This window comes from Panicum virgatum, chromosome 4N (genome assembly GCF_016808335.1).
Source record: "Panicum virgatum strain AP13 chromosome 4N, P.virgatum_v5, whole genome shotgun sequence".
NCBI classification, from domain to species: Eukaryota; Viridiplantae; Streptophyta; class Magnoliopsida; order Poales; family Poaceae; genus Panicum; species Panicum virgatum.
In genome coordinates, this window is record NC_053148.1 from 6,875,918 (window position 1) to 6,946,335 (window position 70,418).

General features: G+C 48.3%; 4 protein-coding genes across 5 annotated transcripts; 1 reads left to right on the forward strand and 3 right to left on the reverse strand.

Moving 5' to 3' along the window:
- Positions 1-10,601: 10,601 nt before the first annotated feature.
- LOC120669847 (serine carboxypeptidase II-2) lies at positions 10,602-26,201 on the reverse strand. 2 transcript variants are annotated; one of them, XM_039949709.1, is made up of 10 exons: positions 25,745-26,201; positions 25,147-25,254; positions 24,138-24,233; positions 23,942-24,034; positions 23,756-23,841; positions 19,771-20,037; positions 12,705-12,838; positions 12,243-12,338; positions 11,762-11,870; positions 10,602-11,139 (listed from the first exon to the last, which is right to left on the reverse strand). In XM_039949709.1, exons 1-10 carry the CDS (start codon positions 26,019-26,021, stop codon positions 10,975-10,977), a joined length of 1,431 nt encoding a protein of 476 aa, XP_039805643.1. In that variant the 5' UTR covers positions 26,022-26,201; the 3' UTR covers positions 10,602-10,974. The 2 variants fall into 2 exon arrangements, with proteins under 2 accessions (XP_039805643.1, XP_039805644.1); XM_039949710.1 differs by lacking the exon at positions 19,771-20,037 and having other exon boundaries at positions 25,745-26,127.
- A 4,970-nt stretch (positions 26,202-31,171) lies between these two features.
- Positions 31,172-44,511, forward strand: LOC120671119 (AUGMIN subunit 3-like). The gene is made up of 19 exons (XM_039951362.1): positions 31,172-31,474; positions 32,280-32,316; positions 32,663-32,766; positions 33,326-33,521; positions 33,861-33,927; positions 34,067-34,170; positions 34,393-34,477; positions 34,601-34,661; positions 35,267-35,398; positions 35,549-35,618; positions 35,944-36,001; positions 36,089-36,144; positions 42,087-42,239; positions 42,380-42,491; positions 42,571-42,712; positions 43,210-43,285; positions 43,378-43,473; positions 43,719-43,866; positions 43,979-44,511. The coding sequence occupies exons 1-18, from the start codon at positions 31,299-31,301 to the stop codon at positions 43,845-43,847; spliced, it is 1,854 nt and encodes a 617-aa protein (XP_039807296.1). The 5' UTR covers positions 31,172-31,298; the 3' UTR covers positions 43,848-43,866; positions 43,979-44,511.
- Positions 44,512-44,694: 183 nt separating this feature from the next.
- Positions 44,695-49,648, reverse strand: LOC120671120. Its single transcript, XM_039951363.1, has 6 exons — positions 49,304-49,648; positions 47,972-48,217; positions 47,423-47,596; positions 47,080-47,186; positions 45,857-46,179; positions 44,695-45,594 (listed from the first exon to the last, which is right to left on the reverse strand). Exons 1-6 carry the CDS (start codon positions 49,481-49,483, stop codon positions 45,023-45,025), a joined length of 1,602 nt encoding a protein of 533 aa, XP_039807297.1. The 5' UTR covers positions 49,484-49,648; the 3' UTR covers positions 44,695-45,022.
- Positions 49,649-50,374: 726 nt separating this feature from the next.
- On the reverse strand, positions 50,375-53,946 carry LOC120670017 (probable folate-biopterin transporter 2). Its single transcript, XM_039949972.1, has 5 exons — positions 53,001-53,946; positions 52,132-52,391; positions 51,759-51,854; positions 51,495-51,665; positions 50,375-51,316 (listed from the first exon to the last, which is right to left on the reverse strand). Exons 1-5 carry the CDS (start codon positions 53,401-53,403, stop codon positions 50,627-50,629), a joined length of 1,620 nt encoding a protein of 539 aa, XP_039805906.1. The 5' UTR covers positions 53,404-53,946; the 3' UTR covers positions 50,375-50,626.
- Positions 53,947-70,418: the final 16,472 nt, after the last annotated feature.

Here is a 70,418-nt window from a genome sequence, read left to right on the forward strand (position 1 = left end):
ACGAACCTGTTGGTCCGGTCTGGATAAAAGATTGATCTGCAATCGAACCGCCCAAAAACCATTCGAACCAGGTTGAACCAGGCGGTTTTTAGAATAAACCAGCTGAGAAAACCACCAACATCCGCCGATCTGCGCACCTGTACAGGTTTGGTAGACAAATAGAGCAAAAATGGGCACCTGCATCATCTTTACCCTTTCATTCTCTTCTCACTGAATCTTTCTCTAGAACATCTTTATATCTCTGTTAATTCTACATGAGGTTCTAATCAATTTCCTGCCTAGGCTCCTGCATATTCTTCACCCTTTGGGTGATACTTCGCTACAAAGTTTACAAACTAAACAGCTGCTACATGTTTATCCAACTGTGGCAGGTATCAGTTTGCCAGAACTCAATTTAGTTTGACATCATGGTAACCAACCTAATAGCTCTATGTTGCAAATATTTTCATGCCAGAGCTTTGGCATGTGCCTAACCTTTTACTGTCGCAAATTAAACCGAACATGCCATTGTTTGTATGATTTAAAGATGCGTGCATTTTACATTCTCTCTCTATCTGCCTCTCCTGGTGGTGGTTCAGGACAGATTAGTGTGTATGGTTTAGGGCCCTTGTTTGCTATGTGTGCGTTTGGTTTGTTTATATTTGAATAATGTTTGGACATGATGCCTTTTTTAGGTGGATGTAATGAGATGGTGAGAGACATTAAGGAACCGCTAAGGAAGGACATGGATTACGACCGCCGTCACGCTTGCAGCAAGCGCATTAAACACCCAAGAGATCATGCATTCATCGCTTGGCACAACAGTACGAGGATGCCGTATGCTGGCATCTTTCCGTTGGATTGAACGTTTATCTTATCTAGACTAGAAATATATATTCTTAAATTGGATGTTTGGGTTGTGTTTTGAATTTGTAAACTGGATATCTGGGATGCAATGTTTTACGTAAGGACTTGTGAGATTTGATCTGGGGATACAATGTTTATATCAGTGTTTTTATGTCTATATAAATATTAGCTATGGGCCTATGGCGACTGTCTTTTACCATGCTTAAAGGCATGTTTGGTTGATGGCCACTAGTCATAACTCTTTGTCAAATATTTAGTTCATGTTATGGGCTACTAGGGTTAGTTCAGGTCATGGGCTACCAGGTTGCCGGCCCGGGCCTGGTAATGTCTGGTACTTCAGAAAATTATACCAGTTTTTATCAGAGTCAAGCACTTGGTGCAGTGGTATGATATTTACTACTTGAGCTTGATGTATGCTGTTTTATCCCTCAACACCAATTTTCTTTTAATTTTAAACCTGTTAATCTAATTCCTCACTAGGTTGACTTTTATGACAAATTAAATTCAAATCACGATATGGTCTTCATCTCGTTTGCGTGAGGAACTACCCAAATTATCCCGACTAAACTGGGTCATAATCCATTGATCAACTTAGCTTAAGTGAAATAATCCCGGTAGTCTCCGGTATGCGCCTTGAGCAATGCCCAGGATCAACTCGCATATTGTTTGTTCACGTCATAGCAACCATCACAAGGATACATATGAGAGCAAAATTTTAAACTTTTAGTTATAAGTCTTAATTATCTTACAAAAACTCATGAAGTTAACTATAAAACAAGCAACTAAACATGAGAAATTTCAGCATTTAAAGGTTCTTTACAAACTAAAGTGTATCCACAGCGGTAAAATTAGAGAGTATTAAGTAGCAATAAATGGTGTCCTTGCCCAAGACACCACTTGCATAAGCTTTGGGTGACTTCCACCGTACATCCACATTGCCGGGTCCGGCGGGATGAACGTGGCCATCACTCCTAGAAGTAAACCTGCAAAACAACTTAACGACAACACCGTAAGTACATTTCATACTTGCAGAACTTATCCATAATACTATACATTTGGTGGATGCAGGAGGCTAGTCAAGTTTTAATATTGATATCTAAAAATGCGAGCATAGTTGTCAAGTGAATAAGCAAAAGACATGGCATCTAATATTTCTAAATCAAGCACCAATACAATTGCATAAGTAAAGTGATCATATAATCATGAGCTCAATCTTCCAAAAGCTCTTCACGAAACTCTACATTAAAGTCAAAGTACAAGAGCGTGCTCAATGACCAAGAGCACGGCTATTGCAATAGATTATATACTCTGCAGGGGTGTACAACTTTTCCCACACACGACATGAGACCATAGGACATATGACCCGTTGATCCGTAAGCAACGATTCACATGTCAACCATTCGCATACCCATCCCCAACGCTGAGACGAACGGCCAGGATGGACAGGTTGAAAGCATCTAGGCCCCTATTTCGAGTTTTGGTAATTAATGACAACGGTTTGTGGATTAACAATTTCATTTGAGATAATGAGCATAAGTTGATCCACAGTTGAAAAGGATTTGATTGTGATCGTATGCAGGGGCGAAGGCAGCAGTGGGTCTAGGGGGGCTCCAGCCCCCCTAGACCCAAAAACACCATGGAGCCCCCCTTCATTTTGGAGAAGAAAAGATGAGGAAGAAGGAGAGGAAGAAGAGAGGAAAGAAGAAATCAGCCCCCCTTTAAGAATTTCTGGATTCGCCACTGATCATATGGAGTTTTGGAGATGATGTGCAAAGCTTGGGCTCAAGGCAAAGGTATCAAATAGGGCTTTTGCATTTTACCGGTCACAAGGCGATTAGTGGATGAAAAGTGATTGGGTTTGTTGGATAGATAGTCGTACTATCAAGAGGGGTCGTGTACTCGTGCTTGACGGGTCTTTAGTGCCATTTTACTCAAAATGTCTAGATGCATGCATGAGGGCTAAGGACATTTCAAAAAGATTTGAAAATGGGTTCAAAACTTGTGCTGACTAACTAAGGGCGCACAGTCCGCCCCTGGGGCGCGGACGGTCCACCGTACATTTTGATTTTGTACCAGAGATGTTGTTTGCCTCTGGTGGAGCTGAAAAATGAAGGGTGGACGGTCCGCCCCTGGGGCGCGGACCGTCCGCCCCTCTAACTCAAAATTGTACCAGAGACGATGCATCTCTGGTTGGGCTGAAGGTCTGAATGGCGGACGGTCCGCCCCTGGGGTGCGGACAGTCCGCCGGCCATTTAACATTTGTACCAGAGGCATTTTGGTCTCTGGTGGATTCCAAGGTTGAACGGCGGACGGTCCGCCCCTGGGGCGCGGACGGTCCGCCGGTCATTTTCAAAATGTACCAGAGACGTTTTTCGTCTCTGGTGGTGAAGAACTTATAACCACGAACGGTCCGCCCCTGGGGCGCGGACGGTCCGCCAGGGCTGTAATGGCTAGTTCTGACACACAATCATTGCACTCTGACTCACTAGTTTATAACGGCAGACAGTCCGGTTTTTGAACCGCGGACGGTCCGCGATTTCGCAGAAAAGAGTGTAACAGCTAGTTTTTTAGGGGATGTCTATATATATACCCAATGCCCGGCCATTGGGAGGCTCTCTTGGCCATTTGGACTACATTCTTGACACATTAGAGCTGAGCCATCCCTCTCACACACACTTGCTTAGAAATTGCATTCTTGAGAGTGTGAGAGCATCCTAGTGCATTGCATCAAGAGTTTGAGCTTTGTGGCACTAGGAAAACTTCAAGCAAGCGTCATCGACTTGTTACTCTTGGGAGTTGCCACTCCCTAGACGGCTTGGAGAAGTGGATTTCGTGGAGCACCTCCAAGAAGATTGTTGAGGAGCCCCGATGTGAGAGGTCTTGTGCTCACCTCACCAGAGTGGTGAAGAGCAACTCTAGTGGAATCGAGGTGTGGAGCGGTTACTTGATTCAAGCCGGCTCAAGATCAAGAGGTTCTTGATAGAGGAGCGGTTGACTCTTGGAATCCACCTCAACATGGATTAGGGGTGACCGGCAAGTCATCGACACCACGGGATAAATTCTTGTGTCAAACTCGGTTATCTCTCTTGCTTATCTTGTTTAGTTCATTTACTTTGGGCTATTTACCTTACTAGAGATTGTAATTTATCTTGTCATTCTAGGTTGCAAACCCAAACTAGAGGTAGTAGTAGTAAGACATAGGGCTCTCTTGTTTTACTAATTAAATTTCTCTAGTGTTTGTGGTTTTAGTTTTTTAAACCGAGTATTCATCCCCCCCCTCTAGTCGGTGTTCTTGATCCTACACAGGTGCAACGGAACCCAAACTAGAGGTAGTAGTAGTAAGACATAGGGCTCTCTTGTTTTACTAATTAAATTTCTCTAGTGTTTGTGGTTTTAGTTTTTTAAACCACCTATTCACCCCCCTCTAGTCAGTGTTCTTGATCCTACACAGGTGCAACGGAACTGCCGACTACACCCCCATCACAAACCGCGCCGAATTCGCTCAGTGAAGGGTGCGCGTATGTTAGTGAGCTTACGCTCCCATTGTAAAAGATGTGGTTTGTACGGAAATATGCTCAAATATCAAAGCGATGACGCATCAGTCCTTAACCAACTCAAGCAAGTCTAAACCATTTGGATTCCACTTCCAACATGGCCCTACTACACTTGCTCAAGTCTTGATCCATTATTCATATCTTGCTCATGTTTTAATCTTTCTCATCTACTCTAGTATATTTAAGCAAACACCATATAGCTCGCGAGTGAAGGTGACATTGCCATCTCTCGACTTCTATCGTAAGCTAAGCATGGCTAAGCAAATTAATTCGAGAAGTATAGTGTAATTTATTCTAGAGCTATAAGGGAAAACATGCCAAATGGATTCTACATATATCCTATGAATTAGGTAGGGTTAAGCCCATGCACAAACAATAATTTATAATAACAAATTAAAAATTCAAAGTAAGGTTTGAGATACATAGGTACCTGCCTGGGCACTCCACAACCGCGACACTCTAGAACGGCATTCTCTAAGAAAGTAGACAAATGTATGAATTAGAGAAGATGCTACGAATGCATATGCTTATGAGATGCAATGACTTATGAGGTAAAGACTAACATGATTCAAGGTCATAAAGCAAGCAATTAAAAGAGGAAAATTAGGATACACAGACATTACATAGGGTGGAGATGCAAAACAATTATTCATACAAGCACACACTCTACAAGACAAATTGTAACATGAGGATGCCATAAAACTAGTTGCGCTATTACTAGTCATCACATAAATTAAAAACAAGTAACTGGTCACAACATGAAGCATCAATCCTGTAAGTTAGTTTATTATTGCTATCAACATAGAGTGCGAGAGTCTAGAGTATGCTCATACAAGTTGATAACATTAGTGTAGTCAACTTTAGACAGTTCAAGTTAATGGGCAACTGCTAGCAACATCACATTTTAGTTAAGGCAAGATCATCATTATACAAAAGAGAAGATAGCAAATCATGTTCTACTTAATTAAGATAAACATCATTAATATAAGTTATTTCATGGAGGTTACTAACCATTAATGCATATCATATTTATTTTTAATTATCAGAGAAAGGTTGATAGCTCACATGAGCACAAGTGATTCACTAGGCATTTTGCAAGTAAATTAATCCTAGAACAAATATATTCAAATTTGTATCCTTCTAAAAACATCGAATGAAAGCTAATATTTACAACAACATATCATGGCCATAAGTAATTAACAAGAGGGTTTCATGATTTTAGAAGAGCATCATAAACTAATTAACCATGCATTCAACTAGGGAACAAGCTCGTAAATAATAAATTAGAAACTACATGAACATACAACTATTGCATAGGTGTTATTAATTTTAAATAGTAGATAGAGGTTGAACTAAGTAAACAAGTTGGACTCACAATTTTAGAGGCACATGTATATCTATTATGCAATTTACTAGTTAACTAGATCTAAACAAATATAGATTAAATTGTACCAATCTATAAATGATTCTCACAAAACAACATGTCTAACGGTTAGTACACATCATAAAGAAGCTAGCAAAATTGGTTTCATAATTTTTGGACTAATAGAGAATTAATAAGATAAACACATGTTTGATAATGGAAAATTATTATAATTATTTTGAGAGCAAACATATTTTTAATAGGTGGAGAACATCAAGACAAAACCAGCAAATTTTGTTTCGCATCAATCAGAGCTATATTCAATTTTATATGAATTATGCAAGATGGTGCATGTATATGTACTTAAACAAACAAGGTTGCTACTGCGCTGCTATAGTACTGCACGGACCGTCTGCCGTACGAGTTCGGGATGAGTTCCAGAAACAACACGGTTCTGTGTGGACTTCGGAAGTGAACGGCGGACCATCCGGAGGTGAATGGCGGACTGTCCGTTGTAGAAAATTCTGAGGTCGTGTTTTTGTGCAAAGGCTCGGTGTTGGAGGCCACGACACGCGGACTGTCTGACCGTAGGTCGCGGACTGTCTGACCGTAGGTCGTGGACTGTCTGCTCGTCGGCCGAGGCTCACCGGCGAGGTCGCCGGCTGCACCTCCTGTATCGGTTTTGAGTGCGGTTTGTTCCTATAGATTCCTAAGGACATGAGAAACTTGTTTTGGCTAGAAGATTTGACATGCATGGAGTTTCTAAAGCTCTAGGTCATCAATGGTGAAAGACCATGAATGGGCCAGAGAGCTTGATTGAGGGTAAAGGAAGGAAGGTGATTGGTAAGGGGAGCTCACCGGCAACGAGTAGAGCATGAGCAAGGGGCCACTTGTTGGAGTAGAGTGGCGTTGGTGTAGATCGGGTTGAGTTCATCCTTGAGGGCTTGGGGAAGATGAAGGAGAAGCTTTGGGATGGTCTTCCCCTAGGACTTCGATGAGGAAAAGATGGTCGAGGTGATGGAGGAGCTCGTCGGCATCCGTTGATCTTCCAGCGAACTCCGGTAGGGATGTGGTGGGTTTGTTGAGGAAAAGTTTCTTCTCCCTACATAGCTTGGTTGGGGAAGAGCAAGGGAGAGGATAGGAGTGTTCTGTGGGGAAGAGAGGCAATAGGGAGGGGAGGGGGCACTGGTGGTGGTGGGCATCAGTGGGACCGATGAGGATATGTGGCACAGCTTCTCTGCAGAGGCGACACGCACAAAGTGCTTCTCGCGGACAGTCGTCGAGGAAGAAAGACAGTATGGAGAAGAAAGTCATGTAACATATTGGTTCTCTACATAAACTTCTTCCTTTGCTCCTCCAAAACTGATCTTCCAAGCCTTCAAAAATCACCAATTTTTTTTGTTGAGACTAGAGATCAAGAGCAACTCATTTTGCTTGGAATTGGTAGAAAAGATACTATAGATTTGAAATGAAAATTCTTCCCGGAATTCTAGTTTTAGGTTTTCGTCAGAGATGTTCGGCTTCAAGATGTTTCCTAAAATCTGGGAAAAATCACCTAAATTCAAGTTTTTCAACGTAGTATTTTATCAAAATAACTCCCAACATAAGTCATATAATAAAAATACAAGTCGCTTCACAAAGCATGTAATTCAAAACTAAATTCAGATGCATTCAAATTAAGTACAATTTTTTTATAAATGCTAACAAGAATGCTCATGATGCAATGCTTAACATGATACTTATACTTGGGTCGTTACAGTTTATGATGATTTCTACTTGATTTTAGCGATGAACACTATATTTTCGTCACTAAATCATACTGCCCCCCAACAAAATGTCATGAAGCGAAATGGTCTAATGACGTTTTGATCAACTGTCGTGAGATATTCGTCACGGAAGATAATATGTGTTGTAGTGGTACACGTCATTCTCTTAGACTGCTAGATGTGCCCACAGTGCCGCGTTTCATGTTAAGTTTGTCAGCGGGAGTTGTGTTGATTGTTGAGTTGACAAGCTGAACGATATTTACAGATGCCAGAAAACGACCGAGGAAAAGTTACTTGAGTGGAAGGTGAAAAATGGTCTTGGAGATGTGGATATCAGACTCGGAAGGATGATAGCAACAAGCATAGGGAAATATCTTGGCTAGTAATAATAGTAGCGAAATACAGCTAGAAAATAGACAGCCAACATCCAAGAGCAGAAATTCCAGCTGCCCTGTTAGCTGTCACGGTGGTGAATTCACTATTTCTCAATGTGCATTTCCTAAAGAATCCTTGCTAAAAATAATGTGCAATTCTTACTTCTCCCTGTTTGAATTGCCAATGCTCTTGCTGCTATTTTCCAGGAAAAATGACAGCCAAGGTAGCAAGTATCAGTTGTCATGAAAGCTATCATACTGTATGGAACATGGCCCCATTAGATCATATTTGTAATTTTGGTGATGGAGTGACAACATAATCAATGGGACTAACCAGTTTATGAGATCCCATTTGTGAGATCCCATTTGTAGATTTCTAGGTTCCATGGATATATATAGTCCAACTCGTAGTCAAAGTGTCCAAAACTCTGTCAAGATATCCAAATCACAGTGAAACTATATATTTGAGGTGTTCAAATGATAATTACGATGAATTGGACAAGTGGAAGTGGAATGCATACACCGGTTAAACCGACACTATGTGTTTATAACACGTCGGTTCATTGGAAGATGCAGTGCGGAAGCCAAGTGAAGAAGAACCACCACGACCGGTTAAACCGACACTGGGAATCAGAGGCATTGATGCAACGATCAGTAGACCAAGCACAAAAACCTACAGTACTGGTTAAACCGACACTTGTGGCGGTGCATTGGCATGGTGTTGCCATCGTCCATAGAGCATGTTGAGCAACGAGGAGAAAAGTCTTCAGTACTGGTTGAACCAACGGTGTGTCGGTCATAGCGTCGGTGCAATGATATCAGCAGTATAACGGATACTTCTGGCATGTCAGTGCAGATCCAACAGCTATATTCATTTGAGTAGGGTGACCGGTTGAACTGACACCCCTCCAAACAGAGCATCGGTTCAACCGACAACTCTGTGTTTCTACTAGCCATTGGAGCAACAATTCTATTGAGTTGGTGGCCTATATATACGCCTAACTCTGGATCATTTGGGTTTGCTGGAGTTCGTGCGAAGCTACCCACATACCAGAGAAGTTCTCCAAGCCATCCAAGAGCCAATTGATCAAATCTATAGGTTTAGTACAAGCTTTTGTGAGTGTTAGTGTTAGGATTAGCTCTTGAGAGAGTGTGATAGCAAGGTGTTGTGCCTTGTGTGCTGGTCTAGGAGTGAACCACAACTTGTACTCGGTGTACCGGCTCCTTTGGAGTTTTGGTGGCTCGCCGGCAAGTCATCGATCCTCTGGCTTGGTGTGGAGCAGCGACGACAGCTTTGTGCGGGGGGCGTGGAGATCCCCATCCTTCGTGGAAAAGCTCCTTAGTGGAAAGCAGGATTAAGATGACAGGATACTTGCCGTGAGCCTTGGTGGCCTAACCTTAGTGGCAAGTCAAGGGTCCCCGGAAAAGATTGGGTAGCCAAGAAGCGATACTTTTAATTGAGTGCTTCAAGAACGTGGACTAGAGGTGGCTTAGTGCCTACCGGTACCACGGAATGCATCATTGTGTCGAGAGTTCGCTTTCTCTCATCCCCTTCTTTATGTTTCCGCATTTCATACTTACAACTTGAATGCCTTTACATTCTTAGCGTAGTATCTTGCTAGAATTGGCTATAGATTGCAAAACTCTTTTACGACGAGGGTTTCACACTAGATGAACCGTAATTACACATCTAGATAGCACGTTCTAGTTTATATTTTGTGCAATTTAGTTGAAGCCATAGTTTAAGACTTTTAGTTTGTCTAATTCACCCCTCGCCCTCTTATACCACGAGCACCAATTCCTTACTCAAACAAAACGTTTTAGTTAAAAAAAAACAGTTGTGCGTTTTAATGTTTTATTGTGGCCACTTCCTAAATGGAATTCAACCTATTTCTAATGAAGTTATCAAATTATTATTAGACGGAAAGCAATTAAAATGTACCATACAGGTAATGAATTAAAAATTAAGTCCACAACATCAGTGCTTACTGTCCCCTCTGCACAATGATTTTCCATACGTCTTAGTGCTGATCTTGGTCGGAGAGAAATTGACAATCAAAACACACATCATTTCAAAATGCACGGCTAATAGGAAAAGAAAAAAAGGAACAAGCACGGCTAATAGAAAAAGGAAAGGGAACAAAAAGGAGAGTGGCTAAACATAAAAGGGTAAGAATGCGCCTCGCCTTTCTCTTTGGTGGAGGGTGATGTTTCAAACTTTCAATAAGTGGTAACGGTAAAACATGAAAACTGATATTATCATTTGATGAACATCAAAAGCCTGAATACTATGACTCTTATATGCAGATCAGTGCTTAGAAGTTAGAACATATATGTACAGACAATCTTCTTTTTCTTACCTTTGTTTAAATGAAAAAATATTTTATTTGATTTTTCATTGTTAGCTGGTCATCTATTTACATCGAAAAATTACTAAATACCACTAGAACTACTATACTTCAAAAGGAGTTGCTTTTATCAAAGGAACTGCAGTTTCATCACTGGAGATCTCATCTGGAAAGGTGAGTTTCCGTTGCCTTTCCCTGAAATTTACAGTATATGATTTAAAGATCAGCTATATTCAAATTGCAAGTAGGATAATCATTTACCACAGTTCATCAGACAGGCATGTGTCTCTAAACCATGAAGACCTCTAAAGTGGAAATAATACATCTCACAAAGGTGCAGCACAACAGTATTACAGCTATCCAAGTCTAGATCATTATTGCAAACATCAGAAATCACACCTTGTGCATAAATAAATACACACTGATGCAAATTTGTTCTTATGCTCACAGTAACATCAACAGTTCAACACGGTGTGTTAGTTCCGTGGAAAAAATAGTATTCTACAGTTTTTTACCCCGGTTTTCATACGGGATAATTGGTACAAGCACCAGCAGAGCCAGTAAATAAAAGGCTACGGTAGCTGGCACAGTGGTACCAGTAGCTCTGAAGCTCTGATACATAAACTATAGCAAGTTGCAGAATAAGTGGGGTTCGAACAAGTGACTGGGTTGAGATGGAACTTTGATGATGGCCATCTCTTGAATCAGTTGTAGCAGTACAGATTACATGTCACTGTGTGCACTGGATTGCACGGGCATTGGACTCCCAGCCAAGAAAGATTTGATGAGTGTGAGAGCCTGTTTGGGTCGATGAAGAGGAACTTCATGGCCTGCACCCCTCACAGTCACAAAGGTGAGTCCCTTGTACCCTTGAGTCCAGCCGCCAACCTGTTCAAAAATACAATAAATCAGAAATTAGGAACGGATGGTGGATACTCCAAAGAAGACCATATTTTGGATCAACGAACTAAGAAATGACAATAAGGAATTTTACATTGCAAAGGCCCATAAAATGCAGAGTCCCAATTGAAAAGGACAGCATAATAAGTATCATGTGAACAAGATTTGGGAATTTCCTTTCTGACTTAGGTGGTCAAATAGGGCATATGTACAAAGTACAAACTAGGTTCAAGACCATGTGCTTACACTTGACGGGCTCAATGATAGGTTAGAATGCCCTGTGTTATAACTTATGTCTCAAACAAAGAAAATGGGCATCCTGTGAATTAAACACCCCCCAAATGTAGATTAAGAGACTTCTCCAAGGAGAATAGTCCAATGATTCGCTTCCCTATCATTAATTTCCACAAAATCTCAAAATTTGAGTAGCATGTAACAGACAAAATCTAGAACTGTCTATGATGGATTGTGCACAATTATACATTTCTATTGGTATATTTCTGTGTGTAAATATGCCCAAACAAACCACAAATTCGAATGTGTGTAAATGCAGGCCGGTACTACTAATATACTATTGAAGAACCATGGGTTGAGGTGAGGAAGGCCCTACCTCGCCACCATCGTCATACCAAGCATGCCATGGAGTTACTGTTGGAAGCTTGAGAGCATCAATGCTGTACCTAGTTGATGTCACTGGAATCACTGCATCTGTATCTCCACTGGACAAAGTTTGAAATAAAATAATTAAAACAAGAAAAAACAGGACCATCTTTAATCTGTGTAATACTTTCTTTTGAAATTTTCATATGAATAAATAAACTAGTTCATTGAAATAAGTGTTACATCGTGGTTACAGCATGCAACCAAATTAATTGGACCAAAAGTACTAAAGATAGAACTAAATTATACATATGTATTACACAACAAATTTTTACCCATTTTTCTAGATGATCAAAGAAACCAAACCCGTTCTTGGTCTTTTTAAGGAAAATCAAATCAATTATAAAACCTTGCTAAAGAACATATAAGAGCGTTGAATGGATAGCAAGTTAGCAATCCATCTTTTAAAAGTTCACAGAGTTAGGAATCACCTGAACACCCATATACGAAGGCCATACTGTATAAGTTCATGGTAGATATGCAGCACAGATCTTTCGCAGCCCCCCCAATGAGTATTAACAACTTCACTGTACAGAATATGTTCCAAAATATAAAGTAGTCCAATCCAAGTAATGCATATTCATCTTGAAAAGAATAAACATGTAACAGTAGAATTGCTAGTGCAATAACCCAGGACAAAAAAAAAGATTTTGTGGCAGTAATAATATCAATAACCAATTAACTGTACATCATGCAGTGAAAAATAAATCGATAATATTTTATTCTTGAAACATAAATGGTATAACTAAAAATAAAAAACAATAACCATGCCAGCAAGGATGAAAATTTAGATTATAAGCTGAATCCCTTGTTAATTCATCATCAAGAGTTCACGATCCAACATGTCAGGGTAATGACAGCATCAGATGTCTAAATTGTGATCATAGAGTTACCTGCATGTCTCCCATTTTGACTTTCCAATCATTGGATTAACATGAAGTGCCTTTTGGACCTCAGCTAGATTGAAGTAAATAGTTGAATGTTTTTCAGTGCATGGATCATACTGCTCTCCCATTTTCCCAACAGACTATTAAAACAAATCATGTTTATGAATCAGATATACAGAAGATATATGGAACTGTGAGTTCATGAACGACAAAAATTTAAATATCATATGCCCCCATTTGAACTATCGCACACATAATCAACTACATAGATCAGGGCTCATAAATTGAAACTAAAACTGTGGGTTGAGGTCCGAACTAGGTGCCAGACTGAAACCAATAGCTCCCACCACATTGCAATGGACTTCTTTTTTCCTTTTAAATATTCTATCTTGCTTTAAAAGCATCCTGCCTCATCTAACATTAATAGTGTTCCATTCAATCCATTTAAACAATATACATGTACGCTGAGAAAAAGACTAAGTGACGTTGAGTCTAAAACTGCACTATATTTTTCATTTTGTGGACAAATGTGAACGGTGCCTAGCTGGATTGGTTAGGCCTCAGTAGCACTCCTTAGGTCCTGGGTTCAACTCCTGGTGGGAGCGAATTTTAGGCTCCTGTCGCCTACCTATACGCTAAAGCACATGGAAATAGGTCCCCAGTGGCGGATGCAGAATCGAGCTCCGGGGGGGGGGGTGCCCATGGGTTACGGCACCCCTGTGTAAGGGTGGGCAGGGGTTCGGAGGTTTTCTCGGCCTGCGTGAGAGGTCTTCTTCTTACATTAATGCTCGGGGGCGGCTTGCCCCTTGCCGGTCGAGTTTTTCATTTTGTGGACAAAACAACAGTCATGCAACTTACACATAAACATGCAGATGAGTCAAAACGCAGTGATATATATTTGCTATTATAATAAGAAATATTGATGGTGACCATGGTAGTAGGTTTTACACTTTTATTACCACCTTAGAATGCATTGATTCATGTATACATATTGATATGGCATTAGGATCCTCAATAGAGAATTAGCATAAGCTATGATATTAATAATTGCTGCTTATGATATAAATTTCTAAAATCAAATATGTCTACCTATGTATGATGAATATGTCAACACGAGCACTTAGGACTCAGTAACTTCATTTGAGATTCATTGCGGCGTACATGCTCCTTGTAGTATAAGGTATAATCTGTGTTAGAAGCTCAATTCTAACTCTCATTGAGCTGAGAGGATGACAATGAACTTGGGGCAATTTTCTGGGTTTTCTTCATTCACAAACTCAAAGCCATGCCTTCCAACGGGAGGGGTGGCCACACATATATACAGCCAGCCAAGGAGCTACTAACTGCCTAGTCTAAGATGCTCCTGCTGTCCTAGAAAAGTAGATGCTAACTGCTGCAACTGCTGCTGTCCTAGCAAACTAAAAAGCAGTCCAAGATGCTGTCCTCTAGGGGCAGCACAAACCCATTGCATGCTGCAGCAAAAAGGAGATGCTGCAGCCCCCACAAAGACCAAGAGTACAAGACTTATTCCCTTCATTCTCCCCCTAAGCCTTGTGCGTCGTCTTGTGGGAAAGTTGGACCATCCCGGTCCTGGAGCAAAGCTCAAGGAACTTGATCCTCCCAAGGGGCTTGGTGAGCAGATCCGCAAGCTGATCCTTGGTGTTGATGTAGCTCGCATTGATGCTTCCTTCCTCCAAACAGCCTCGGATGAAGTGATACCTCACCCGGATGTGCTTGCTCCGTTCGTGGAAAACGGGGTTCTTCGCCAAGGCCAGAGCGGACTTGCTGTCCACCCTGAGCTCCACTGCTCCAGTGTCTCTGCCGAGTAGATCACCAAGCAGTCGAGCGAGCCAGAGCGCCTGAGTCGACGCGGTGGAGGCCGCTATGTACTCGGCCTCGCAGCTGGACAAGGCCACCACCTGTTGCTTGACCGACTGCCAGCTAACGAGGCACTCGCCGAGGAAGAAGAGGATCCCGCTCGTACTCTTGCTGGTGTCGATGTCGCCGGCGTGGTCGCTGTCGCTGTACCCGACGAAGTGTGCCGCCCCAGGGCACCTCGGGTAGTGGAGACCGTGGTCGAGAGTCCCCGCAACATAGCGGATGATCCTCTTCACGGCCTGCTGGTGCTCCGTCGTCAGTCGCTGCATGAACCGACTGACGTAGCCAACGGAGAACGCCAAGTCCGGCCGTGTGTGGGCGAGGTAGCGGAGGCTCCCCACAAGACGCCGGTATTGAGTAGCGTCCACCTCCTCCGCCGTGCTGTCACGGCTCAGCTTCAGCCTCTCCTCCATCGGAGTGAGGGCTGGGTTGCAGTCGGTGAGCCTAGCGAGCTCGACGACGCGCTTGGCGTAGGCGGTCTGTCGAAGTGTGATCCCGGAGTCGTCCTGGTGCACCTCGATCCCCAGGTAGAAGGAGAGAGGCCCCAAGTCGCTCATCTAGAAGGTGGCCTTCATCTCCTCCTTGAACACCGCCACCTCCGCATCCTTGGTGCCGGTGATCACCAAGTCGTCGACGTAGACACAAACCAGCAGGGCATTGCCTCCTTTGCCCCGCCGGTAGATGGCCGCCTCGTGCGGGCTTTGCTCGAAGCCCATCCCCTTGAGCGTGGAGTCCAGCTTGGCGTTCCACGCCCTCGGGGCCTGCCGCAAGCCATAGAGGGCCTTGCGCAGACGTAGCACCTTACCCTCCTTGCCGGGGATCGCAAACCCCGGCGGCTGGTGCACGTAGACCTCCTCCTTCAAGTCGCCGTTGAGAAACGCCGACTTGACGTCCATGTGATGGACACGCCAGCCCTCCTGGGCAGCTAGCGCAAGGAGGAGTCGCACGGACTCCATCCGTGCCACGGGAGCGAAGGCATCGTCGAAGTCGACTCCCTCCTGCTGCACGAAACCTCGTGCCACCAGGCGAGCCTTGTGCTTGACGACGGTGCCGGCCTCATCCCTCTTCAGCTTGAACACCCACTTAAGGGTGATCGCGCGGTGACCGCGAGGGAGATCAGCAAGCTCCCAAGTGCGGTTCTTCTCAACCGCGTCCATCTCCGACTGCATCGCGGCACGCCATGCCGCGTATCCCTCGGCCTCTGCGAAAGACCGAGGCTCGCCGTCGTCGCACGCGAGGTGCAACTGTGCCTCCAGGTCGTGAGGCACCAGTCCCGGCACCGGCTGATCACCGAGAAGGTCCTCCATCGTACGGTACCGCAACGGCTCGCCATCATGGTATGCGTCGACGCGCTCCTCGTCGTGAGAGAGTGGAGTAGCGAACTCCACCGGACTGTGCTCAGCACGAGCAGGTGTTGAAGTAGACGGGCCCGGAGGAGTGGCTATCGGTACTGGAGTGCGCGGCGTCACCGGCTGTGGTGGTGCAGCTGAGGAACTCGGCGCAGCCGGAGTCGTAGCTGAAGGGCGTGGTGCCACCGGTGTGGCGGGCGCCGGAGTCGGTGGACGCTCGGGGACCGGGGTAGGCACGCTCGGCGAAGAAGAGCTGCCTACTCCCCCAGCTCCCTCGAAGTGGACGTACTCGACGGTGAAGTCGTCGTACGTCGGAGCCGAGCCGTCGTCCACCGCCTTGTCCCACGCCCATCCTCGCCCTTCGTCGAACACAACGTCGCGCGCCGTGCGCACACGCTGTGTCTCCGGGTCGAGAATGCGGTAGGCCTTCGAACCCGCCGCGTAGCCGATGAACACTTCCGGAGTGCTCCTGTCGTCGAGCTTGCCGATGTGGCCAAGCTCCTTGGCGAACGCGAGGCAGCCGAAGACCCGCAGGTGGGAGACCGCCGGCTTGCGCCCATGCCAAGCCTCATACGGCGTCATGCCGTCGAGTGCCTTGGTGGGCGAGCGGTTGAGGATGTAGACGGCCGTCACCACCGCCTCTCCCCAGAAGACAGCCGGCATCCCCCTCTGCTTGAGGAGGGCCCGGGCCATCCCCACAACCGTCTGATTGCGCCGCTCGACGACGCCGTTCTGCTGCGGGCTGTACGGCGCGGAGTAGTGGCGCTGGATGCCCTCATCCGCGCAGTACGCCGCGAACTCGGCCGCCGTGAACTCGCCGCCGTTGTCGGTGCGCAGCACGCGCAACTTGCGGCCGCTATCCGCCTCCGCAGCAGCCTGAGCACGCCTGATGGCGTCCGCAGCCTCTCCCTTGCTGCCGAGGATCATCACCCACATGAAGCGGGAGAGGTCGTCGACGAGCAGCAGGAAGTAGCGCCGTCCTCCTGGTGTGACCGGTGTCACCGGGCCACACAAGTCCCCGTGTACGAGCTCGAGCCGCTCCTTGGCTCGGAAGCTCGCCTGCTGGGGGAAGGAGTGCCGCCTCTGCTTCGTCAGCACGCAGACGTCGCAGAGCTGCTCCACGTGGTCGAGGCACGGGAGGCCTCGCACCATCTCCTTGGCGCCGAGCCGCTTCAGGGCCTCAAAGTGGAGGTGCCCAAAGCGCTCGTGCCACTGCCATGCCTCGTCGTCCCTGCGAGCTGCAAGACAAAGAGGCTGGGCCACCCCGACATGGAGGATGTAGAGGCGGTTCTTCCCTCGAACCACCCTGGCGAGAAGCTGGCGACGATGGTCCCAGATGCGGAGGACCCCGCTGTCGATCACCACGCGGGAGCCGCTCTCATCGAGCTGCACAAGGCTGATGATGGAGTTCCGCAGCGCCGGGATGTAGTAGACTCCGGTGAGCATCCGGTGCTCTCCGGACTTGGCGGTGAAGATCACGGAGCCCACGCCCTTGATCTCCACGGCGGAGGAGTCCCCGAACCTGACGGAGCCACCTACGTCGACATCCAGGTCGGAGAAGAACTCCCGCCGCCCGGTCATGTGGTGCGTGGCGCCGGAGTCGAGGTACCAGCCATCGACCCTGTCGTCGTCGGAGCCGTTGCCGAGGAGAACTCGGGCACGCGGCTCGTCGAGGTGGAGTAGAGCAGTGACAGGCGGTGCCGCCGGCTGCGGCTCCATGTCCCCGTGGAGTAGGAACAGAGCCGGCTCGTCATCCGGCTGGGCCTCCGCGATGTGGGCTTGGCCCCCCACGCCTCCGCTGCGGGCAGTCCCTGGCCCAGTGGCCGGGCCTGCCACAATTGTGGCAGGCGTCGTCTCGTGCCGCCTTGGGCCTGTCAGCGGCGCTGCCCTGAGCATCTCCGCGGGCGCCACCCTCGCCGCGCCCTCGTGCCCCGGCTTGGGCACCTCCGCGCCCCTTTCGCGGCTTGCCGCGCTTGCGGCCACCAGTCGAGGAAGAGGGCTCCCCCCTCCTCCTGTCACCGCGCCGAGCCTCCCACTGCTCCTGAGTGAGGTGGAGCTTCCCACCGATGGAGATGCCTCCCGAGGGAGGCTGTGGCTCGTCGCTGTCGACGACCTTGAGGCGACCTATCGCCTCCTCGATCGTCATGGTGGAGAGGTCCAGCAGAGACTTGATCGAGCGAGCGGTCTGCCTGTACCTCTCGGGGACGCAGCGGAAGAGCTTCTCGACGGCTCTCTCCTCGTCGTAAGTGTCGTCGCCGAACTGCACCACCTTCTGCAGTAGAGTGTTGAGACGGAGGGCGAAGTCATCAACATCCTCACCTGGCCTGAAGGCCAGGTTCTCCCACTCCTTGCGAAGTGCCTGGAGAGTGGTCTTGCGGGCGCGGTCGCTGCCGATACGTGCCGCAGCGATGGAGTCCCAGGCCTCCTTGGCAGTTCGCTTCTTGGAAAGCGTGAACTGCATCTCGGGCGGGGCTGCTGCGATGAGAGCATCCAGCGCCCGTCGATCCTCATCGTAGTCGACGTCGCCGTACCGGACTGCCTCCCACATATGCCGCACCTGGAGCTTCACCTCCATGACTGCGGCCCACTTGACGTAGTTGGTCTTGGTGAGGGTGGGCCACCCACCACCGGGACCGACGTCCCTGACCACCGCCTGGAGGCCGTGGTAGCCGGGGGCGCCGCCGCGCGCACCCCAGCCAGGAGCGCCGCCACCGCCCTGCGCGCCGCCGCCAGGGGCGCGGCCGCCGCCAGGGGCGCCGCCTCCGCCGCCGGGCGCGCCGCCGCCGGGCGCGCGGGCCCCTGGACCGTCGCCGGGCGCGCCGCCATCTAGGCCGCCGCCGGGCGCGCGGGCCCCTGGACCGCCGCCGGGCGCGCCTCCGTCCAGGCCGCCGCCGCCGGGGTGGACTGCTGCCCACCGCGCGGTCCGCTCCCGCGCTCTCTCCCTCTCCAACTCCTCAAGGTCCTCGTCGGCGGTGGCGTCGCCGGCGATGGAGCCGCTGAGGCTGCCGCGCAAGGTCTCAACCTCGACCTCCGCCGCACGCGCTGCATCCTCCGCCGCCTCTGCTTCCACCTCCGCCCTAGCCGCCGCCAGCTCCGCTGCAGCCAGCCTGGCCGCCCTCGCCGCTGCTGCAGCGGCTTGTGCCGTCGCTCGCCTGCGCTCCTCTGCCGCGGCGAGCTCGGCATCTCGCTGACGCCGTGCGCTCGAGGCGACCGAGCGCTGAGACGGTGCGTCGGACATGGCGCGCCTCCAGGGGGCTGCTGCGTGGAGAAGACGCAGCCTCAGACGAGCTGCTGCTCGTCTGCTCGGGTGAGGAAGGTGGAGTAGAGGGTGCAGCAGGTGCTGCTGCGCTAGCCGCTGCTGCTGCGCTAGCTGCTGCTGTGCTAGCTGCTGCTTGAGAGGGAGAAGTGCAGGAGATGTCTAATCTACAGGAAAGTACGGCTCTGATACCAGATGTTAGAAGCTCAATTCTAACTCTCATTGAGCTGAGAGGATGACAATGAACTTGGGGCAATTTTCTGGGTTTTCTTCGTTCACAAACTCAAAGTCATGCCTTCCAACGGGAGGGGTGGCCACACATATATACAGCCAGCCAAGGAGCTGCTAACTGCCTAGTCTAAGATGCTCCTGCTGTCCTAGAAAAGTAGATGCTAACTGCTGCAACTGCAGCTGTCCTAGCAAACTAAAAAGCAGTCCAAGATGCTGTCCTCTAGGGGCAGCACAAACCCACTGCATGCTGCAGCAAAAAGGAGATGCTGCAGCCCCCACAAAGACCAAGAGTACAAGACTTATTCCCTTCAATCTGAAATTATGTAATATTGCTTGAGTTTCGATGTTGAAAACTTACATGTAGCCTTTTCATCACTTTGTTCTTTGAGGAGGCAAAAGATGCATGGCATGTAGGAGTGAAGATGCTATATGAATCAATATTTCCAGCTTCAGTGCTAGCAATATCAAGAATCTTATCGCATTGTGGAGATGTATGCACAAAGGACTCGTAGTCACAGAAAATGTTCAGCAGCTTGTATGTTTGATCGGAGATCAAGCCAGTAGTCCACATGAATTGAAATATTCCATAGTGGTCATGGAAATCATCAGTGAGAGCATTTCCTACCTGCACGAAATGCCTTAGATAATGAAACAAGACTAAAATTCTGGCCCCTAGCTTAAAGCATCATGGTGTAGTTCAAAATACATCTCTACACAGATAATATACTTGTGGCATGGCCACATGATTATTTACACTTGCATACTTCATTGCCCCACTGATGAAACTATACAGTCATAAATGGTGAAAAGAAATTGAAAGAAAGCTATCAGATTATCTCCTTCGACATGCCAAGAAAGCAAAGCCAAATAGGAAACATAGTAATTAGCATAAGTGCATAACATCATCTAAATGGGTAACAGCTAAAGGTCAGTCCACCATGCATAAGGCCAGCATACAATTTTACTTGACCAAAGCAGATATGTACTGATTTGCAAATCAAAATTTCAAGATTGTTTAGGAAAAAAAGACGCAGAACGTAAGGGACAACAAAAACTGCAGAGGAAAATTACAAATATGACTAGAAACATCTAATTTGGACAATGAAAAGGGGTATTGTTGGTGTTCGGCACCCTTTTTCTTCTTCTTCTTCGCATGCTGCGCATGCATTTGATCTTATTCACTGTGACCTGTGGACCTCTCCTGTATTTGGCCTTTCTGGTTATAAGTACTATCTTGTGGTGGTCGATGACTTCTCGCACTACTCTTGGACGTTTCCTTTGCGCGCCAAGACTGAGACCTTCCCCACCCTCCTCCACTTCTTTGCCTGGGTGTCCACTCAGTTCGGCCTCACTATTAAGGCCGTCCAGTGTGACAACGGGCGGGAGTTCGACAACTCCACCTCCCGTTCTTTCTTCCTCTCTCGGGGTGTTCAGTTGCGTATGTCTTGTCCGTATACCTCTCCTCAGAACGGCAAGACTGAGCGGATGATTCGCACAACGAACGACGTCGTGCGCACCCTTCTGATCCAGGCCTCTCTGCCCCCGCGCTTCTGGGCTGAAAGCCTCCACACCGCCACCTACTTGCTCAACCGTCTTCCGTCCACTGCTTCTCCTGCTCCCACTCCACACCACGCTCTTTTCGGTACCCCTCCTCGCTACGACCACCTTCGGGTCTTCGGGTGTGCGTGTTACCCTAACACCACCGCCACTGCTCCTCACAAGCTGGCGCCCCGCTCGACTCGTTGTGTGTTCCTTGGTTACTCCCCTGACCACAAGGGGTACCGATGCTTTGACCTCACCTCTCGCCGCGTCCTGATCTCCCGACACGTCGTTTTTGACGAGTCGGATTTCCCCTACTCCACCTCCTCCACACCTTCTCCTGACCCCGAGCTGGAGTCCCTATTTCCGACTGACCCGGTGGTTCAGCCACCTTTACCTGTCTTTCCTTTCCCTGCAGGTTTTCCCGGCACACCGGTACCGCTACCGGTGATCCCTGCTGCGCCACGGGCGGCCCCGGTGCCCGCGGTCGCGCCACACGCGGCCCCCGGAACCTGGGGTCGTGCCGCGCGCGGACCTGGTATCTCCTGCTGCGTTACGCGCGGCCCCGGTGCCTCCCGCTGCACCTGCGCAGTACGCTCAGCCGGTGCAGGTGTACCAGCGTCGTCCGGCGCCGACTCTGGCGCCGCCGCGGTACACTCAGCCAGTGCAGGTGTACCGGCGTCGTTCGGCGCCGGCTCAGGCTCCGGAGGCTCCTTCGACGCCTACACCGGAGTCGTCGTCGCCGCCATCTACACCGGAGCTGCCGCCGCCTCCGCCGACTCGCTCTCGAGTCGAGCCGGAGGTGTACCACCCGCCCGTCGTCCATCGGGATCCTCGGCATATCCATCCCATGATGACTCGGCGGATGGCGTCTCAGGCCGCGACTCTCTCCGCCATCGAGGGCGAGCCGCAGGTCTCTCCGGTACCCTCCTCTCTCCGTGACGCCCTGGCGGATCCTCACTGGCGTCGCGCAATGGAAGAGGAGTACGCGGCTCTCCTTGCCAACCAGATGTGGGACCTCGTGCCGCGTCCGTCTGGTTGCAATGTGGTCACCGGCAAGTGGATCTGGACGCATAAGCGTCGGGCTGATGGCACACTGGAGCGCTATAAGGCTCGCTGAGTTCTCCGGGGTTTCACTCAGTGGTTTGGTGTGGACTATGATGAGACCTTCAGCCCAGTGGTCAAGCCTGCTACTGTGTGCACGGTCCTCTCGCTTGCGCTCTCGCGCTCCTGGTCTGTGCACCAGCTGGACGTGAAGAATGTCTTTCTTCACGGCACTCTGTCAGAGACAGTGTACTACTCTCAGCCGGCGGGATTTGTGGACTCGAGTCGTCCGGATATGGTCTGCCGGCTCAACAAGTCCCTCTATGGTCTGAAGCAGGCTCCTCGGACTTGGTACTCTCGGTTCGTCACGTTCTTGTTGACTTTAGGGTTCACCAAGGCCAAGTCTGACACGTCTCTCTTCATCTACCGCCGTGGGGATAAGACTGCATATCTGCTGCTCTATGTCGATGACATTATACTCACAGCCTCCAGTCAGCAGTTGCTTCAGAGTGTCATCTCCTCTCTGCAGCAGGAGTTCGCTATGAAGGATCTGGGTCAGCTCCACCACTTCTTGGGCATCACTGTTGAGCCTCGCTCGTCTCGTCTGGTCTTCTCCATCACCAGCGGCAGTACGCACTCGATATTCTGGAGCTGGCTGGGATGACTGATTGCAAGCCCTGCTCCACTCCTGTCGACACTCAGGCGAAGCTGTCTGCTGATCTGGGTGATCTGGGGGCTGATCCTACTGCCTACCGGAGTCTGGCTGGCGCTTTGCAGTACCTCACCTTCACCAGGCCGGACCTCACCTACGTTGTTCAGCAGGTCTGTCTCCATATGCATGATCCCCGGGAGTCACACCTCGCTGCGCTGAAGCGTCTCCTTCGCTACGTCCGTGGCACTGTGGACCTCGGCCTGGTGCTTCACCGCTCGTCTTCTGCTGAGCTGGTGGTCTACACCGACGCTGACTGGGTTGGCTGCCCGGATACTCGTCGCTCCACTTCCGGCTACGCCGTCTTCCTGGGCGGCAACCTGGTCTCCTGGTCGTCCAAGCGGCAGCCGGTTGTCTCCCGCTCCAGTGCTGAGGCGGAGTACCGGGCTGTCGCTAACGGCGTGGCGAAGGCGTCTTGGCTACGACAGCTCTTGGCGGAGCTCCACAGCCCGCTCGCCAAGAGCACGCTCGTCTACTGCGACAACGTCAGCGCCGTGTATCTCTCCACCAACCTGTCCAGTATCAGCGGACGAAGCATGTGGAGATCGACCTACACTTCGTGCGCGACAGAGTCGCCATCGGCGATGTTCGGGTACTCCATGTCCCGACTACCTCCCAGTTTGCTGACATCTTCACCAAGGGACTGTCCTCCTCGACCTTCTCGGAGTTTCGCTCCAGCCTCAACGTAGCCGGTGGCTAGTTGTGGCTGCGGGGGGTATTTGCCCTTTGTACTCTATTTGTACTCTTTTCTTGTCCATTCTTGAACACCGCTGCGCCGGTAATTCAGACTGCGGGGGGGGTGTTGCTTTTTTGTTGTCCAGTTTTGAACACCGCTGCGCCGGTAGTTCAGACTACGGGGGGTGTTGGTGTATATATGAGCCCATGTATAGAGGCACATTTAGAGGCCCATGTATATGATCTATATATCCCACCCTTCTAGGGTTTGGAGGAATACATCTCATTATTCTCTCCTACATGTATTTCTGAATTATCAAAATACATGATGGCACTGGAGAAGTAAAGACTGAATTACCAAACCATAAAAACATACCATGTATCCCTTTAGATTAATCGATTTGTCACCAGTGGCCTCATGGTACCTTTTTATGGCTTGAGCCAGTTGAGGAACGTAGTGACCTAACCGAATTGGAGTTCCATCAAAGTTTTGTGATATTTTTTTCATAATGTAGTTGCTAATACAAATGAAACAGAAGTTCATAGTAGAAAAGCTACTGACCAGCATAACTCTCTCCTGTTAAATAAAATTCACGTCCCTTGTACTGAGGAAAGCGTTCAAGCCACTTCAGTAAGAACGCCAATGAATCCTTGGCTGTAAAACATTGAGAGAACTAGTAAGCAAACCTAATGAAATTACATTCAGGACCAGGAATCTCATGCAAACTAAATAATATATACTGCCGGGATTACAGTACCAGTCCTTGCATCCCCATTTCTTAAAATATCATCAGAGGTGTTTGAATATGAGTAACCAACACCAACAGGTGAATCAACAAACAATAAATTTGCAACTGCAAAATAAAAGAGATTATTAACAAATCTGTCATTGAGGGGTAAAGCTCCAGAGTGTATAAGAACTGATAAGCTGATGTTTTCTTCTACTGATAAAATGACACATAGCTATCCTGCTGTTCAAGGGGAAAAAATTGAAGGACTGATAAATTCAGCTGTAGAAAAATAGCAACTTGCAGTTTTGCTAACACAAGTTTATAAGAACGAAACTAAAGTTTTATTCGATCTGATTATGAGCAATTGGAAAAGGTTTGTGAATTCAATGGCAAAGTTGCACTTTGCATCTGACGGAACTGGATCAATTCCTCAACTAAAGGAAATGATTATCAATTTACAGAATGTTGCCTTACCGTTTAAGGATGAACAAATTATCAATTTACAAGTGAAACATGGACGAGTTCAGCACTGGATTTTCCATTCTTTTACTTATTCTTTTAAAAGAAACATGAGCTCAGCATTTAAAAATGCAAATCTCACCAAAGTTACTGAGCCAAATTCAAATTGCAGAAAAAAATTAATTGGCATGCATACATGAAATCCTCTTCTTCTTTAATGCAAGGGGAAAGAAAAAAGGATTTTCAAATATACCCATTCACAGTTGTGAACCTTCCCATAGTGTACATACCAGCCCACCAGTTTGCCTATCACAAATGTTTTGCCTACCGCAAAAACAAAGAATGATATGCTATTATTGAAGTTGAATTCTGCAAAATATAGTGAATTGCTGCCTCAAGTGAATTTTATTTTTTATTAGACAAAAATTGCCACTTTCTGATAGTATCTGCAATCAAACGATCCGTGGAGACTAGAAAACAAAAGGCTCAAGAGAAGATACATGAAAGCAAATCTAGAAACTGAAAACAGAAAATAGTGATACTGTTTGTGAACAAAGTTTGTTTAATCGACTGGTACCTTTGTTCCAAGAATAAGGGTTCATATGTACCCCTTTTCCATCTGCATTAACATGGAAAGGTCCCACTTCTTCTCCAAGTCCATAGGCAATGGACGAGCATCCAGGCCCTGGAAGATTACACACAGTAATTTAACTGAATTCGTGACAATAGATACACTTGAGTAAAGAGGAACATAGTTTGGATGAGTTTATCAACAGCGCATTGGCAACATTTTTTACAGACTCACTGCCAGCCATCTGTATCAAGACAGAGACAGAACTATCATAAATACTGCTACTTATAGCTAAAAGGGTGGGTGGAGAAAGGTACACGGGTGCTATTTATAGTTAAAAGAGCTCTTGATCGGTAAGTTCACAAGATTATCTTCTAGATTACACCCTTTCAGGAACCAGGATGTTCTAGCTCCCAAGCCAACATTTCCCAGATGCGGCATCATGGTTGGAACGATGCACCATAAAAATATCTGTCCTCGTGCAGTTGCCATGGCGCAAGCAAGGCATCACTCTCAAGTCACCGTTCCCAGTTTCCCACATCAGCTGAGGACGCCAGATCGCCCGCAGCGCGCGGTCCGCGGGCGGGTAGGTTAGGTGCCGTACCTCCGTTGAGCCAGAGCACGAGGGGCTTGGACCCCGGGTCCTTCTCGGCCTCGAAGAACCAGTAGAAGAGCGCGGCCCCGCGCGGCTCGCTGACGGCGACGTACCCCGCGTAGTGCGCGAAGCTGGTGTTGAAGCCCTGCCCCGGCACCCGCGGCACCCGGTCCCGCTCCTGCTCCTCCCGCCACTTCCCCTCCCCTGCCCCGGCGGCGGCAGAGCCCGCGATCGCGACGGCGGCCAGGAGGAGGAGCCCGACGGTCCCGGCGGATCGGGAGGCCATCGCGGCGGGGCCTAGCGGGGCGGCGGCGGCGGGCGGCACGAGAGACGGAGAGGGGAATATATGGCGGAGCAAGTGGACTGACTGGCGCGACGAGTCGGCTGGTGAGCAGGTGAGGTGCGGCTACGTTGGCAACGTTGCTGCTGCCGCTGCCGTTGCCGTTGCGTATACATGTCGTTTGCCGTTGCGTGGAGCGCGGCCAATCCAAGGGATCCGTTTTCTTTACACGCGTTGCCGCCGCCTCCTCTGGCGCATCAGCACATGGTTTCAGATCGTACGCAGACACTAGTCAGGACCCAATTTCGGTGGTTCGATCGTGAGATATAAGCCCTGTTTGGTTTTGTAGCGTGGTAGTGAATAGTGATACTTTGACTGTTTATTACGGTGTCAAATAAAGTCAGTTTATAAAACCAACTCCAGAACCCCTGCGCTAGTGACCCTGAAGAATATAATGAGGTCTTTGACCACGCGATTAGAGGATGGTTACTGTAGTATCACTGTAGCAAATCATCGATTAATTACCGCCATTAAATTCGTCGCGAAAAGTTACACTCATCCCTAAAAAGTTTTTGCAAATAGACTTCATTCAGTCCTTCATACGGGAAAGATTCTCTTCTAGCGCTAGGATTCTAGCGCGCATCCAAACAAGGCCATACACACGTGACCAAGGTTTAACTTACCGACCGGTCCGGCCAAACCGGCGGAGTCCGGTTCCGGTATACCGGTCCGGTTTGGCCGGAAACCTGTCGGAACCGGTCAAATTCAAATTTGAATTCAAAAGCCGCAGTGCAATCGGTTCGGACCGGCTTACCGGTCGGTTGGACCGGTTTACCGGCCGGTTGGACCGGTTTACCGGTCGGTTTGACTGGTAACCGTCCAAATTCATTTTTTTCTTTTTTTGTTTAAATTTAAATGCCCGCAAAGTATATTAAATAAATATTTGTATAACATATTTTAGCCTAAATGAACCCTCCAACTCTCTTTTGTACTACTTTTACATTGTATTTGTATACTTTTATATGCACGTTTTTTTGTTTAACTTCAAATCCCCGCAAACTATACTAAATGAACGAATTTTTGAGAAAATTTGACACCATTAGATTCGTCGCACCTTGAAATATTTTTAGGAATTTTTTGAAAATTTTTCAGTTTTTTGAATTCAAATTCAAATTTTGAATTTGTGCCGGTTTAGTACTGGCCCAAACCGGAACCGGGCCGGACCGGTAACCGGTCAAACCGGATCGGTTCCCACCGGTTTGGTGAACCCTGCACGTGACACGTGAATGGGCGACAGTGGTGTATCATATCGTACTCCCGTGATTGGGGTCTATTCTTCGAAGCTGTGATGACAACTTATCTAATTGGAGCTGCATCCTCTTCTTGATTTTCCTCCGCTTCACCCCTCTGCTTCTCTGCCATATTTCATTACTACATATTACAAATAATAAAATACAATTGTGGATCATGACACCGAATGCCTTCCACGAGCAATTCTCGCCGATTCTCGTCTGAACGTAGGAGGTGCTCCATCTCTGGGATTTCCGGAAGGACCGACGTTAGCAGCATCGTGAAGTGCATTCTGAGGACACTTCTTGTAGTTGTGACTCAATGATCCACATTGGCTGCAACGCTTTTGTGCCTTGCTTGCTTCCGACTCGTCCATACCATTCCGAATACGACGTGTCTGACGGCGGCCTTTGCCTTTCTTAGTGGCTGGATCAGGAATAAACATCTTATTCTCATTATCCTGAGTGAAAGGCCCCACAATTCCAATCCCGTATACCTCATGTCCCCATATGGATACAGCTGCTTCCTTGCTGAAGTACGGTGAAACAAATAGTCCTGGCTGTAACGCAGACTCTGCACATGCCGCAATGAGATGGGAGCATGACATATGCAATAACTTAGGCTTCATGCAGGAGCAGAATGCTTTGCCATCAACTGTAATCAAACTCTCTTGTACCACTCTATCTCTACGGATACCACGACCACTTCTATCCTTACATAGAACCTCAAATCTATGCTCCATTGTACCTGTGGATATGACGCGGTGCAGTTTGGCCTTTTCAATCTTCTCTTGCATATATTGTGTCACTCTTTTGCAAAACTAAATTTGGGGGTTGCTGATGTTTATGCTTGCAGCCGTGTAACGCTCTCTGAAATACTTCATGCACCCATACATGATGAACTCAATAATTCCCACAAGTGGAAAGGTATGACAAGAACGCATAACCATATTGAAACACTCTACATGGTTCGTTGTCTGAATACCATACCGTATTCCGTTGGTATCATAAAGGAATGACCATTTCTCCTTAGGTGCACCTCGAATCCAGTGTGAAAATGGCTTCTCAATTGAATCCCTAGCCTCTGCAGCCTGACTCGTGCCTGCTCCTGATGCCCTTACCTTCACTAGCCCTGCAGTCAACTGATCAAGCATCTGCCATAATGCATTGAATTTTCTCTGTTGATTTTGGGTGCACAATCTCTTAAACAGGTTCTTAAGATCCTTGTTCTTGAAGTGTTCATAGAAGTTTGCACCCATATGTCTAATGCACCACCTGTTTGGGACATCAGGCCATAATGGAGGCGTTGTCGCAGTTCCACGTTGCAATTTCAGTATTGATTGCAGGATACCTGCATGCCTATCACTAATAAGGCACACATCTGGACGTGCAGCAACAACATGATTCTTCACTCGTTCAAGGAACCAATACCAACTGTCTATGTTCTCATTCTCAACAAATGCAAATGCGAGCGGAACAATTTGGTTGTTGCAATCTACACCGATTGCGGTGAGTATCTGACCTTTATACCTTCCAGTCAAAAATGTGCCATCAATACAGATCACCGGAAGACAAAACTGAAATACTCTAACAGAAGCACATATGCAAAAGAAGGCTCGTTGCATAATTCTTTGTCCCCTAGTCACGGCTGGTAAAAGGTATGTGTCATAAAAGCTTCCAGGATTTCTAGCAGCAACCTGGGATAACATACGAGGTAGGTTATCATATGATGCCTCGTATGTGCCGAACCGCATCTCGAACACCCTTTGTTTAGCCCGCCATGCCTTCAAATAACTGATGGTGTACTGGTAAGTCTGCTCAATGTGTCGAATAATCATTTTTGGCTCATAATTTAGGTTGTCCATAATAAACCCATACATTTGCTTTGCAACAAAGTCGCATGATATATTGCGATGCGAGGGAATAACTTCTGACAGCAAACAAGTGTGCTCTGTGACAATGGAACATTTCCAGTTTGACTTCCATTTTCCCTTGAATGCATGTACTCGCCATGGACATCCAGCATTCACACACTTCACCTCATATTCTTTACTGCCAGACTTCACGACTCTGAATTCTCGTTTCAATGAGATTGCCCATAGTCTCACAGCATCTTTTACGGCTTCAATGTTTGGATATGTTGCACCTTGCACTACCTCATTCCCTCTGTACTCCCACTCCTGATTTCGTACATCTTCTGCGATATGACTGCCAAAACCATGCTCTTTCCACTCTTTTGGCAATGAGTACTGCTCGTCATCAGATGAGTCCTCATATTCTTCCATCTCTATTGCGGTTTGGTCTTCTGCCTCCATCTCGTCCACAATGCTATGTATCCTCTCTCCCTCATCAGCAAGGCCCTGTGGTCCCATGTTTTGGTTCTCTGTCTCTTCTGACTCATCTTGCTCAACATAATTGGTCTCTCTTCGAATACTCGGAGTTCCTTGATCTGCACAATGTTGGATTTCATTTTGTGTCTTCTCCCGAATTTGAACAAGAATGGCCAGAGGCCACCCACGCTCTAGAGCTGCTTGCATGTACTTCTGCCAGTCATCAGTGCTGTGTATCATCATTAATTCCCATAATTCACTTTCTACCTCCCAATTAACAAGAGACTGGACAGTGATCACATGTGTCAACGGATCAACATGGAACCCACGCTGCAGCCACTTACATATGGAACCAAAACTCCTTTCCAGAGGTTTATCTATGCCGCTAGATGTGCGCTTAAAGGCAGAAAGATCTACTCCATTGGCCCATACATAACATTGTATTCACCATAAAATACTTGAAACTGCATTTTGCTCGACATATCTGTATATCACATAATATCTATCGAGTTATACTCTTTACTTCACTATCTTGTTCAATAATCCGTAAAAACTAAGTATGGAATTCAACTACAACGTATAAGTATTCATAACTACGTGATGACTCTCGAATTCTATACTGCATATGCCAAATTCTATTCTAAATCATAATTAATTTATAAACATGTCTCTAATAGCACTGCAATTGTAATAATAAATGCGTAGAACTAATTTTCTAAACTAATTTACTACTACGTAACTACAAACTAAAGTATCATTGAACTCCTACTTAAATGGATCTACTATAGCACTAATTAAATTAAATTACTCATATTTAAATACGTAGTACTTAAATATAACAATATTTAAACTAAATGTACTAACCTGCAGATCACAAGTGCTGAATCCGGCAGGGCTTTGCCGCTTTCCTTCTCCTCACTCCTCTCTTTTTTTTCTGGATTTTTGGTGGAATTTTCGGGCTCAAATGAGGAGGGAAGGGGAGGGCTGGGGCTTTTATAAGGGGGAGACCCCGGTCGCCCGCGCGGGGGGGGGGGGGGGGGGGGGCGACAGGCCCCCCTGTCGCCCGCGGGGGGGGGGGGGGGGGGGGGGGGGGGGCGACAGGCCCCCCTGTCGCCCGCGGGGGGGGGGGGCGACAGGCCACCTGCCGCGACTGTGGGCCGGGCCCAGCGGCGGTCGCCCGTGGGCCGGGCGACAGGGCTTGTTTTTTTTCTCCAGGGACTTCGTTGCAAATTTGAAAAAAAAAAATTACACATTGGGCCTGTCGCCCTATGGGAGGGCGACCGGGGTATATTTTTGAAATATTTCAAAACGGACATATATTTTTGAAAATTTATTTTTTTAAATATAAAAAAGAAAAAACCGCCAATATAAGGCCTCGAAAGTCTCCAGCTTGTTGGGCCTCCGCAGAGCCTGTTATTTTCAGCCCGTTTAAAAAATCGAAGCCCAATGCGCCCATACCCACTCACAGAGCGCTCCGAATTCCAGTTCCCGACCGAAACCCCCAATTCCCCAACAGATCCCATTTTTCTCTGCTCGCGTTGTTTGTTTCGAACTCACGCAACGCGAGCAGAGCACCCGCTCCACACCTGCCGCTGCCGGCCGCCCCCCCGCCCACCCACTACAGGTTCCCACCGCCGCAGCCGCCGCCGACGAAGGCGGTGAGGATGAGCGGGGCTGCGCTGTGCGCGGCGCTGACGGAGCTGGGGTTCGACGGGGAGGACCCGCTGGACGCGGACGCGCTGGAGTGGCCGTTCCAGTACGAGGAGGCGCGCCCGCTGCTCGCCTGGATCTGCTCCTGCCTCCGCCCCTCCAACGTCCTCTCCCTATCCCACCTCGCGCAGTAAGCAAATTCAGTGCACTCCCCTTTCCTCTCACTTTTGCTGCTGCGGTGGTGGTGGTTGATGCTGAGGCAGATTTCGATGCGGCGTCGCTGTGCCATCAACTTCACTTCGGTGTCCCTTGCACGAAATGGTGTCGAATTTGAGGCTTCGAGGGTCAATGGGGGATGCTATGCTAGTCGTTGAGGGATTGGGGGTGCCGGGGGTGCCAATCTGTAGGGGAGTTGCTGCGAATTCTCGGGGAGCTAGGTGCACTAGGGTTCTAGGGGAAGGAGAAGGACGAAGGTTTGTGTCTCTATGGGAGCGAAATATTGGGAATCAGTGGCTAATACCAGGGTTATGTTGATGTTTTAGTGATAGAATTTGCCCCTACCACCATTTTGATAAAGATGTAAATTTATGGATTCTGGTTGGCTTAATTTGTAGCTGCATTCTGTTGCTGTCTGTTTGGGTTGGGGGGACACTGGTTTGATGGTTCCCTTCGTAGTTTTAACTTGGAGTTTATGCATTTGGGGATGAACAATTTGAAGGATGACTGCTGTGTGTTTTATAGGGAGGCGAGGGCAAATATCTGCTGGTCGTTTTTTTCCGAAATGTCGTTTCTTCCTGTATAATTCGCATAATGCTTTTGAACTTGCAATGTTGTGCTTATTCAGTAGTAATACATTAAGTAGCCCTTTGATCAAATATCCAAAGTTTTGTTATCATACTTTCATTTCCTAACTAACTTGAATAGGTGAATTTCTAGTTTGTTGCTGTTTTAACTTGAATCAATCTGTGCATGACTTCATAGATTTTGGCTGTTAGGTATGAGCAACTCGTGGAAGAGGGAAGATTGCTAGAGGTATATTCACAAACGCATTTCTAGTTTTCTACAATGTAGAATTTTTAAAATTTCTACACACTAAGAATATAGGATACTTTAAGTGCTTCGTTTAACTGATGTGGCAAGTGGATTTCCCATTTGTTGGAAATTTGCTTCAAAGAATTTCATTTTGTGTTCAAATAACATATTATTTTATTGCACTAGATTATATTGAGAAGGACTGAAATTTTGTTAGTTCTTGGTGAATGGTCTCCATCAGATGACAGATGCATTTCCAAATAAGATCAGAACCACCCAAGCAACTGCATTGTGGACATCTATTTCTGTCATACCTCTCTTATGGTGCCCTGTATCACTTTTTCAGGGTGAAGATTTGGACTCTGCCTTTGATAGTATTTCAGCCTTTTCAAGCAAGAAAGACAACCAGGAGGCTGTTTTTGGATCCGAAGAAACCATTCTTGACATCCGGTATGCTTGGAACTTCCATTTTTATAAACTATGTCGGACTCAAATTGTAATTGAATTGTTGCTACATTTAAGTTGGCATAGTTATAGCCATGGGTTCAAAACTTCAAATTTCAGGAAAACAGCTGTGCCAAGTAACTGCATATTGTGACTTGGTCACTGACACATGTACCCTGCCTTAGTGGACCCGCATGTCAGTGACCAAGTCTCAGTGCAGTGATGTCAGAGGATCCTTTTTCAAAATTTTAGTAGCAACTGGTTCCTGAAAAATCAATGTTAGAACATAAGTTTACAAAACCAGTCAAAAAGGGTTTTTTGCGCTACTTGAACTATTTATGGGAATGGTTTTGACTCAACCATCTACAAAAACACTGTAAAATGGACTTAAACTGGTGCTTTGTGTTTAAGCGTCTGCTATTGCGTCAACTTTCCTCTGTAAACCCTAGTGGAGTGAAGAAGAATGCTAATTAGACCAAGCTGCAAATTGCTTAATTGAAATTTTCTTTCTTAGCATCTTATAAGTGCTTTTGTTGACAGAGTCTTCTCAAATTTTCACCTGCAGCAAAGCAAAACTAGCATATAGAGCTGAAGTTTTTGAGTTACAGAAGCAGCTTGCACGACAGCAAGCACAGTTTGATTTGCTTGCAGGCCAAGCTTCTACTCTTATTCAAGGTAGAAGGGCACGTTTATCTGCTATGTCTACAGTTAGTGGACAACTACTATCATTAGATGAGATACTTTCTTCCAGAAACTTGGAGGTATGATTCAAGAAGTTCTGTTTCTTGTTATGATAGTACACGATTGAGGCTTTGATGATGGCAGCCTATCTTTTGGTATGCTCTGCAATATATCTCACAGTGCAATATAGCCTTTTCACTTTATATTGGTTCATTTCTAAAGGGAATAATTCTGAGGCTGCTTCTTTTGCGTCTCAAATTTTCCCCATGAGCAGATCTGCCTCATTTGTTGTATGCAAATAATATGATATATGAAGATCTGGAGTCTGTGGATCTTTACTCTTGTAAACGAGACGCTAATATGTTCCGTAAGGTAATTTTTTTGGTAAAGTTTGATTTGTTGTATTTTCTTACTTTCAGATGAACGCAGTTCTTGGAAGAATTGCTGCTACTACCCAGGAACTGGCCCATTATCATTCAGGGGACGGTATATATTCTTTACCTAGAGACAATTGGTCATATCTATTATGCTTTTCACTTTTCATCACTGCATAATAGTGACAATTCTAAGGAGGATAGACATCATACTGTATCAAATAAAGCCCATTTAAATTTATGGTATGCAGAGGAAAGTATATACTTGGCATATTCAGATTTCCACCCTTATGTTGTTGGCGACTTGGCTTGCACGAAAGAGCTAAATCGGTGGTTTTCAAAGCAATTCGAAAAGGTAAATTATGTGTGCTGATACATTGTTCTCAGTTAACTGACTGGCTAACTTGAGAAGCTATGACAAAGCAATACCATGTATTTCGGCAGATTTAAGGACTTCATCACCTTTTCTACGTTTCCAAAACAATGTTCTGCATAGTTATATATCGTTGGCACTCTTCGAATACCATAGGATAGCTCTCCATAATTTGTCTGGCATTGACATTTGTTATGTGATCAGGGTCCATTTCGACTTGTTGCTGAGGAGGGGAAATCAAAATGTTCCTGGGTTAGTCTTGATGACATCACTAATTGCTTGATGAGAGGTAAAACAATTTTCTTCATTGAATTCTTTGTAATTGATTTTTCATTGAGGCATAGTTAAACCCATAAAGGAGCATGATTCTAATACTGGGATGAAATATAAGTGTTATGTTGTCATTATGCAGGAGATTCTGAAAAATCTCATCATCATCAACGTGTGGCTGAGTTGCAACGACTTCGTTCCATGTAAGTAGCTTTGGCTTCATAGCTTGTTTTAATTTTCAGTTTGTAGCCACTCATCATATTCATAACTCATAACTGCTAGCATTTCATGCAGTCTTTTTGCATGATGCATTTAATCATTGAGTAAAACTCAAAGTCTGAATATGCTAAATTGCTAACTCTTACTCCCTTACATAAAATATGGTTGGATAAGATCCATGAAGCTCTAGGGTCATGCGGATGGACAACTTACGTAACCACCTAATTATTGTAGAAAAGATTATGGCGACTTGCTCTTCTTCACGATTGATGGTCCACTGAGTCATATATTCATCATCCAGTGGTCCACATAAAAGCTTGTATCTTTGTGCCTGAAAATAGGGTTGCACCCTATACATTCCTTCAATTATACCATGTTGATATGGCTAGCTAATTTCAATATTCAACTTCTTTTGTGTTTTGATCTCTTTTTTGCTACTGATTCATTGAGCTGTTTGTTATGTGAAATTTGAGGTCATGTTCTGTTCCTCATTTTAGCCTCTTAGGTGTCTAATAATTTCTATTTCCAGCTTTGTCGCTTTTTTTAGCCTAATTTTAATGTATTCCTGATTGCTCTATTTTGACAACAGATTTGCTACAAGTGAAAGACAATGGATTGAAGCACAAGTCGAGAATGCTAAACAACAGGCAATACTTTCAATATTAAAATCACAAGTGTCATCAGATGAGGCTCATATACATAGGGACATCCATTCTCTTAGGTATATGTTACTGATTATTTTTCATAAATCAATCAGTTTTGCATCTTTGTATTATATACATAAGTATATATCTACTATTAAATGCCTGGAGCAGAAACAAACATTTATCTTATACCAGTTACCTCCCATTTCTTTATCATTTATCTTCAGGAGAAAAGGTTCTGAGCTTGCTGGAGAACTCTCGACACTTTCACAAAAGGTCCAAGCTTTTCTATCTGAGGTATGTGGAAGCTCAACCTTATATTTAGCAATATATCCCCAGGTTATTAGATTAGTTGCTCATGTTTCAGGTTTAAGTTTTGTTTTGCTCTTGGTTTGGAACCTGAAAAATTGTATACTGGGGTTAGCTTGAAGCTGTGATTAATTCTTGATTTCTTTCAGAAACACCATCTCACAATGTGCAAGTTCTTTTAGGTTTTAGAGGTTAAGATGGCAATAGTAGTTCTTACCAAAGTGTATCAGTTATTAACTTATTATTTGATTCTTTGTTTGACGGTACAATCTTACATCTTTTTCCATTTATTCACTCTCGTTCTCCGCTGCAGACGATACCATGCCTCTGTTCAGAACTTGCTCAACTTCAAGGCACATATATCTTGCAAGGTTTGTACAGAGCATTTTATTTCTTAGTGCTCAGCAGATTTTGTTGTATTGTTTGCATAACATTCTTCTGATCAATCAAACATTTAGGGGATTATGATTTAAAGGTCATGCGCCAGGAATACTATATTAACAGGCAAAAGACGGTAAGCTCATTCTCACGCTACACATATCATGCTGACATCTTTATGTATCCTTTTTTTCTTGTATTTTCTTATTGGTTTTGTCCTATTCTTGCTAGTATTATAAAAATAAGATGTCCTTTATATGCTTAGTGATGTGTTGTCAAGTTGTGTAAACATTATATTCCTTATTTTAGGTTTTCCTTCAAATCACTGAAGGAATTATACTCCCAAAAAACTGGTTTTTCGGGACCATCCTAAAAAGTATTGGGAGTAAAAAATAACCCCATCCACCAACAGTTTCGAAAAAATATGTTCCCAAAAATACTTTGTTATAATCCAGTCACGTTTATTTCCTTTGTGTCTGATGGGCCAACCGAACATTCTAAGCCCATCTAGAACTCAGGTTGTCGTGGGCTTTTGGGGGTACCCACAGCCGGGTGGCGGAACGCACCCGCCTTTTCCCCGAGGGGGAGTACTCGGGAAGTGCTAAGCTATTAGTCCGATCTAGCTTCGGGGCAAGAACGCAAGAACACACGGATTTAGAGTGGTTCGGGCCGCCGGAGCGTAATACCCTACATCCACTAAGTGGTGTATTGCACTAGGAATGAATGAGTCTATCCTCTATCCCCAAGTCTCCCTTTTGGACCTCCCCTTTCTCTAACGGGCGTCTCCCTTTTATAGAGCAAGGAGGACGCGTACTCAGGCGTCGGACTCCGACAGGTGGGCCCAACAAGGATGTATATTTTACTAGACAGTAGTGGTGCTACAGTGATGGAGAATCTCTTGCCGGATACACTTCATCGTCTTGTAGACTCTCTGGCCGAGAGGGGTCTTCTCCTGTCTCATCGGCGAGGCGCCCGTTGAGGCAGTGTAGGTTGCGGCGTAGACTGTTGGGTCTACCGTGTAGGCGTTATGATACTCCGTCGCCGAGTTGTCGTGTCTAACTGGTGTAGCAGACTGACGTGCGTGGCGTGAGTGGCGCCAGCGGCTGTACAGTGTACCTTGGTAACGCGCGGTCAACAGTACAGCCTGGCGAAAGTCTCCTCGGGTTCTGCTGTGGCAGAGCGCTCTTAACACCTCCCGCATTGAATGCGGTAGGTGGCCAAGTCTTCCCGAGGAAGCTTGGCAGCCGTGCGCGTATCTGCGTCTGCGGACACGTGGCGGCTCCGGACCCCCCAGGCGGGGTGTCCGTTGCCTCCCTGCCGAGGGGTCCGGATAGTATATGGGGGTCCGGGACCCCGTGGGAGGCCCGGGGCCCCCGGCCGTTTTGGCTCTGAGCGCTTTCTTCTCCAGGACACGTGGTGACACCGGACCTGTCCCGAGCGGGAAGCAGGTCCGGGGCTGTTGATCCGGTGAGACGGGGCCGGACCCCAGAGATCCGGCTGCTCAGCTCCTTAGGGCGTAGTTTCGGATAACTACACGAGTCTTGACATAGCAAGAGGGGGTACCCCAGTCCTGAGGTACCGACAGTAGCCCCCGGGCCCACCTCGGGAGAGGTACGAACCCGCAGGTGGGGCCATTATTGTGACGCAATGCTGATTGCGTTGGCGTGCTCATGTTGAGAGCGAGTGCTCCGGACCCCTTCAAGGCCGTAGCACTTGTTGCCAGGTTCAGGTACTAGAGCGCTCTCCGCAGGGCGGCGAAGGTGCAGGCTTAGGGTACGGAACCGAACTAAGCGGCTGCTCGGACCTTGAACCGCCCAGGGAGCCAGCACTACTTCCCCGGACCCGGCTCCAGGCGACCGTGGCGAGCGGTCTCCGCCGGAGCGGGCCACCGGAGTGGACTTGGATCGACCGTGGCGAGCGGTCTCCGCCGGAGCGGGCCACCGGAGTGGACTTGGAGCGACCGTGGCGAGCGGTCTCCGCCGGAGCGGGCCACCGGAGTGGACTTGGATCGACCGTGGCGAGCGGTCTCCGCCGGAGCGGGCCACCGGAGTGGACTTGGATCGACCGTGGCGAGCGGTCTCCGCCGGAGCGGGCCACCGGAGTGGACTTGGATCGACCGTGGCGAGCGGTCTCCGCCGGAGCGGGCCACCGGAGTGGACTTGGAGCGACCGTGGCGAGCGGTCTCCGCCGGAGCGGGCCACCGGAGTGGACTTGGAGCGACCGTGGCGAGCGGTCTCCGCTGGAGCGGGCCACCGGAGTGGATTTGGATCGACCGTGGCGAGCGGTGTCCGCCGGAGCGGGCTACCGGAGTGGACTTGGAGCGTTGCTGATGATCCTATGAATTACGTCACCGGGCCTTGCAGCAAGGTGTAGGAAACCAGGCCTTATACTAGAAAGGAGCCCGGGACCTCTAGGGACAGCAGACTCGGATACTAGGGGACTCGTAACAGGGCAGTGAAGTACGTAGGCTTAGGGTACATTACCAGGCTAAGCTACGCAGAACTTCTCTACCCCAGGATACGGGCACCACTTCTCCTGAGCAGGTCCCTAGGGGTCCGAACTGCCTTCCAGCTAGAAGGGGTGTCCCAACCTGACCACAAGCTAGCAACTCAATTTGAATCGACCGTTCGTGGGGATCCCTGGCGGTTGCTTGAGAGAAAACCTTGAGCCGACACTGGGATGGCGCAGGGCGACACGCAACAGGCGTCGCCCCCGCGCACCACCGTGCCGGCCCAGAGGCGTCGCAGTGGCGACGCACAGCAGGCGCCGCTGCCGTGCACCGCCGCACCGAGGGCGCTGGTGCCTCAGCGCAGTGACATGCGGCATAGGTGCCGCCATGCCTCTCTTCATCTTCTCGCCGCCGTTGCAGAGGATGAGCTCAGCCTTAGAAGTTTGGAGATCTAGCCAATGCCTGCATCTTCCCCACGGACGGCGCCAAATGTCGTGGGCTTTTTGGGGTACCCACAGCCGGGTGACGGAACGCACCCGCCTTTTCCCCGAGGGGGATTACTCGGGGAAGTGCTAAGCTATTAGGCCGATCTAGCTTCGGGGCAATAACGCAAGAACACACGGATTTAGAGTGGTTCGTGCCGCCGGAGCGTAATACCCTACATCTACTGAGCGGTGTATTGCACTAGGAATGAATGAGTCTATCATCTGTCCCCAAGTCTCCCTTTTGGACCTCCCCTTTCTCTAACGGACGTCTCCCTTTTATAGAGCAAGGAGGACGCGTACTCAGGCGTCGGACCCCGACAGGTGGGCCCAACAAGGATGTATATTTTACTAGACAGTAGTGGTGCTACAGTGATGGAGAATATCTTGCCGGATACACTTCATCGTCTTGTAGACTCTCTGGCCGAGGGGGGTCTTCTCCTGTCTCATCGGCGAGGCACCCGTTGAGGCAGTGTAGGTTGCGGCGTAGATTGTTGGGTCTACCGTGTAGGCGTTATGATACTCCGTCGCCGAGTTGTCGTGTCTAACTGGTGTAGCAGACTGACGTGCGTGGCGTGAGTGGCGCCAGCGGCTGTACAATGTACCTTGGTAACGCGCGGTCAACAGTACAGCCTGGCGAAAGTCTCCTCGGGTTCTGCTGTGGCATAGCGCTCTTAACTCCTCCCGCATTGAATGAGGTAGGTGGCCAAGTCTTCCTGAGGAAGCTTGGCAGCCGTGCGCGTATCTGCGTCTGCGGACACGTGGCGGCTCCGGACCCCCCAGGCGGGGTGTCTGTTCCCTCCCTGCCGAAGGGTCCGGATAGTATATGGGGGTCCGGGACCCCGTGGGAGGCCCGGGGCCCACGGCCGTTTTGGCCCTGAGCGCTTTCTTCTCCATGACACGTGGTGACACCGGACCTATCCCGAGCGGGAAGCAGGTCCGGGGCTGTTGATCCGGTGAGACGGGGCCGGACCCCAGAGATCCGGCTGCTCAGCTCCTTATGGCGTAGTTTCGGATAACTACACGAGTCTTGACATAGCAAGAGGGGGTGCCCCAGTCCTGAGGTACCGACAGTGGTGTCGTGGTGCTGCAAACCACAGCCGGGTGGCGGAAGGCACCCGCCTGAGCCCAGAGGGTGTGTACTCGGGGGTTAGCTAGACCTAGTTCGATCTCGCTCAAGAACACGATGAACACAGCAAGATTTAGAGTGGTTCGGGCCACCGGAGCGTAACACCCTACGTCCACTGTGTGATGTATTGCCTTGCCTCGAGAGAGTTCGAGCGAGCCTGTGTGTGTGCGGAGAGCCTGTTGTGTACAGCGAGCGTCTCCCTTTTATATCTCAAGGGGACGCGTACATGGCTGTTGGGACCCCGACAGGTGGGCCCAACGATGTAGTACAAGATAACGTACTGTTCATAATTATGGCGTCGCAGGCGAAGGAGATCTTTCTCCTGGATCCCATTGTCTGCTCCTGGAGTTCCCCGTTCAGCGTGTCAAGGCGCTGTCTTGTCGGAACGGCGCCAGGTATATCCAGCGGCGTTGCCCGCCACGTAGCTGAACAGGCCGCGTAGCTTGCGGCGTAGGCGGCATGATGGAAAAGTGTCGTGCCGTCGTATCCAATTAATGCGGCAGGCGGGCTCTGAGCGGGTGCGGCACAGGCGGCTACACTGTGTACCTTGGTAATACGCGGTGCACAGTGAGGCCTGGCAAAGGCTGTCCCGCGTGCTGCGACGACAGAGCACGCCTCAACCATCCGCATTAATTGCGGTGGGTGGGCGAGTCTTCCAGCGGAAGGCTCACGCACGAGCCCGCGCCCGTGCCTCCGGGACACGTGGCGGCTCCGGACCCCCACGCAGTAAGGGAGGTCCGGATGGGCGTAGGAGGTCCCGGACCCCTATGGGGGGTCCGAGGCCTCAGCTGTCAGCTCGGAGCTTTCCTTCCTTAGGGATTCGTGGCATCTCCGGACCCATCCCAGGCGGGGAACGGGTCCGGGGCCATTGGCCTGGTGAGGAAAGAGCCTGACCCGTGGGGCCTGGCTACTCCGTCCTCTGCGCGCAGTTTCGGATAACTACGCGGGTCCTGCATTGCCGCAGTAAGAGTGGGTATCCCTGCTACAGGGTACCGACACAGGTATTTGACCCTCCGATATCCTGCTCCAACGACACGGCATGCATCACAACCCTAGCAGTCCTCGTCTTCTCCACTCGTCCATCTACCCACGACAAAGTTGCTGCTGTCGCAGTTTCTACTTCCTCTAGGAACCACTCACTGGCATGGCATCAGATGACAGTGAGCCGTGGCAGCGAGCCCCAAATCCCTTCCTCCGTCCTGCACATCTCCTTTTTTTATTCCAATCTGCTTCTCCCTGCGCCCTACCCTGGTTTCCCCCCTTCGTCCCTGATGGCATCCGCGATGGGTCTGCCAGACCTACCCACCGGCAAGATAACCTCAATGCAGGAGGTGCAGGGGTTTTGACCATGATTCTTACGGCGGTAAGGCGAGGTCTGGCGAGTCACCACCGCCTAGCCACCTAGGCTGGCTAGCTGGCTAAGGCGATGCCTTAGCCCAAAACAAGGGAAGCGCCTTGTCGCCAAGGCGACGCCATGAGAACCATGGTTTTGACAGGAATAGGCATTTCCTTGCCCAATTTTTGGTTTTGGGAGCGCAAGAGACTGGTGTAAATTTGGCTTGAAATGCCGTGGGAATTGGGCGTGCGAAAAGATTGGGAATAATCCTGGGCAACCATTGGAACATCTTTTTTTCAGTTTGTTGCCGAAACTTAGTTTTTGGATAGTGTTTTGGGTACTCTTGGAGATGCTCTTATAGAACAGTTTTTCAAATTTGCAACAAAGAAATTGAGACAGAAATTGGCATGGACGGTACTCAGTTGCTGCCATGTGTAACTGGTGGTGTGCAATTGTGCATGAGAAAGGGTGGGTGTCTTGTTGAGTTTATAGTTGCAGAAAATAGTTAAATGTAATGTCATGAAATGCCAATGTGTTGCTGCTACACACCATAACTCTGGTGTTATGCTCTTGTTACAAATGGATATTTTTCTCTAAGATGAAGTGAGCTCAGCTGCTCTTGTAATGTTATTATTATATGTCCTGTTTTTTCTACTAATATTATTGGCACTTCATTTTACAGTTCATAAATCACTTGGTTAATCAGCTCGCTAGACACCAGTTTCTGAAGATTGCTTGCCGACTTGAAAGGAAGAACATAGCTAGTGCTTACTCATTGCTTAGAGTAATAGAGTCTGAGTTACAGAGCTACCTTTCAGCTGTCAATACTCGTTTGGTAAGCAATCTCTGTTGTCATGAACTTGCTTCTTGTCCTCATTTCTTCGGTAATTTTCATTTTACATGCTGTTTCAGTGGCCTTTCATTTTTATGTCTTCAGGGTTATTCTTAATTTATTTATTTTAATGTGATCTTCAGGGCCATTATAATTCATTAATTCAAGCTGCATCTGAAGTACGGGAACAAGGAGCGATTGATGATCGTGACACTTTCCTCCATGCAGTGCGAGATATCCTATGTGTTCACTCAAGTAAGCAGATAGCTCTACTCGGTTAACTGTATGAACATTTAATTCCCATATTATTAATATTTTTAATCCGCTTATGTAGATGTCCAAGCAACAGTGCCAACATACATGTCGGCACATGCATTAGTTCAGCAGATATCAGCACTTCAATCTGATTTGCTTTCTCTTCAGTCTGAGCTGGAGAATACCCTTCCAGCTGACAGGAAAAGATGTATCAATGAACTGTAAGTTAACGGAGCACCATCCAATACTTGGTTTCCTTTACCTTATTCTGTGTCGCAATATATAAAATCAACATTTCAGATGTTTATTTCAATGTTTTTCTTTGTTATGTACTGACCTCTTCTGCTGTGTTGTGTGTACCAATATACCCATATATAAACAATTGATCTCAGATATCCAACTGGCCATTCAACACAGTAGATAATTTCCTAGCACGCAGCCAAACTCTGGCTAGTAGTTCCTATCCCAGTGTTTCACTTGATTTTTCTATACATGGAAAAAAAGTTGCCTCATCTACTGTTCATAAATGTAAAGAAATTCAAATGTAGGAGGGCATGCTTATTTTTGATCTACCCTACAAGCTCTTTGCTGAAAGGCTTGTTGAGTTGGTTATTCAATATTCTGTTTGAAGTTTTAACTTGCAAATCCACTCTTTAGTCTGCCAATAATATCCAGTAGGTATCAAGTCCATTCATTTCAATATCTTCCACTCTTGCAGGTGCACTCTGATTCAAACAGTTGAACAGCTTCTGTTTGCATCGTCAACAACTGCAGAACCAATATTGACACCTTGGGTATATTCTTTGATCCCTCAGATTACTAAGTTTCTTGAATCTCTTTTATTTCAGCTCAATAAACCTTGAACTAAAACATGTTCGTCTCATAGCCACTGATGCGGGCCCTTGACGATATGGAAAACGCCAACACTCAAGTTGAAGTTTCTGTGGAAGAAGTAACCAAGGCTCGCACCCAAAAGATAAAGGTATTTCATTTGTTGATATGCTATCATGTTATAGTATTGTTGCCTTATGGAATATTGTAGTGGACTAGATAATTCTCTAGGAAACTAGTTTCTTTCACCCAATAGATACGGGCAGAATGACTAGCTTCTTTTCTTGATCATGAGCCATCATTAATCAAAGAAGAAATATTTAAGAACGGGTATCTTGGCCTTCTTTCTGTTACCATATTCTTCAGAAGACATCATGACTGTGAAATAATTTGTAGATCTTCGAAAATCGTGCCCATGAGGTGGGGAGGGAGAGGCAAATATTCATTGATTTTTTCTGCAACCCTGAGCGCCTCAAGAATCAAGTCAGAGAGCTAACCTCCCGCGTGAAAGCTCTCCAGGACTAGACTTTTCTTTTCTAAGCTGGTAAGTACAGGATGTAATTTCGGTTCATTTCCTTTCTTACTCGCCTATTGTATCACAATCTCTCAAATCACACGATGATTCTAGTCATTGACAAATGCCTTCTGTTTGCCAGGTCTCACGTGACAAGCAATATGTTTTGTGTAAAGTTCTGCTCCAACATAAAGTTGGGGTTGCTGTGCAGGGACTATATGGAACAACAATATAGACCATCAGGTAGTGTGGGGATTCAGGCTCTAGGTCCCTATCCCACCGTAGAGGATGGCGCTGTTGTGGTATTATTTAGTTGCCATCTGTATGTTGTAAAATATGTCACAAACCACGAGCCCTATCTTTCGTGTATGATTGCACTTGAGTAGGTTGTGGTGTGCAAAGAACATTAGGTGATGTAGTTTGGATAAATGGAACCGACCTTCACTTGCAGGGGGGCTGATGCAGTGATGGATTATCCGAGCACCCCAGACTTGTTTGGAATCTGGATACATTGTGATCATCTATAGGTCCATTGGGAGAAATTGACAGAGAAGAGTAGCTCGTTTTTCACTTGAGTCCACATGTACCCGCAAGGGAAAATCTTGGATAGGACAATGCTGTTGTAGCCTAACGAACAGCTGCAGCGGCCTGTGCCGTGGCTGTTGCGTTCGAGCATGTGCCGAGTTGTCCCATTACTATGAATCCCATGCTGCTTCACTTCCAGGTTACAAAAGGAAGTTTCTAAAAAAAATAAAGGATTACAAGAGAAGAAAAAGGTTGAATTAACTCTACAAGATTAAACATCGTGCTCCGAGAGGACTATACAGAATTAACACCGAAAGTCCGAAACTGAGCACATAGCAGATCCAAACAACTTTCTATTCAATCTGGAATGGATACAATGCAGTATGGTAGCAGTAGATACTGACTTCCTGAGTTTGGCATTTCATTTTGCACAAGGGCATGACTGAGTTAAAAAGAACCAATGAACATTTTAATTTTTTCACTACCCATATGAGTCACGAAACATACAGACAATTGAAGCAACCTAAAGGGTGTCACATTTACAGGGCGGGGAACTCACTTCCGAAGGAGGCAAGCTAAGGGGGCTTTCTTATTGTCTGGGTACAATCTTTACAGTGACCACCCTACTTCAGGGAATGAGGACCCGAGTCTTATTCCAGGTTCAGTTCTCAGTATCCTCTGGTATCTTGAAAAGGAACTGCGGTAGTGAAGCGATGCGGGGAAGGTTCAGCAGCAGCTCCCCAAAGGAGTCCTTTCTTGACATGGTTGCTGGATTGGTGGCATCTGCAGTTTTTCCTGTTGGTGCTGAACTGAATTCTTCGTCGGAACCATCTGAGGCCTCCATGCCAATTCCATCACAGTCATTTGGCTCAGGCTTTGGCTTGGCTACCGGTGCTGCGTCTTTCTGAATCAAACAGCAGAGGGAGTCCACCCTAGCCATCAGTGATCTCTCATCGGAGGCCGAGAAAGGTGGGCCTTGTGTGTCACCAAGAAGGTACTGAGCGATCTCCTCCAGTGTTTCTTTGGTCGGCACCTCGTTGTTGGCCAATGCTGGATTGCCTGAAGTGATCTGCTCCGAGATGCAGTTACCTAGGTGGTTTACCAAATCATCCACTGACATTGATGGCCTAAGCCCAGGCACCTTCAATTGACTCCACCAGTGGGGGATGTTAAACTCTGGAGCTGCACCATTCATGTTTCTGCTGATAGCTTGTACACCTACAGCACCTGCTCCTGTAAAAATGCCTCTGGGGTTAGAAAAATTAACCAAAATATATGCTAATGTATCATCTGAAAGACCTTGTATTTCGATTCATGAATATGAGGACTTGAGCATGTACAGGCTTGCCCAACATAGAGGTGCAAGGTATTTGTACCCATGCCCTCAAAAAAAGGTAATCATACTTCAAGATACTGATAAGACTGCAGTAAGGCAATGCTAAGACTGCAAGAGAGGGAAGGAGTGACGAAGATGCCATCATAGCTTTTGAATTACCTGTGCCCACTGCCTGAGGAAGATATTCTGCTGGCATTCCAATGGAATCATTCGTTTCATTCTTAGCAGACACAGATGAGCCAGCACATGGGGACAAGGAACCTGAATACCCAGGTAGAGCTTCATGTTCATCTTTCAAATTAGTAAAACCAGTACATTTTGATTCTACCGGGTCCTCAAATATTGAACACCTAGGTTCAAACAATGGAGAGTCTAATATGATCTCTGGTTGGTGACTCAATTGATATAGCCGTTGATCACACTGGATAAGCTTCTCAAAATTCTTGCTCAACAAGGTTGAAGGACACTGCAGAAAATGACGCCTGCACATTTTTTGAACAATCAGAGTACTGAACAATTGAGGGGCTCAGGCGCTCAGCAAGTAATAGTATAAACAGCAATCTATTATAAATCAAAATCCCGTGTTATAGATGATACAACTCCGATATAAATTAAAGTTGATTACAAATGATACCAAAGACCATAGCTTGCTAAATAGTGAGCAGACTCTGGAGAGCTAACTTTACAATGCATGCAGGCTTCCCATTTTTTCTATTATGCAGTGTGAAACCTATTGAGTTGCATGCGCCGACCATTTCTATGGATCTTCTAGAGTCCAAGAAGAGACTGGATGAGCCCCTGTGATGCACAAATTTACATCGAGAGTAAATGCAGATAGTATGAAACCATAGACTGGGCGATCAAACGGGGTAGAAAGACTATTCATTTTTCTTGATTGACTGAAAAGGGTGGCAATGTCTCCTTATGTTAGTATTATTTATAAGAGGCTCCTAAACAAATCAGATCAAGATATGATATAATCCAACTCCAAGTGACTTCCAACTAAGTACTTAGCAACACAACTAAGGCAAACAATTTAAAAGTGCATGCTACAACACCTAAGTGCCCAAAAGGCTGCACAAAGTAGTAGTTCTTTGTTTTCTTCTAATAATGGTAATAAAATCATAAAAGCAAATTTAAAAATCATGATGCAAAAGTACTACAAAATCCCAGGTAAACATTGTGAATCTTGCACTTGAAGCCTTTAAACATAGAGAAAAATCGCCCCCAAATAGAAACATGGAGCAAAATCAGTTGAAGTGCATAAGAAATAGCAAGTAACATGCTATGATGTACCACCACAATATACAGATTCCATTGCCCATAACAGGACACTCTTATCATATGAAATCCATTGTAAGTGAATAAGAAAAACACTTCACCTGTGCATACTTGCTTGGCCACCAGTGAAATCTGAGGTGGCCTGCCACAATGTGTGTTTTCTTGGCTGAGGATCTGTCTCTTTATAGAATAAAGGTGGTCTGGCCAACTTCACGAAAAGGAAAACCTCTCAGAACATAAACAAAGGTACTCCCTCCGTTCCAAAATGTAGGTCGTTTTGGCTTTTATAGATTCATAGTGTTTGCTATGCATCTAGATATAACATATGTCTAGATACATAGCAAAATATATGAATCTAGAAAAGTCAAAACAACCTACATTATGGAACGGAGGGAGTAGTGAACTAAGGAAAAAAAGGAACAGTAATATTTCAAATAAACGTACCACCACGTCCAAGGTTCCTTGTCCATTTTCGGGGCAAGTTGCCATCAAAGCAGTAATATCTGACCACTGAATTTCTATCTTACTCTTAAGACCAGCTTCCAGTACTTCCCACACAAGCTTATGCTTTGCAAAGTAACACTTGGCCACCAAATCACCTTCATACCGTGATACATACTGCATAGAAGAAAGAGGTAACTTTAGTTACACTTGAGAATGAAGTTTGTTCAGTTGAACTGTTATAAACTACTGGATGCGTTAAGAATGCTGAGAGTTTGGCTCGCTGCTGCAAGAAGCATGGATAACACAAAGATGCATTGATGTTTCACTGAGATTTCATACTACGACCCAGCTAAATAAAGAGTATTTAACATGTTGGCTATGTCTCAACAAAGCATCATTATTCACCCGCATGGTATCTTTTGTGTGAGCGTAATACTTCTCTTGTTGAAACAAATAAAAAAGGCAAAAAAAAGGGATACATGGACCTGATGCATATTGAGGTTCTGGCAGAACTCATAAGGAACAGCAAAAAAAATTAAAAAATCTCACCTCCCATGTACCAATTTTCAATATATTTGCAGGAAAATTTGAAGCTTTTAACCGTTCTCCTGCTGTAGACATGCCAGATTTGTTGTCTTTCTTCTTGGAAGGTTCCAAACCGCTGTTGTCCATAGAAGACTCTCCTGCATTGGATGCTTGAGAAAGCCTCATCTGAATCAAATCCAACAGAGATGGGCTTTTTTTCAGCCGCAAGCCTAACGGGCTAGGTTCATCAAGTACGTTTTGGTACATATCCTGAAAGTGCTCAGATCAACATAAACGCAATCAATCTCAAAGGTAACCATTCTATAATGAATCTATGTAATCATATTTTATTATTTAAGGGTTCATTAGCCATTCACAGGAGCAAAACATTACAAACACCTTGAATTATTTTTTCTAGCAAACAAGCATGTGCCCTGTATAAATATCTAAGAATGAACAGTTCGCCTGAGTTTTATGTTCATACGGTTATTTATAGTTTCATTCCTAATGACACAATTTACTTTGAACATACAGCAAGTGTTGTCACCCGCATAAAGTTAAACATTTTGTATATTGGCCAAATAATGGTCTGGAGCCACTAAACAAAACCTACCTTAGTACATAGAGTACATGTACACTATGCTACCTTTTCTGTCAACGGCCAAACCCACAGAACATTAATTGACCCACATTAATATGTCAAGATGGTAGTAGCAAACTCCAATCATAGATTGGTACAATCGCAGGACTTACTAATTGAACAACATAGTAGGATGACTCCATGAGCATGACTCGACTATTGATTTCTTTTCCCTGGTTGTTTCAGAGTGTTACGAGCATGTAGGGAAAGTAAATATGACATACTGTATGAGTTATATGGGTCACAGAGAATCCCTGTTAAAAAATCAGGTGAAATAAATGAACAGGTTTGCAACAAACTGCAGCTCCAAGGCAGGTAACTGTCAACCAATCTCGCGGAGGCACTTCCGCAGGACAGAGGACATTCATAGCGAAAATTGCATACAGACGACGGACAAAATGACGGACAAAATTTATCTGAATAACATATAAGCTGTAACCTCATATACACAGTTAGACAGGTCCACGAAAATCATCCACTGTTGCAACATCCACCTCTAGTCCTCAAGCGCTGGTAATTTGGATCGGACGCCTGAATTTCACAGCTAAGCTGTAAGCTCTACTCCCAAAAACATCAAGCTAAACTATCCCCACAACCTCCTGCCGGAACTCACCGGTTGGCATCGAACATGACGAACCAGCAGCTGTTCAGCTCAATCCCAGTCCCAATCGAGCACACAAAATTTCGGGCAAAAAATACGGCAACTCCGGATCTACCTGCTGCTGCTGCGGGGGCGTCGGGGGAGTCGGCTGAGCGGCCTTGGCACGCTTGCTGAGCGGGCGGCGGTCGTCGGCCCCGAGCTCCTCCACCTCCAGCTTCACGGCCGCCGCCGCGGCGCGCCGCGCCGCCTCGGCCGGCTCCGCGTGCCGCTTCCCCGAGCTCGGGAGCTGCACCATGTGGGTGGGGTGGGGATCGCCGGAACCCTAACCCTAACGTTGCCGCCGATCACCGCGGCGGCCGAATCGAATCGGGGTGGGGAAGGGGCGAGACGAGGCGAATCGAATGATTCGATGGGGGAAGGGGAGGGAGGGAGCGCGAAGGCGAAATGGGGAGGAGCCGTGTGCTTGGCCTTCGCCGAGGAGAAGGGTCCAGAAATAATAGCCGTGCTCGCGCGGCGTGACGGCGCGCAGTCCATGACCTATGGGACCCGCTCTTTTGGCCCCACTCGTCGGTGACGAGTGGTGCTGCCTCGGAGTGGATAAAGTAGCGGGGTCGTTGGAAGCCAGGCGCGCGGGCTGTCAGCGGCGCGCGGCGGTGAGCCGGTGACACGGCGGGGCCCGCACGGTGGGGCCGGATGCTATGCTCGATTGGTACGCGTACTCGCACGAGCACGAGCACGAGCACGAGCGCGCGGCGTGACTCGTTTCGCTTTGCCGCCTTCACGTGGAAAACGCTTTCTTCCCTCAGCCTCCACTCACTAGCCGACGGCTAGTCCTACTTGTACTGTACGATTAGACTAGTGGCACTGTAGCGGGATGAATGATCAAGAACTAGCGTTGAAAAGTCCAAGTCCATGGAGTTTCAGGTGTTTTTATATTGGTTCGAGGGATTTACCAAATCAACGAGATCTTTCTCGTTTAAATAACGTTGATATAGTATCATATATGCAATTTGTCCTCCATAATGAGAAAAAAAATAAAGGCTGCAGTAGGATGAAGATTTCCTCCAGTGTTCATGATCCGAAGCAATGATGCACAATCAACAGTTTACTAAAAAAAATAAACATCAACAGTTCAGTCGACGACACCAGCAGCTAAACTGTCACAGCAAATTTAAACTTGCGCGGATGACAAAATTTTTACACTTGGTAAAACTTGGTTCAAATGCTGTAACATGTGGAAGTTCGGAGAACTGGAGAACAAAACTCCAAAGTGTCTGTGGTATATGTCTCTCAAGACTTCGCTACCCTACTGTAAATGAATGAATTTAACAACATGGAGGATATCTAATGAATGCCTTTGATGAAATGTCTACATTTTTTTTTCTAAATTTCAACTATTTGCTCGTGTAGAAAAAAAATTCTTCGTATGCATCCAGTATCAACCCCTGTTGGCAAGCAGTGAAACTCCATCATCATCCTGCTCTACATCAAGGACTTCCCGGTTCTTCCCGCATTCTTGGGGAGATTTGTCAGGTAAAGAGCCCCTGTCCACAGCAAGCGAGGTTAACTCAATATTCTCCATTCGGTGACCTTCACCGTCATCCTCATTCAGCAAATCAGATGGAAGAAGAGTGGAGTTCGGATCGCTACTTGGCACCAAGAATAACAGCGCCAGCGGTAGCAGCCTCATCACATTTCGAATCATGATAGCAGCCCAGAGGTTGTTGAATTCTGTTCTTGTGATTCTCAACAAATGAAGGAGCAGTCCACCAACCCATTGTCCAGTTAATCCGCCAATATTGTCAATGGACATAAGCAACGCGTAGAATGTGCCCTCAATGCCAGTGGGGCAAAGCTTTGAGCTAAGCACCAGAAGAGGCATCCACTTGACACGGTTGATCATTTTCGAGACCCCCTCATCAATCACAGCGAAGTAGTAATCAGGTATCCCCATTTTCAGATTTAGACGAAGAACCAAGATAAGATCCAGCATTCCTGACAAGCTTAACATCAACTGGCTCGAAAAAAGCAGGCTGCGAAATGAGTGGTCCTTGAGAATATTTTGATAAAGTATAACCCCAACAAGAGAACCAACTGACCCAACTGCAAACATAAAGCCAATAAATCCCTGGTAAAGTAACAGACAGTTAGTTTGACCCTTTGATTAATGTGCTATAAAGGAACAATTTTCAGAAGTGCTAAATGTTCACAAGATGAGTGGAGTGCTATTTCAAACATAATAAATGCTGAAGAATTCATAATAAGCTCTCAAGTACGTGTCATTGCTAAATGATTTCTGAATGTACCTCATGAAAAGACAGCCCTGCCTTTCGGTCTGTGTACCAGTAGAACATTCCTTCTTGGATGTCCACACTCAAAGCAAGTGACACATACATGTATACACATGGCCGCCATACTTCAGGACATTTTAAGGTCGTTAACATTTTTCCACTTGCTTCTACAAACTTCTTATGAGCCTGGATTTGTAATTGAAAAGGAAAAACTAGTGTGAAAAATAGATTACTTAAATGTGGTGTCAAGAAGGAAAAAGAACAGCATTTTTTTCTAACCTGCCCGTATGGAAAGTTGGGGGTATGGATCTCCTTTAGCAGCATTCCAGATAAAATGACCAAGGCGGAGGTTATAGTTAACAGGCCGAGGGCACCCTTCAGAAATACAAGATATATGCATTATCAGATACCAACACCACCAAACTTTCAAAATCTACCACCACCACCATCCGAAAATAACGACAATTGACTTGTCTAACATGTATCCAACACATCACATAAGAGAAGCAATACAAATCCAGCGAACAGATTGTTTATGAACATAATAAATATATTGGTTGAAATATCATCGCAAGATCAATGCAGATAAATGAGAATAGAAAAACATGAAGCTCTAACAAATTATTATATGAGATGAACTAGTGATACTCACTTGAGCCCCTATCGCATGAACAAGAAAACCACTTATTGAGAATCCAATAAGACCTCCAACAGATGAACAGAATCCATTTAAGCTTATCATGTCAGCAGCAAGATGAGGGTGCAGTATACTGTTTTCCGCCACACAAGCATCTATAGTAACATCAGCTATTGCCACACTAGCACTTCCGGCCATCAATGCCAACAAGGCGAACAGTGCATGAAGCTTGCTGTGGAGAGAGATTATAAGCATTGCAATAACTCCGACGAAGCCTGCATACTCCTCATAAACAGGGAGAGGACAAAACAAACAAAATACTCATTTTGGTTTATACTTTTGCTAAAAGACGTTCATCTCCTATCAAGGGAATAGTAGTGCAAATGCCATTGTTTCAGGAATAGGCATATATGTCTGCCTTAGGCTGCAAAGCTTGCTTAAAATAAATGCACCTACATAACCACATGGATTCCTTCAGAGTAGCTATTTGGTCAAAATTTGAGTAGCAGTTTGGCGTCGCACAGTTACAACTTACAATTGGTGAAACTCATCCACCATATTGTAAATAAGTTCGTCTTTTCGTTTAGTTTGGATCTGAAGACTACACCTACTAAGTGAAAGTCAACTAGTGCATAGTCACAAAGGAATTAGCAGCCCTATGCAAGCTAAGCTATTAGCTTGTAGGCATGCTTGATGCTCGTCACCATTGACACACTTTATCACTACCTTTTCAGCACCAAGTCATCCAACTTTTTACTTGTACTCCTACATTTCAGCCCAACTCTCAGTTCTGGAGTTCCTAATTGAACAAGAGCACTGGTTGTTCCAGAAATCAGGCACAACTCTAACCAAAAACCAACAAAGCCCAGCAGAAAGCTCCTCACCTGCAAGAATGAAGTACGGCCGGCGCCGGTATCCGGCGACGGGGAGCACGTCGGTGAGCAGTCCCCAGAGCGGCTTGATCATCCAGGGTATGGACGTGATGCCCTGGTACACCTGCGCCACCGACGGCTGCACCCGCTGCACGTCCTTCCAGTAGTAGTCGGACGCGACGCGGCTGATGCCGCCACCGAGCCCCTGGCTGACGCCGTACGTGGCCACCACGCCGAGCACGAAGCTCCAGTGCAGCTCCCTGGCCAGCATCCGGAGCCACGCGGCCGGCGACAGCTGCCTGCCGGCGCCGTCGTCCTCCGCCGCCTTCGCCGGTGACCCCGGGGCCGCCTCGATGAGGACATTTGTCTCCCTCTCCTTGTCCTCGGTGAGGTCGGGGGGCGGCTGCGGCGACATTTTCTTGGTCGCTCGTGCTCCCGCGCGAGATCTCCAATGGCCGGTAGGGAGATTGCGCGGTAGAGCTCGGATTCCTCACCGGGTTTTGCCGAATCTCTCCATGCTGAATCTGGGTGAGGGATGCTCCAAGCACAGATTCGGGGTTTCTTGAATCCTAAGCGATATGGAAAGCAACAATAAGATCGGAGCTGGTGCGCCTATATCGATCAAAAAGGTCTTTTAAAACCAAGAGAGTGTCAGGCTATTTGCAAAGGTATCAGATCAAAGGTTTGCTTGAACCTATTGGTGCAATCTAAAAGAAAAAAAAATTGCAAAAAAACTAGACAGAAAATGTCAAGAAAAAATTGGCTGCCGAGCGGTGCCCAATTGCTTCCAAAAGAAACATCGCCCAGCATCAAGATATGGATGGAGGTAAGCTGGAGACATCGGGTACAACTGGACTATAAACAAGAACAGCGTGAGGTAAAAAAAAAGAGCTGCAGGAGATCGAAGTCCTTAAAAAATTGGGAGATTGCATTGGGGGATTAGCCGTTTGACCTTTTTTACCATTTTTAAAAAATCATGAGTTGGCTCGCTACCTGACACCGGCATGGCCAAGCAGTTGCTGTCATGTGGGACTCCCTATGCCGGCCCCACCGCGTGCGGGGGCTTGCACAGCCGGGGTAGGGTACGGCGTGACGTGAAGGTGGTACGGGGTAGTTAAAGCTAATCGATTCGATAAGACTGTCCGTGCGTCGCTACGAAAAATTTATTTTTTATAAATTTATTCATCAATGACCGAGATAATTATAAGTGCTCAAACATATTTTACACGTAATAAATAGATCATTAATCGGAAATGAAATAGAAGTTCTCAAACATAGTGCTATCAGGACTATCATCAAAACATTTGTCATGATTGTTGGTCAAATATAGACCTGCAAAAGTAAAATGATGACACATGAATGTTTAGAACACCTACTTCATTCAACGAGCGTCATAGAAATTAAGCTTCACACACAAGTTATATTAAGGTTCACTGCATAACCTAAGCAGTGGTAATGGTTTATAGACTCTAGATGACTAAACCATCATAGGGATATATTTTAACTGTCACGACCCGGAAAAGGCAACACATTCACTTGCAAGGGTCTAGACAAATACCGTGAGCCGCAACCGCAAGATGGCTGAATCTAGGGTTGATGTGGATGTACTCCAGAAGCGCTCGGTGACTCCCCCAGCATACCCTTCAGCATGGCTTAGAAGCTAGCTGATGATCGAATTGTTGATCTTCTTGCTGCCGCAAAACAAACACCTCTACATCGAACGATACCAGCGGTAGCGGAGGGAAGGGTTCTTAGTGTTCAGCCTGGTCATTACTTTTTCCTTCATATAGATCTTCGTCACCATCGTCATCGTTGTCCTCATCATCTTGTGCACCACCTACAACCATCACCAGGCCATGGTCAATGTTGACATTTCTTAGCGTCGCCACTGGGAGTGGTTAGTTCCTAGCAACGTCGCCAGAAATGCTGGTGTTGGTATGTCTTAATGTTTACAGAAAGATCCGCAAGCGCACGGATATACCATTGTAGCATTTCACCCAAAAATATTCAGGGTATCATTATTTATATTTTCCCAAAGAATGGCTAGGTTGTGTAAAGTTTATTTATAAGTTCCATAACCATGACACGTATGAGTAAGATGAAGACCACTGACTATACAGGGGTAAGTGATAAATGAATGATAATCAGGGGTAATGTGACACACACAGAACAGCCAACTCTCATGAATAAAGAATAAACAAGCACACCTAAGGTTAGTGGGAGCATAGGTAAAGATTCCTAGTATACTATTTATGTTAGCAGATAAGTTATGTTAGCCACATTGCTTAGAACTGCAGGTGCCGGGAAATTAGGGACATTGGGGAGAATGACCCGCGCTGGAGAACATCCAGTCCCATTTCATCTTTGCATGAACTCCTACACCGTACCCGAACGTCAGGGAGTACACTAACCGAGAAGCAGCTTTCCGGCGGACCCACAGGGCTGTCACCACCTGCGGTCTACCCCAGTCACACCGTGAAGCACCGTCATATCCGAAGGATCCCGCATACCCGGGCACCATGCCCGCATATGAAGTCACTACCCTAGCACCCCCGGGTCCCCCACCCTTCGGATGGACAGGTAAGATGCTAAGGCAAGCCCGAATGCACAACAAACCAATATCCTTACACAGATCATCTGGTCTAAGCAAGCAACTATTATAACTTGATGAAGCACTGACCAAGGCTAAGCATGCTAAGAACATAGCAAGATAACTGAAAACGAACTCGATATGAATAATATAATGAAAGTCGAAATACAAAGCCATACCAGAGGCCGAGGATTGCTTGCCGACCCCGAGGACGACTGGATTCGCTAAGAAGATGAAGTACTAGCCTAGCTCCACTACCCTAAGGAGTACAAGTCACAAGAGAGTGTAGAGAGAGGCCTTCAAGTGGTGTGTGTGGTGAGAGTGGTGGGAGGCCCCTTTTATAGCTTGAGAGGTCGGTTCGCGCCATCTCTAAACATGGAAACATCATCAACCGCCTTCAGGAGGATAGGATCAAGCTTCCCGCCAAATCTCAGCCTGAATGGCTGACATGTGGGGTCGGCCGACCCCCTCTTCCCGCCACTGGCCACCGTCCTTCTCTGGTACACTGTCTAGTGGGTCCTGATGTCAGATGGTCGGTGCCGGGGCTTGGTTGGTCGGTTTGGTCTGGTTTATGGGCCTCCTTTGCTCATGTTACACAGGATACGATCGTCTGTGACTTCTATCTGCGTATTCGTTGTGTTTTCGTCTTATTCCGGACTTGTGCTCCTGAAATCATGAAACTTCAAAAACAATTGTGGAGCTAGGTTAGTGATACAAATATGCGAGTAAGAGGTATTATTTTCCTTCTTTTATGAGTATAGTTGACGGTCATATTTCATACTTAACGACCGTCAACAACACCCCCAAGCTAGCCTTTTGCTCGTCCCTGAGCAAAACAAGGCACTCGTTGTTGATCAGGAGTTGCTACAATATTGAATTTCCAATTTTTACTTAGGCACAACCGAATGCTTCTTACCTTGATTTTGAATAAGTTAGCTTTTGTTCTTACCTCCTATCTTACTCCTGTGGAGCTTATAGCTTCACCTCATCTTTGGCGGTTGAGAGTCAGAACGGTATCATAAAGTGCTCATATTTCTTTTCTTTAGTTCAACTGTCAATCCGGAGGTTTTTGTAAAGTTTTCAAAAGAAATTTATAGAGTTCCTCGGATGATCTCTCATATCGCTCAATGTGTATGATTCCTTACCAAGACTTTTTTATTATGGCTTTTTTCCTCACCTATCTCTAATGGCTATTTTTGTGGAGCTGTAGGTATAGAGGATTTGAAGGCATATCTGCTTCTCATATTTTGCTAAGTCAAAGACCGGATCCAAAGGAGAAACAAGTCATAAATCTTGATCAAGATGTGCAAGTGTGTGGATATTTTTTGTGGATGGTGTATGAACTCCTTTGTATGCACCATCTCTCTTTTTCTTTCTTTTTGGATAAGGGGCTATCTTCTTCTTTCTTTTTTTTTGACATGCCTAAGCATGTGGCATACCTTCTTTGGGTATGCATCTTTTATTCCCTCTTTTTTTTGACATGCCGAAGCATGTGGCATATCTTCTTTGGGTATGCATCTTTTATTTTCTTTTTGCATAGCCCCATATCCTTGATATATTTTTGAGAGAGAGTGGTGTCATACATGGACATAGAGTTTTATTTTGTGGATGGATGAATTTTTTCTTACTTCTAGTGTAAAAGCATAGCATGTGGTGGAAATGTGTATGTGATCTTGATCATGGGAGTATGAAATGAATCTCACTAAGGGTCACAACAATTTGACAAAACTCAATGAGATAACAAGTTGTATATGTGGAAGGTTTTGCAATGAAAAACAACATATGGCTTTGGATAGGAATTCCATATCATCGAGGAACTTTATTATATTTTTGTGTTTTCAAAATTAAAAACTTCGGATGTCAAGTATCACATAAGAGAATATCATAGAAACTCTAATTAACCATATCATAGCTCACAACAACTTAGATTTTGATCATACTTTTTGCTACCCACAATTTTCAAGTTTTAAGGTTTGAATAATTTAAGCCACCAAACCCAAAACTGGGTAGAGCATAAAGTTGTAACTAAGCATATGAAAGAAATTAACAGAGCAACTATTCATCATTTCAACAAGGAAAACTTACACCATGCTTACTACACATATTAAAAGAAAATATTTTTAGTGTGTTCTAAATTTTGCAAATTTTCATTTGTTTTTAGTTATGCAAATTTTTATAGATTTTCTGATTTTGCAAATTTTTATGGGTTTCATGCAAGTTTATGAAAGCAGAAAAGATAAGTGATACAAGTTACCTCTCGTGGGGTCCTCCCCCAAGCTAGCTTCAGGCTTACTACGGCTGGTCGGGGTTGAAACCCGTCCAGCGACAGTATGCCCTCCACTCCTCCTGTCGCTGCAACTGCAACTACTCCATGTCGTGGATCATTTCGCCAGCGTGACGCTGCCATGCTTGGGTATTGTCGATGTGTTGGTTCAGCGTCTCTTGTATGTTCTCACCTTGCACCCGCAGCTCTCCTAGCTGCTGGGTGATGGCGCCGAAATCTCGGGACGAAGACGTCCGTCTGATGAGGTTCGGAGCTCCACCGGAGCTGGAACTGGTGGACCGGCGGCCTGGTGCCTGCCGTGTCCACTCCTCAGTGCTAGCACTGTGCCATGACGAACCATCGGCCTCATGCTGATATGAGTGATGTGGCTGCTGAGGCGGTGGTGTCGGCTCTGCCTCCCTTCTGGTCCTATTTTTTTGTCATCTTGCCAGGCAAACCAGAAGATCTATGCCTACGATCCCCTTCTCGTGGAACGATAGGAATGGTTAGAAAATGGCAATTATACAAATGGAACTCCGCATTGGGCAGCAGAATCTCATTTGTATAACCCAAGTAAAAGAAAATCAAAGAGTCATTCGGGCCTTTCTTGAGTGTGTGACCTTGGATCAAATAGGCCTCGTCGATATACGCACGGTCGCCCTCAATGAAAGGAATAGAATTCCCTTCTCAGGCACCGATACATGTAGCGATGCGAGTAATCAAAGAAGTGCACTCAATAGGACCCGTCATCTTGAAATTCGAAAGCCATTGCCTAACCAAAGCTTGCGCAGGGGATATTTTGATCATGTTGACCATAGCATAAAGAATGATCAACTCATCGTTGCGCACGGGTCGGACATCATCTCTTGGAAAGAGAGTGATGGTCAACCACTTGTGCATCAACTGAAGAGTTGGATTATGAATGTCGCCGCACCGAGGTGCGAACTTGCCATGGACAAATTGACCCAAAATCTGGCCCCAAAATTCATGACGATTAAAACCTCGGCAAGTTTGGTCGAGAGAAATCGGCCAGTGTTTGTTGAAATCGAGGTGGCCGGCAAAAGTTTTCCAAGAAAGCAAATATTCTTTCCCGAAAAGTCGAAAGTAAACCCCGTTTTTTCCACCTTCCAAAGAGTGCAAAGAAATTGGATGGTGAGGAGTTGAGAACCATACTCCTCAATGGGAACGAAATTATCCCATCTAATTTCATGCTAAATGTTAGAAAAGTCTTCATACATGCCTGTTTTGATGAGGAGGTCCGCATCGAATGCTCAAGTGTGGATGAAGCTTCTGTTCTTGAGGATGGCGTAGATTTGTCATTCACGATCATCTCGCAAGTCGAGGTACGATGCATCTTCCGCATCAATCTCTATGACCTCGGCTTGCGGTTCGGCTTGCATCTCTTCGTATTGTTCTTCTACCTCGTAGTCCATCGTGCTTGGTGTAGGCGTAGGTTCGGGTGTGTACGAGCTTGAGCCATCTCGAGAACGGGATGAACTTCCACCCGTCATCTTCTTGAATGCGCCGGAGACCTTCCGCCCTATGCCTTTCATGATGGAACAAAAACACGTGCAAATTGAAACGGATTACGTTAGTGAAACCGGAATGAATGTTCTTACCCGTGAGTTGCTTCTCCCTTCTTGCAGCAAAGAATTCAGAGAGAGAGGTCTCTTGAATTCAAATCTTGAGTAAAAATCCAATGAAAACCCGAGAGCAAAGTTTGAGAGGGAGTGAGTGTGGCAGAACCGCCTAAATTATCCCGGCTCAAGTGCGCAGGCCATCACCATAAATGCAACACCAGCTCAAACGCACTTCAAACGGAACAATTCTTGGTCTGTCGGGTAACGTCCCGATACAACCACCGGTTCTCGGATCGAACAAGCATACCCCGCACGAAGGCGAGTCCAGAGATATTACAACCACAATTTTACAACACAGGCATAGTAAAGATTACAAACTAGATCAAACCATTATTACAAAACTAGACTTTAGTAAAACAATTATACAAGCCTTAACTATAAGTTCAGAGTTTAAACAGCGGAAGATAAAACACGACGGCTACAACACGTCACAAAGGTATACCAGGCTAGCCCAAGCATGCTATCACTCATCATGGTCATTGCCGGCTGAAGACGTATCCCACTCTACGGACCAGCCAGGAGGCAACGAGCAAGGATAGGTCAAACTAGCGATCTGCTCTTCGAAACTCATACCTAAAAAAGGGTTTCAACAGCAAGGCTGAGTATTCTAATACTCAGCAAGACTTAACCGTCAACGGGTATACTTAACTCACTTTAGCTAGACTATGCAGGGTTTATGAGGCTCTGGTTTTCTTTTGCTGAAAAGCAATAAAGAGTAGATCCTTACTTTCAAATTTTAGCTTTCAAGATTTTAGTAGATTAACCATTCTATGTAAGCAACTACTATCCAATCATGGCAGAAAACTAAGCAAACATCAAGATTGATAAATAATATTGTTGCTCTTATTACTCTGTGTGGCAAAGGGATCAAGTAGTCTCATTTCATCGTGAGAGGCGGACGATTCTGAATCGAAATTCAACCTGGCCAGACAAACCTAACACACACGTTTGGAACACCGTCGGGTCGTTTCCAAACAACCGTTGACCTTTCTTTCCGGCTCGTGGATAGGGTCACTCTCCCCGACTACAGGGCTCCAAGGCCGAACCTTGTCCCTCGAAGTCGTAGTGTTGCGCAACATAAAAATAAAACCTATCCCTAAGAGAGAGTGAAAGGTATATCCACTCCCCGGTCCAATCGGCTACTAGGCTTACCGCGTACCATATTTACGGCATGTGGCTAGTACTTTCAAAAACTTAACCACCGCTACCACACACCACGACCTTAACAAGTTCATCAACACAGACGGGGTCTCACATAATGTCATGATATCGAACACAACCCCGTCTGTCGTCCTTATATTGATAACAGAAAGGTAAACAATCAATTCCTATAAAACTCGCGAGTGACAGGCAATCACTCGACTTTTACCGGTCCTATAAGCTTAGCAAGTAGTCGAACTCAAGTCTAGTGTTCAGCACATAGGTTCCTAGGATCATGCATCTAGGGTTTCAATTCAAATCCTAAGAACTGTAAATGCACAAGAAAGTAATAACAGTAAATGATAATAATTTGAAATATAGGTTATGTCCGGGGCTTGCCTTCTCGGTAGTCGCTAACTATTTCAGCTCTAGGCTCTTCCGAACTTTGATTCGGGGCTTCAGTTAGTTCAGCGGCGTTCACCTGAGCTTCAAGTTCACCTCCGTCAGACTCCGGGATCAGCTTGTACGTCCCGTCCAACAAAGTAGTCGTATCTATATATAATGCAAGAACAACATTATAAACACACATGGGCAATCGTTTATAGAGTAGTTAAATAACAAATCTAACTACACAAGGCATCATGATCAACAGCACAAGAAATCTATACTAACTTCATAAAGTAAGCGGTGGTTGATTCCTATAGCAATCAAACCAAGGTTTGCTAATAAATTATGTCGGTGTCCCGACCCGGGGGCCCGGATCCCAACTAGTAAATGCTGCGTGTTTCCTCGTCCCAGATGATGATGCAAGAGGCAACACAGTAACACACGGTTTATCCTGGTTCCGGCCGCGGGGCCGTACGTCTAGCAAAGGGGGTGTGCGAGGGCACTATATTATCTTGCACCCGGAGACTCCGCGGTCGTGGGGCCCATCCGTCGGCGATAGCAAAATCTACCGCATTCGATGCGGTAGATTTGGGCCAGGCTTCGGATGCGCCCGTCAAGGTGAATAAATATGAAGGGAAAGGGGAGGTTCTGGGTTCACCTGGCCATTTGCCTTCATTCTGCTTCGCCTTCTCCGCCTCCCCTGCATCCTGAGCCCACAGCCAAGAGCGTAGGGAAGAAGAGAAAGGAGAAAGAGAGAGAGATAGAGAAGGGAGAAAAAACACCTTAGCCATCCAGAGCTTTCACTCCCACATTCCCCCTCGAATTGAAGATATGTCGGACATCCAGGAGCCCTTGCCGTGGGGGAAGTCCTCCGCCACCGTGGTGGTCCTGGAGCAGCTGGTCGCCGACCGGCTGCTACCGCGGAACCCCGACTTGTGGGCGCCGGTGTGGATTTCCCCGCACCCGGACGAGACCGAGCAGAAGCCCACACAAGGCTATGTCGTGAGCTTCGTGCGCCTCCACGAGCGAGGCTTCGGCATTCCCGTCAGCAGGTTCATGCGGGCCTTATGCGAGTACTACGGGGTGGAGCTGCACAATTTCAGCCCCAACTCCATCTCGCAGGCGGCGGTCTTCGTCGCCGTCTGCCAGGGGTACCTCGGCATCGAAGCCCACTGGGACCTCTGGATCCATCTGTTCCGCGGCGAACTCTTCGTCGAGAATGCGCGGAACCAGCCGAGGCGGTACGCGTGCGCCGGTGGCCTGACGCTCCACGTCCGCCCGACCCAGAGGAACTTTTACATATTGAGCAAGATGACGACGAACAACGCCGGGTGGAGCCAAGGGTGGTTCTACCTTCGGAACCACAAGGGCGCGCTTCCGGCGTTCACTAACAAAGTTCTCCGGGAGCGACCACTGAAGTGGGACTGGGGGGTGTCGCCCCTAGCGCAACAGGCCAAGCTCGAGGGCCTCACCGACGCACTGGTGCGTCTGGCGAAGAAGGGGCTGACGGCAGCGGCCGTCATCGCGAACATCCACCGGCAGAGGGTTATCCCTCTCGTGGAAAGGGCCCTGCCGATTTTCGAGCTCACCCCCGGGAGCAAGGTCGAAGGCTCGAGGATGCCGAGCAAGCTTCTCTCCCACACCAACGCCGCCCGGAGGATGAAGTACATGGTGGCGGAGTTTCCCCAAAATCCTACGGATCTTTGGAGGATCAAGATGCGCCCCGAGCCGGGGTATATTTCCCTGGTAAGTTTTGGCTTCGAACTCGTCGTGCGTCGTGTAGTTCCCTTTTCCTGACCCTATCTCGGGTGTTTTTTACAGGGGTTGAGGTGCGGCACCTCGAGGCCCCCGGTCCCAGAACAGCGCCTGATCAATCGCCTCCACGCGGAGAAGATGAAGAGGCGGAAGGACGCGGCGGAGACGAAGGCCGAGAGGAAAAGGAAGCGGAAGGCGAGGCACGACAAGGCGTGCAAGCTCGCTCACGCGGAGGGGAAGCCACAGCCCGCCACACCCGAGTCCTTGGAGGAGGACGAGGAGGAGGCCTCGAACGCCGAGGACCATGCTCTGAGGAGGGACGGGGAGGGCGCGAGCCCCCCACCATTCTACCTGTGGGACGAAGAAGAGGGAGCGACCGTGGCGCCAGAGGAGCCGAGGGCCGTAGTGGGGTCATCGGCGAATCCCTCCCTCGAGGGTGCGGCGCGGGAGTCATCCCCGCCGGTGGCCGGCGAGGAGACGCCCGCGCCCCAGGTGCTGATCCTTGGTGACGAGGCTGCGGCGGGAGAGGAGTCATCCGTGCTGGCAGCCTCGAGCCACCGAGCCGACACGAGGGGGGCGCCTTCAGGGCAGTCTTCGAGGAACAGCACGATGCCCCGGGCTCGAAGGAGCGCCACGAGGAAGCGGAGCATGAGTGCTCGATCTGGGTAAGTATTTTGGACTTCGTTTTTGTTACGTATTTGGTGGATTTCTCGATCCTGCTCAACTCGCGTCTCTTGATTTCCAGCCCCGGGGCCGTTCCCAAGGATGCAGTGTGGCTTGCCCCGCCCAAGGCTCTCAAGACCGGGGCACGCAGCACTCCGCACACGGCACCGCAGCCCCAGCCCGCCGTGGATCTCGAGGCGGCGGCCGCCAGGCTACGGGAGGCCATGGCTCGAGGGGCCCAGGCGGCGCAGCAAGCTCGGGCACAGGAGGAGGAGGGTGACGCCGGTCAGAGCGATGCCGGCAAGCGTGGTGCCGAAGCGGCTGCTCAGGCGGCCGATGCCGGCGAAGAGGCCGGCTGGGGCAGTGTCGGTGGCGCTGCCCAGGTGGCCATCGAAGTTGAGGCCGGTCAGGGCGACGCGGCCAGCGCCGCCTGATCGGATACGGAAGGAGAGACCGGTGGGGGTGCGCAGGAGTGCCCTGCCGACCGTGTAGAGGAGACCCTCATCTTCGAGCCCTCGAGGGCCGAGGGCGGGGGCGTCGCGGAGGAGGGTACAGCGCAATAGGCGTCGACGGTGGAAGGAGCCCCTGTATCGGGGCCCGCGGAGGCCCTGGACGAGGGTACCGTTGCGGTAGTGCCTGAGCCAATGGTGCAAGGGGGTGTGACAGCGGTGGTGGAGCTGCCGGACAGCAGCGAGGAGTACGGGGATTCGATGGACATCGACCCCGCTGCTGCGGCGAGCGCTGCCGCACACATCGCCGAGTTCGCGTCGGCCAGCGCAGGCGTGCTCGAAGCGGCGGCGTCTGAGGGGAGCCACCTCGGGGCGATCGTCCCGTCCGGGGTCCCCTCGGAGTTCCTCCGCAAGGAGTAGGAGGAGGAGGCCTGGAACAAGCAGATGGGCGTCAGTTGCGAGATCTTGCAGGCCCTCGACCGCGCCTTCTGGCTCCACCAGAATGCGGATTACCAGGTCAGCCAGGTAAATATCCCCCCCCGGAAATTGCTTGGATTCGGTTTTAGCTTTTACGCGTCTTCACCCACGCCCTCCCCCTTTGCAGCAGCTGAGGGAAATCTCGCGCGAAAAGAGCGCCGAGATGAAACGGCTGTACTCCCAGATGAGCCAGCTCGGGCAACACAACGCCGAGCTGGTGATCAAAAATATCGACGCCAACACAAAAATGGCCGATCTGGGAGCGCGTCAGCAGGCGCTGGAGGAGGAGCTGGCGCGGGTTGCTGGTGAACGAGACGTCCAGAGGGCGGCAGCGGAGCAGAAGGCCCGGGAGGCCGAGGCGCAAACTGCCGAGCTGCAGCGCCTTCGGACGGCGCTCGAGGATTGAGCTCGCGAGGCGGAGGTGCAGAGCGCTGAGCTGCAGCGCCTCAGCACGACGCTCGAGCAGTAGAAGGCCGAGCTCCTCCATAAAGTGGTTGCCGTGGTCGCGCTCACCGGGACCCTCCGGGAAAAGGGCGAGGCCCTCGAGGGGAAGGAGGTGGCCCTCCAGAACATGGGGGCCGCCCTTAGAGAGAAGGAAGCCTCCTTGTCCTCGCTCGAAGAGGCCACCCGTACCCAGAGGGAGGAAGCGCAGAAGAACATGATGGGTGAGTACCTTTGATTTTTCGTCGATTTGTTTTCTTTCGTGGCTAATGTCGATTTCCTTTGCTCAGAGCTGAGGCAAAAGGTGGCGGACGAGACCGCGGCGAAGGAAACGGTCCACACCGCGCTCACGGCAGCACAGATGGAGTTTGCCGAGCTGGAGCAGACCGCCGTGAGCGTGTGTCAAGAGCTCGAGGGGGAGGGTGCCGTCTCGGGCAGTTCCATGATCAGCCGCCTGCGCACGCTAGGCGGTCGGATTGCCGAACATGCCAAGAGCACCTTCCGCCTTGGTGTCCTGCGGGCTCTCGCCGTGGCCTCGACGCATTACCTCATGGATCTCCAGAGGGTGTCGTCGGGGTACGTTGTTCCCGATGATGCTGGATGAAGCCGACGCAGCCGCGGAGGAGTTCGCCACCGTTCTCGCCGAGAAGCTCGAGGCAGACATCCCTCCCATTGCCGAATTCGATGCCCCTGAAGACCCGCAAGGGGGGATGGTAGCCTGTAGGAAAGTTGGGCATCGAAGCCCAATGTAAATAGATTAGTGTTTATATCATAGTCGCGTTTTGTAATCGCATCATATGAATATAAAAGATTTTGTTTCGTAATTTGAATGTGTGGCCCGTCGAGGCCTTGTGTGTTCGAGCCTGTGTTCCTTTACTTTATTCCCATGTTCTTGTATGCGACCTGGACGAACGTCTGCGAGGGGGTTCGCGTTCATAAGCAACGTAGGCGTAGGGTGGTGAGGGGGGTGCCGTATCCCGGAGGCGTAGGCGGCCCCATGACTCGGCCGGCCCCGTACCGTAGTTGCTTACGCCTCGCATCCGTTTTTTCCAAGGATACGAGAAACTTAGGGTCGAGACGGAAATATTTTGAAAAACATTGGTGACTTTTTGGGGACGTACGGGGGTTCCCCCCGTAGTAGCCCCCGAGGGAGGCTCGGCTTTGCCGAGGGTAAATCCAAGCGTACCTCAGAGTTAGCGCGCATCCTAGCCCTCGAGGGCCCGGATGGTTTCCAAAAATAAACCAGTAAAGCGTACTTTATTATTTCGGGAAATTGAAGATGCGAGTACAAGCAAATGTACAAAAAACTTGAAGTTCTAGGGATAGAAGCGACGTAGCTGTTGTATATTCCAAGCGTTGGTGAGGACTTCGCCTTTTTCGTTTGCCAGCTTGTAGGTGCCGGATTTGAGCACCTCGGCGATTATGTACGGTCCTTCCCATGGAGGTGAGAGCTTGTGGCGGCCCCTATTGTCCTGTCGAAGCCTCAGCACCAAGTCTCCTTCGTTGAGGTCTCGGCGCCGAACCCTCTGCACTTGGTACCTTCGCAAGGACTGCTGGTAGCGCGCAGAGTGGAGGAGCGCCATGTCTCGAGCCTCGTCCACTTGGTCCAGCAAGTCTTCGCGAGCTCGCTGGTTTCGTTGCTCTTGGTATGTCTTGAGCCTCGGCGATCCGTACTCCAAGTCAGTGGGGAGTATAGCCTCGGCGCCGTAGACGAGGAAGAACGGAGAAAAACCCGTGGCTCTGCTCGGCGTCGTCCTTAGGCTCCAAATGACCGAGGGTAGCTCTGTGAGCCACCTCCGGCCGAACTTGTTCAGCTTGTTGAAGATCCTTGGCTTTAGTCCTTGGAGGATCATGCCATTGGCACGCTCCACTTGCCCGTTCGTCTGTGGGTGTGCCATAGCTGACCAGTCCACACGTATGTGGAAGCTGTCGCAGAATGCCAAGAATTTCTTGCCTGTGAACTGGGTGCCGTTGTCGGTGATGATCGAGTTTGGGACTCCGAACCTAAAGACAATGTCGGTGAAGAACAGAACTGCTTGCTCGGATTTGATCTTGCCGATGGGTCGAGCCTCTATCCATTTGGAAAACTTGTCGACCGCCACCAGCAAGTGGGTGAAGCCCCCGAGCGCCTTCTTCAGCGGACCGACGAGGTCTAGTCCCCACACGGCAAATGGCCACATGATGGGGATGGTCTGCAGAGCAAGGGCCGGGAGGTGTGTTTTTCGAGCATAGAACCGGCAACCCTCGCAGGTCCGCACAACGTCAGTGGCGTCGGCGACCGCGGTGGGCCAGTAAAAGCCCTGCCGAAACGCGTTACCCACGAGGGTACGTGGTGCGGCGTGATGGCCGCAGATGCCAGCATGGATGTCGCGGATCAGCTCCATGCCCTCGGGGATGGGGATGCATCGTTGCAGGACACCCGAGGGGCTGCGCTTGTGTAGCTCATTGTCGATTAGGATGAAGGACTTGGCCCTCCTGGCGAGGCGTCGCGCCTGAGCGCGGTTCGAGGGTAGGACCCCTTGAATCATCCAGTCGAGGTACTGGACGCGCCAATCTCGCGAAGTGGGGACCTCGTCAACTTCCATTGCCTCGGCCTCGTCGGCGGAGGTGGTGCCGAAACCAATGTCCATGGGCTCGACCTCGTCCGCCGGAGGGTTCCCGCAGGAGGGCCCAGCGGACGAGGGGCCTGACTCTGTCGGGTTCTTGAACTCGATGGAGGGATTAATGATGTCTTGAGCGAAGATGTTCGGGGGGACGGTGGTCCGCCCCGACGCGATTTTGGCTAATTCATCGGCGTCCTCGTTGTACTTGCGCGGGACATGATTAAGCTCTAGGCCGTCGAACTTGTCTTCGAGGCGGCGCACTGCATTGCAGTACGCCTCCATCTTCGGGTCGTGACAGCTAGATTCCTTCATCACTTGATCGACGACGAGTTGAGAATCACCACGTACGTCGAGACGTTTGACGCCGAGCTCGATGGCGACGCGGAGGCCACTGAGGAGGGCCTCATACTCCGCCATGTTGTTCGACGCAGGGAAGTGTAGGCGTATCACGTATCGCATATGTTCTCCGAGGGGTGAGATGAAGAGAAGGCCGGCACCGGCGCCGGTTTTCATCACCAACCCGTCGAAGTACATAGTCCAGCATTCGCCCTGGATTTGGGATGGGGGTAGCTGAGTGTCCGTCCACTCAGCCACGAAGTCAGCCAAGATTTGGGACTTGATTGCCTTGCGAGGGGCGTAGGTGAGTGTTTCTCCCATCAGTTTCACAGACCATTTGGCAATTCTACCCTCAGCTTCCCGGTTGCGGGCTATCTCTCCCAAGGGGAAAGACGAGACCACGGTGACGGGATGAGCCTCGAAGTAGTGGCGCAGCTTGCGCTGAGCCAAAACCACTGCGTAGAGCAGCTTCTGAATCTGTGGATAGCGTGTCTTAGTTTCTGACAACACCTCGCTGATGTAGTACACCGGTCGTTGGACGGGCAGAGCATGGCCCTCCTCTTGTCTTTCGACCACGATCACCGCGCTGACCACTTGGGTCGTCGCGGCTACGTACAGATAGAGGGCTCGCCGTCCGTAGGTGGTGTGAGAATGGGAGCACGAGTGAGCGATGCCTTCAGCCTTTCGAGGGCTTCTTGAGCTTCGGGGGTCCACGTGAAGTGCTCGGTTTTGCTCAAGAGTTGATACAGGGGTAAGCCTTTCTCGCCGAGACGCGAGATAAAACGGCTAAGGGACGCTAGGCATCCCATGACCCTTTGTACCCCCTTTAGGTCTTGGATCGGTCCCTTCTGAGTGATGGCCGAGACTTTGTCAGGGTTGGGTTCGATGCCCCGCTGGGAGACGATGAAGCCCAAGAGCATGCCTCGAGGCACCCCGAACACGCACTTCTCGGGGTTAAGTTTTACCCCTTTGGCTCGTAGGCAATCGAATGCGATCCTGAGATCAGCAACCAGGTCGTCCGCCTTCCTGGATTTCACAACGATGTCATCGACGTATGCCTCTACGCTGCGCCCTAGATGGTCTCCGAAAACGTGGAGCATACACCTCTGGTATGTGGCTCCGGCGTTTCTGAGGCCAAAGGGCATCGTGACGTAGCAGTACATGCCGAAGGGTGTGATAAAAGTAGTCGCGAGCTGGTCGGACTCTTTCATCTTGATTTGGTGGTAATCGGAATAGGCATCAAGAAAGGATAAGAGTTCGCATCCCGCGGTAGTGTCTACAATCTGATCGATTCGTGGCAAAGGAAAGGGAACCTTCGGACATGTCTTATTTAAACTAGTGTAGTCTACACACATCCTCCAGCTTCCACTCTTTTTCTTCACTAATACTGGATTAGCTAGCCACTCGGGATGGAATACCTCTTTGATGAATCCAGCCGCCAGAAGTTTCTGCAACTCCTCGCCGATCTCCCGGCGCTTGAGCTCGTCGAAGCGTCTTAGGCGCTGCTTCACCGGCTTGGAGTTGGGTCGGACATCAAGAGAGTGCTCGGCGACCTCCCTCGGTATGCCAGGCATGTCCGAGGGGCTCCACGCAAAGATATCTGCGTTGGCGCGGAGGAAATCGACGAGCACCACTTCCTATTTGTCGTCGAGGGTGGCGCTGATTTGCAATGCCTTGTCGTCGGAGTGGCTCGGGTCGAGGGGCACCTTCTTGATACCCTCGGCGGGTTCGAAGCTCCTGGCATGTCGGTGCGTGGAGTCCAAGGCCTCTCTCGCCATTTTGTCGAGGGTGGCTGCGAGGGCCTCGTCCTCCGCTTGAGCTTCCGCGCGCTCAACGCACTCGACGTCGCACTCGTAGGCGTGCTCGAACGAAGAGCCGATGGTGATGACGCCCTTCGGACCCGGCATTTTGAGCTTGAGGTAGGTGTAGTTGGGGACGGCCATAAACTTGACGTAGCAAGGACGACCAAGGATGGCATGATAGGACCCTCGAAATCCCACCACCTCGAAAGTGAGTACCTCCTTGCGGAAGTTGGCTGCTGTGCCGAAGCACACAGGCAGATCGATCTGGCCGAGGGGTTGGACTCGCTTCCCTGGCACGACGCCGTGTAATGGTGACTTGCTGGGGCGAAGCTTGTCTAGTCTGATCCCCATGAGCTCCAAGGTGGGGGCGTACATGATGTTGAGGCTGCTGCCTCCGTCCATGAGCACCTTGGAGAAGCGGGTGTTACCGATGATGGGGTCGACAACGAGCGGATACCATCCCAGATGCGGGACGTAGTCGGGGTGGTCCTCGCAGCCAAAGGCGATGGTATCCTTCGACCAGTCGAGGTAGGATGGCGTGGCTTTGGTGACGGAAAAGACTTCGCGGCGCTCACGCTTGCGCTGCCGAGGAGTCATATTCGTTGTTGCTCCTCCAAAGATGAAGAAGGCGTTCTCCACTGGGGGGAACTCATCATCTCCACCTTTGTCGCCCGCGTCCTTCTTCTTGTCTTCGTCGCGATGCGCGACGCGGTTGTAATACTTCTTGAGCATTTCGCACTGCTTGAGGGTATGGTTGACCGGGCCCTTGTGGTAAGGGCACGACTTCTTGAGCATGTCGTCGAATTGGCCACCACCACCTCGAGGGGGGCCTCGAGGCCCTTTGCAGTCTGGGGTGGTAGCGAAGGCCTCCTTGGAGTCCTCTG

Coding starts and splice junctions, on each gene's coding strand:
- LOC120669847 (XM_039949709.1), bottom strand. CDS start 26,021: ATGGCCTCCCGATCCGCCGGGACCGTCGGGCTCCTCCTCCTGGCCGCC. Junction 23,842..23,941: donor AACAGGAGAGAGTTATGCTG/GTCAGTAGCTTT, acceptor CAATTCGGTTAG/GTCACTACGTTCCTCAACTG. Junction 11,871..12,242: donor CTTCGTATATGGGTGTTCAG/GTGATTCCTAAC, acceptor AACTTTGTCCAG/TGGAGATACAGATGCAGTGA.
- LOC120671119 (XM_039951362.1), top strand. CDS start 31,299: ATGAGCGGGGCTGCGCTGTGCGCGGCGCTGACGGAGCTGGGGTTCGAC. Junction 43,286..43,377: donor AACCAATATTGACACCTTGG/GTATATTCTTTG, acceptor TTCGTCTCATAG/CCACTGATGCGGGCCCTTGA. Junction 43,474..43,718: donor CTCGCACCCAAAAGATAAAG/GTATTTCATTTG, acceptor AATAATTTGTAG/ATCTTCGAAAATCGTGCCCA.
- LOC120671120 (XM_039951363.1), bottom strand. CDS start 49,483: ATGGTGCAGCTCCCGAGCTCGGGGAAGCGGCACGCGGAGCCGGCCGAG. Junction 46,180..47,079: donor GGCCAAGCAAGTATGCACAG/GTGAAGTGTTTT, acceptor AAAAATGTGCAG/GCGTCATTTTCTGCAGTGTC. Junction 45,595..45,856: donor TCCTCAGGCAGTGGGCACAG/GTAATTCAAAAG, acceptor GCATTTTTACAG/GAGCAGGTGCTGTAGGTGTA.
- LOC120670017 (XM_039949972.1), bottom strand. CDS start 53,403: ATGTCGCCGCAGCCGCCCCCCGACCTCACCGAGGACAAGGAGAGGGAG. Junction 51,855..52,131: donor TTCATGCGATAGGGGCTCAA/GTGAGTATCACT, acceptor GTATTTCTGAAG/GGTGCCCTCGGCCTGTTAAC. Junction 51,317..51,494: donor CAGGGCTGTCTTTTCATGAG/GTACATTCAGAA, acceptor TTACTTTACCAG/GGATTTATTGGCTTTATGTT.